The sequence below is a fragment of the Python bivittatus genome, unplaced genomic scaffold (genome assembly GCF_059951505.1).
Source record: "Python bivittatus isolate LINGU-HERP-01145 unplaced genomic scaffold, Pbiv_v1 ctg000320_np1212, whole genome shotgun sequence".
NCBI lineage: Eukaryota > Metazoa > Chordata > Lepidosauria > Squamata > Pythonidae > Python > Python bivittatus.
In genome coordinates this window covers 12638937-12709372 of record NW_028277052.1, presented here as the reverse complement: position 1 = coordinate 12709372, position 70436 = coordinate 12638937, and the positions used below count along the sequence as shown (strand labels likewise).

General features: G+C 42.7%; 4 protein-coding genes and 1 non-coding gene across 6 annotated transcripts; 3 read left to right on the top strand and 2 right to left on the bottom strand.

Annotated features, from left to right (window-relative positions):
- The first annotated feature begins 5497 nt into the window (after positions 1 to 5497).
- Positions 5498 to 15232, top strand: DUSP26 (dual specificity phosphatase 26). The gene is made up of 4 exons (XM_007433728.4): positions 5498 to 5645; positions 11928 to 12210; positions 12911 to 13125; positions 14593 to 15232. The coding sequence occupies exons 2-4, from the start codon at positions 12032 to 12034 to the stop codon at positions 14790 to 14792; spliced, it is 594 nt and encodes a 197-aa protein (XP_007433790.1). The 5' UTR covers positions 5498 to 5645; positions 11928 to 12031; the 3' UTR covers positions 14793 to 15232.
- Positions 15233 to 23156: 7924 nt separating this feature from the next.
- On the top strand, positions 23157 to 45731 carry RNF122 (ring finger protein 122). Of its 2 annotated transcripts, none has more exons than XM_088139125.1 (6): positions 23157 to 23295; positions 32712 to 32868; positions 38408 to 38453; positions 39855 to 39896; positions 42223 to 42302; positions 44706 to 45731. In XM_088139125.1, exons 1-6 carry the CDS (start codon positions 23271 to 23273, stop codon positions 44818 to 44820), a joined length of 465 nt encoding a protein of 154 aa, XP_087995251.1. In that variant the 5' UTR covers positions 23157 to 23270; the 3' UTR covers positions 44821 to 45731. The 2 variants fall into 2 exon arrangements, with proteins under 2 accessions (XP_087995251.1, XP_087995250.1); XM_088139124.1 differs by having other exon boundaries at positions 42220 to 42302; positions 44706 to 45730.
- A 2175-nt stretch (positions 45732 to 47906) lies between these two features.
- On the bottom strand, positions 47907 to 48004 carry LOC112541314 (small nucleolar RNA U13). Its single transcript, XR_003085331.2, has one exon. It is a non-coding gene; the product is annotated as a small nucleolar RNA U13 (small nucleolar RNA).
- Positions 48005 to 48537: 533 nt separating this feature from the next.
- TTI2 (TELO2 interacting protein 2) lies at positions 48538 to 56340 on the top strand. The gene is made up of 7 exons (XM_007433732.4): positions 48538 to 49564; positions 50809 to 50995; positions 52390 to 52482; positions 53670 to 53857; positions 53945 to 54088; positions 54616 to 54778; positions 55690 to 56340. The coding sequence occupies exons 1-7, from the start codon at positions 48903 to 48905 to the stop codon at positions 55891 to 55893; spliced, it is 1641 nt and encodes a 546-aa protein (XP_007433794.1). The 5' UTR covers positions 48538 to 48902; the 3' UTR covers positions 55894 to 56340.
- MAK16 (MAK16 homolog) lies at positions 55959 to 70187 on the bottom strand. Its single transcript, XM_007433731.4, has 10 exons — positions 70110 to 70187; positions 67336 to 67385; positions 66358 to 66467; positions 63952 to 64016; positions 62886 to 63037; positions 62684 to 62738; positions 62155 to 62229; positions 61310 to 61423; positions 57494 to 57550; positions 55959 to 56278 (listed from the first exon to the last, which is right to left on the bottom strand). The coding sequence occupies exons 1-10, from the start codon at positions 70122 to 70124 to the stop codon at positions 56096 to 56098; spliced, it is 876 nt and encodes a 291-aa protein (XP_007433793.1). The 5' UTR covers positions 70125 to 70187; the 3' UTR covers positions 55959 to 56095.
- Between the last annotated feature and the right edge of the window lie 249 nt (positions 70188 to 70436).

The following is a 70436-nucleotide window of genomic DNA, read 5'->3' as shown; positions in this document are numbered from 1 at the left end:
GGGTGTTGAATTTATTTCAGAAGGAAGGAAGGAAGGAAGGAAGGAAGGAAGGAAGGAAGGAAGGAAGGAAGGAAGGAAGGAAGGAAGTTGAGTTGTTTTGGTATATAAATCCCCAACTAAAATTAGAACTTGTATTGACTGATGAGCATGGTAGATTTGTTGGGTGGAAGTTAATTTGCATGGGACGAAGACTTTGATACTGGGAATTTATGCCCAAATGAGGACAAAATATTGTTTTATGGAGAGATTAATAGCTTTCTGTTATGAAAATTGGTGTTTGGTGGGAGATTGGAAAGGAATGATCTCCCCACAACTGGACAGAACTTCTGAGAAACATATCAAAATCACTCAAGGCAAATTACCAAAAGTTTTCTTTGATGTGATGGACAATTTAGGGCTGGTTAATATGTGGAAACAGAGAAATGGCAATGCAAGAGAGTATATCTACTTTTCTGAAAGATACAGATCCTTTTCAAGAATAGACATGATTTAGAATTCAAAGAACTTGGCTACTAAGGTTTCTAAATTAGAGATATTACCAAAGACTTTTTTGGATCATAATCCTGTGAGTTTGGTTTATAATGGAATAGATGGAGACTAAACAAAATGTTGCTACAGAAGGAAGCGTTAGTGGGGGATTGTAAGAAGAAATTAAAATAATTTTTTGAAAATAATTTAGGGAAAGGCACTGATTTAAGAATGGTTTGGAATGCAAGCAAAGCTTTTATTAGAGATTATTTTATACAACGTAATAGTGAACTTAAAAAGAAGAGTCAAAAGAAAACACAAGCTATTTTGGATAAAATAAAGAGGAACGAAAAAGAATTAAAGAAATTTCCAGAGAAGATAAGTATTTCTCAACAAATTAAGCTTTTACAACAACAGTTATCTATGTTAACAGCAAGAGCACTAGTAATAAAAATGAATTATGTAAAGCAAAAAAAAAAGAATTGAGTTTGCAAATAAACCAGGGAAATGGCTAGCATTTAAATTACAAAAAGAAAAGAAAATGATATTGAAATTACAAGAGGGAGATAATGGACAATGCGGCCATACAAAAAGCATTTCATCAATATTATTCCAATTTGTATAAAGGAAGTGACATCTCCTTGGAGAAAATAGATGAATATCTAAAGAAACAAAACTTACTGAGGATTACAGAAGAACAGAGACAGATTATGAATGGACTTATAACAATAAAGGAAATTTCTGAGGCTATAAAAAAGATTAAACTAGGAAAGGTATCTGGACCAGATGGATTATTAGGTTCTTATTATAAATGTTTTGAGGGTGAACTTTTACAACCTTTACAAAACACAACAAACTCTGTCCTACAGGGAGTAAAGATGCCAGAGAGTTGGAAAGAGGTCAATATAGCACTAATACCTAAAGAGGGACAAGATTTGACTTTAACAAGAAACTGTAGGCCAATATCATCATTGAATAATGACTACAAGTTGTTTCTAGCCGGTAGACTGAAAATAATTTTGCAAAATTTATTCATGAAGATCATTGTGCATTTTTACCTAAAAGACGGTTAAAGGACAATGTTAGAAATGTGTTGGACACTCTGAAATACTTGGAGCAATGTAATGAAAAACAAGACAGGTTGATTTTCTTAGATGCAGAGAAGGTCTTTGACAATTTGAACTGAGTTTTCTTGTTCAAGATTTTGGAAGATATGAATTTTGGAGAGAACTTTATAAAATGGGTAAGAACTACACTTCACAGAAAGCACAAATAATTATTAATGGAGATCTAACAAAACCCTGTGAGATACAAAAAGGAACATGTCAGGAATCCCCACTCTCATTTATTTTGGTTCTTGAAATGTGGAATAGAGATATAAGACAAGATGAGACAATTGTGGGAGTAAAGATTAAAAAAGAAACTAATAAGTTAAGGGCTTTTGCAAATGACTTAGTGTTGGTTCTGGAAGATCTTTTAAAGGGAATTGAAATATTAATAGGCAAATTAAAAGAATTTGGTGCATTAGCAGGTTTCAAGATAATAAACAGAAGATAAAAATGTTAACAAAAATATGAAAATAGAAGATCAAACAGAACTGATGAATAAAACGGGTTTTAAGATTAAGAAGAAGGTAAAATAGCTGGGTATCACTATGATAAATATGAACTGTATGTTATTTCAAAATAACTGTGTTAAAACATGGAGTGAAGTAAAAAAAAAGACATGTTAAGATGGGAGAAACTACAGCTGTCATTGCTGGGGAGAATTTCATGATAAAAGGGAATGTCTTGCCTAAAATAATGTTTCTTCTTTCAGAGAATATCTGTTTTGAGAACTGATGCACTATTTAACTCATCTAACTTATCGTGAGATACTAGAATTTTGTCAAGGGGAATGTAAAATAAAATCAAGAGAAGGCCTGGTGGCAGAGGGATAGAGCTGTCAATGGTTCTCTTATTTACATTTATTAGAAAGATTTAAAGCAGGCAAAAGAATGTATGGTTTTGAAAACTGTAAGACTGAGTTTGAAATAGAATTGTGTACAAATGACGAACATGTAATTGCTAAAATGTATAAACTTTTATCGAAATTGGAAACAGAAGAACAAGTGAAAGAATGTATGGTGAAGTGGGCTAAAATTTTTAGTTATACTATACAGATGGAACAATGGGAAAATATGTGGTTAAAAGGATTGAAATTTACACCATATTATAATCCTAAAGAGAACTTTAATAAAATGATGTACCATTGGTATATGACATCAGAGAAATTGTCTAGAATGTATAAAGGCACTTCAAATTTATGTTGGAAATGTGAAAAACAAGAAGGGACATTTTGTCATGCTTGGTACATGTGTAAAAAAGCTAGAAAATTTTGGATTCAAACACATACACTGATTCAGAGGCTTTTAAAGATTAATATACAATTGAGACCAGAAGTCTTCCTCTTGGGACTGATGGATAAAAAGTTGCCAAAAAAAGTCATGGAACTTTTTTTTTTTTGGTATATGATAACTGCAGCGAGATTATTGTAAGCACAAAGATGGAAAGATTTGCCTACAATGGAGGAATGACTGGTGAAGATGACAGAACTTGCTGAGATGGCCAAATTGACTTGTTTGATCAGAGAAAAGACAATATATTTATCACTGACCGAAACCCCTTATGAACTTTTTACATTAAAAAAAAAAGAATGTATAATCTATAGTTTTGATTATTAGGCAGGATAGATTATAGAAAGAAAAGAGATATGTTGCAACCACAGAGTAAGAGGTAAATTTGTAATTGTACTTATATCTACTGTAAAGATCAGAAGCTATTTCTTTGTATCATTTTTTTTCTTTTCTATTTTTCTTTTACTTTTTTTTCCTTTCTTGCACTTTCAGCTTTCTCTTCGATTTCTTTTTCTTTTCTTTCTTTTTCTTCCTTTTTAAAAATCTTTAATACAAATTATCTTTAAAAAAAAGTGGAGAATTTTAAATAGCAGACTTTGCCTCAATGCTGGACTCCCCAAGGCTCCTTGAGAATCCCTACTTTCCTGATCATGTTACATGTCAACATACACTTTGTTTTTTATATACAACACAACCAAGTAGAGCTTCAATCACATCATCACAGCCACCATCTTGACCTCTTTTACCACACCTTGTGGACAACCCTGTTCCTGACACTGATTCTGATTTAGCCTCAAGAGGTAGAAGCAGCTTGCACAGAAATCCCCAGAAACTGAAGGCCAGCAGACAGAAAATAGAAATAAATATGGATTTCACCTTGTGCTCAGGCACCTATTCAGTCCTGCATTAGAGAAGCAAAGCTTCTGACATGCAATAAGCGTAAGTAACTTGAAGCCTCTCCATGCATGTGGCCCAAAGTTGGTGTGCTGGGGAAAAACATACACAAATTACAAAATATAGCAGTCGTTCTTAAACTGGAAGTTGGATATATCCTGGGGGTAATGGAGCAACTTGCAACTGCTTATTTGTGAGTTGAGGATCCAGTTTGGGACTGCTGCTGCTGAGAGTCTTGTGTAAAACCAGAGTCTGCTTTTTCGTAGGGGCAATGACATTGTTTGAGACCAGAAAAAGGAGCAACTGGGTCAAACGGTTTAAGAACTACTGAAATGCAATATAAGCCTAAAATGCACTTAAGAAAGACTCTGAGAAGCAAAGGTGGAAAACACCTACCAAATCCAGGTGATTTGGAATCTTAGACAACTAAAATGCCTTTTAACCTCATTACTGTGAATGGTATTCCAGGTGGCTGCCGTTTTGTGATGACACACAAGAAAACTTTTTAGCCTTCTTCCCTTTCCAAATGTGCATGCTGGCTTAAAAGAATTGGAAACTTCCAAGATAAAATGCTGACAGAAACACTGAAAAACTCCTGCCACGCACTCCTTTTATATTTACTCAAACACAGAGAGGGAAAGAAAACTAAAACTTCCTCATTATGTCACTGTGGTCTGGTATCTAGCTGTTCTCCACTGACTGGTAGCTTCACTCTCCCTTCTTTCTGTTACTGATCTTTAAACCAAGTTAACAGGATAGTCTTTGAAAAACAATGTTATGTCCATAACATGGAATACCTAAACACTCTACTGGCAATTTTTGTTGTTGTTTTCATTGTTTGTTTGTTTTTAAGAGTTCTGGAAGCATTCAAATGTGTACCAAACTTCTCTTATTGGTTCTTCTTCTTTTTGAGCTTATTCTGTGGTTGTGAAATAACAAAAAGCTGGCTTTTTAATTACACACTTCTGCATCATTTTTCAAGGTCTGGAGCTGCTCATACTTACTGATCTGAAAAAAATCCATGAGGACAATTTTACCTTTTTATCTTTCCTTGGAAGATTTGAAAGCCAAGAAGGCTGCACAACATCAAAGAGAGAGTTACACAATGAAAAACATACATTCTTCACATTATACGGAAGGCTAGTGGAGTAATCTTGCATTCAGCCATGATTATGTCACCAAAGTATTCTTCACCTTTGCAAAAAAAAAAAAAAAAAATCAGTTAAAATAATTTCTCATCCATCAGATGGAAGGTAAGTGGGGAAGAGGAACACAAAACAAATCCTCTCTCCAGCATCACTTGACACTCTTTAACATTTCATAGCCACTGTTTTTTCTTAATTTTTCTTAGTCCTATTATGTTAACCAAAAGAGGTTCTCCCCACTTGATTTCACACCTGGCCTAGGAACCAAGACCTAGCTTGAATTTGCCATTTGAGGTCACCTTCAATTACCCACTTCCCTGTTGGACAATGGGCCCCCTTTCATTTGTAAACATTAACTCACACTTCCCAGGAATGCTTTGCAAACGGTATTTCTCCTGTGGAGCCAGCACAAGCAACCGCACATGCTTTGAAATTTCATGCATGCAGCGGATGGGAGGGCAGCTGTCCTTTCCAGTGTGGTGTGTGCTTCCACGTGTCTCAGTCAAAGCAACCGCCTCTGTGCCGCCTCGACTCTCTCCCATCCGCTGTTGGATAGGAAACAAATGTGCCCCTGGACATGCCAGGGCTTAAAATAGACGTGAAGACTGCAGCCTTTTTTCCTCCTTGCAGCCACAGCGTCAGAAGCAGCAGCAGGAGCAGCAGCACAAAGAAGGGGAGAAATGGCTGGCTAGATCTGCCAGCCGCTTCCTTCCTGACTGAGAAAAATCACAGCTTTGACAAAGGTAAAGTAACCGGGTTCTCTCCCTCCTTGCTTTCTGCTTTTCTCTCTTTGTTGACCACCAAGCATGTGGAATTGATCACTCCCCTCCTCCCTGGAGCCAAAGAAGTCTATGTCTGAATCTCTTGCCTCCAAGAAGCTGCCAGGAGGAGAGATTTCTGTATTGTGCATGTTTTTGTCTGGCAGGTGCCTGTGGCTGAACTTGGGCAGCATCGGTGTTCGGTTGTGTTGGAAGGTCAAGGATGATGAGTAGAGAGGCAAAGATCTGAGGCTGTGTGGTTCTAAAGCAGCTGGGATCCTGGCCATCACCTTAAGTAACTTCGTGCAGGAAAAGGATCCAGTTTGTTTTGACAGATACTGGATGGGACTTTTGTAGGTCATGTCCCTCCCCTGTCCCCTTATCTCTGATCTTGAAGGAACTGATTTCATTCCTAACCATCCCAGCCCAGTTCTCAGTGGCTTTCCTTTTCCTTTAATATATGACAGAGCACAGTGGGCCCTTATACATTTAAAATGTTCATTGGGCCAAAAGCCAGAGTCAATCTGTCAAACAGAGAGCCTTGCAAAAGGAGCAAAGGGGTGGGGAAAGGGTGGAGAAGGTGAAGAACTCTGACCTCATCTAGAGGTTGAATTGAATACTGAAGGTAAGATGCCTCTAATCCAAATGGTACCTAGTTTTCTGCTTATGTAAAGTGAAAATATTAATGGTCTCCCACAAAGATAGATCAGATAATTCTTACATCAGGTATTATGCTTGGAAAAACCTTGTGTAATGCACAGGACGGAAACGTGGCTTCTTCATTTGCTCACATGAGGCCGGAGGAGTAGGAGGTGAGGCAAACTGAACAATGAGGAGGAACAAATCAGTATTTTTCTCTGCTAGTGCTCCACAGGGATGATTAAAAGAGAAATGCACTGCACGTACAACACTGTGGTGTAGAAGGAAAGATGGAGCCGAACAGATACCCCCAAATGGTTGGCCTTCAACATGTTGAAATGGTCACTGATTTAAACCTGCTTTAAAAAAAATGAATAAACAAATATACAAACTAAACTTGCTGCAAAAGATACAGTTTAAAAGACACCTGTTATAGTTTGGGAGCTGAATGATGATGCAGAAAAATGGCTACTTTGAGAGCAAACCTTTATTATGAATTCACTAACAAGTTTCTGCTCAGCTCTGTCAGTTTCAATTCTCAATTGACCAAATAGAGATAATGGCACTGGCCATTATCCAAGGGTGTTTGATCAATTAGAACAAAGAAGTATGGGTGAAACTTTATACAACGCTCCCTATAATGTAGGGAGTGTGTTAAAATATTCCTACGTGCTAAAGATCTATACAGTTGGATGAATTGTTAGTTGCCTCCTCCCTAGCCCTAGCCTTTCAACAACTTTATAATGACCAAGGTTAGTGGTAACCCATGACCTGATGCCTCCAGTTTTCATTATAATACTGTTGAGATTTTTGCCCTGGGCTATGCTCAGCAGGAAAGACTGTCGAAAGAATCTTTTGAAAGAATCTTAATCTTGAGACCAAAACAACAGTTAGTATCAAAGCAATAAGGAACATTGTTCTGAAGAAGAGCACAAGCTTTGGGTTCAGCTTTGGGTTTAATTCCTAGTGTCTCCTGAACACGTGGCAAGGAATGGGAGAGTCTTCTTCCTGAGCTCTGGGAGAGATTCCAATAGTCACCATCCTAAAAAGGATCCGCTCCCAGATGCCCTGATTTGTCTGGTGCACCAGTTGCTGAGTTTCCTAAACTGGGAATATGATGTCACGATTACCCATACTTCACATGTGGACTATCGCAATGCCTTCTAACCATATCCCCTTCAAGATCACATGGAAACTGCAGCTGGTACAGAATGTCATGGTGCAAGCAGAATATTGTGGTACACCTTGGTAAACCCATGTAACACCTCTGCTACACAAGCTGCGCTGGTTACCAGTATGCTTCCAGGTTCAATTCAAGGTGCTGGTTGTGACCTATAAAGCCCTTCATGGCACAGGGCCTGGCTACCTGAGGGATCACGTTTCTCCATTTTTTCTGTCTGTCTGATAAATCTGACAGAGTAGGCATGCTGCTGTTCTCATCATTAAAACTGTGTCATCTGAAGGGAGCCAGGTGGCATGTCTTCTCTGCCATGGCATCTCCCCTCTGGAATAATACCCCCAAGAGGTTTGAATTGCCCTGACCCTGCTATCCTTTGAACAGCCCTTGAAGACCCAGATTTTTCTCCAGGCACTTGGTAAAGAAGCGTGTGCTGGGGTGGGCATTTTGTTAACTTGCTTAGTGTATTATTCTCTGGGTTATTGCCTTCTTTTCTTTGTATTGTATTAGATTGTTTTTGTTTTGTACACCACCCAGAGTCACTATGAGTTGGGTGGCCTATAAATTTTATTTATAAATGAACACACACCAACATCTCCAGTTGGTCTCCATAACAAAACGTGGATGGTGCTCACAGTTTCCATTAACCTGATTTTGGCTGAGGGAGAGAACTGGGAAATGGATTGTTGAATGTCTTCCAAGCACAGAAAGAGGTTTCTGGCAACAGTAGAGAAATGCTAGGTAATTGAGGGACTAGGGAGAGGATTACATATATCATCAGTAACAACAGTGGTCTTTGGCAGACTTATGATGATGTGATTATTAGGCACAATTCCTAAAATGGGAACAATCAGAGTTCTTTTAGCTCCCGCTTCTATGGAGGTTGGTTGTGGTTACTCAAGAGTGAGAAAACAGAATCCCACACATTCTAGAGTGATCTATCTCCTGTATGATTTCATACGTTCCCTGGAAACATTCTGAACTGGGTGGCTCTGGTAAGCTCTGAATGCCAACAGAAGAGAATATGCATAGTTCAGGGTTGAATGGTGGAGTCCTTGGGGTTCTCTGAGCTTGGTTGTTTTCTTGCAAACGTTTTGTTACCCAGCTAGGTAACATCTTCAGTAACAAAACGTTTGCAAGAAAACAACCAAGCTCAGAGAACCCCAAGGACTCCAAAGCTCTGAATGACCTCAGATGGTCCCACAGGAAAGCAAGGGAACTGCATTCTGTTATTCTGAACCTGATTATGTAAAAAGATGCTTTATATATCACAACCAGTTTTGGGTCCAGCTAGTTAAGGGTAGATAATTTGGTCCCTTTAAAGTCCTGAGTACAGTTCTTCAGAAGACCTCCAAAAGCTACTGTTGAACTTTTAACGTAATTAGAAGATGAAAAGAAATAAAAAAAAACAGTGGTATATTTAATTTTTTTATTCTGGCTTACTTCTTTTCCCTGACCTTGGCCATTTTCTTTTTTGAGCCTACCCACATCCTTACTCTAAAAGAGATCGCAGTTCCCTGGCCTAGCCTTGTATTGGCTGCAATCCAGGGGCAGGCAGCCCAGTGTCCTCTAGGTGCGTTGAACTAAACTTCTCATAAGCTCTATCCTGTATGGACAGTGGTCAAGGATTATGGAAGTTGTAGTCTAAAACATATCAAGGGCACAAGTTTGCTTATCTCAGGAAATCCCTCTAGCTATGTTCATGCTGCATCTTTAACCTGATCAGTAAAAGACTAGGCAGATGAATTTGCATTAGTTTGGGTAGTGTTAACCTTGGTTAGATATTTCTGTTGCTTAGCATGCTGGGTGAACCTTGCCCATTTGGTTAGTTTATGATTCACTATGTCATATGAACTCAGAAAATCCAATAATCAGATTTAGTAAATACTCCATAGAAGTGCTTCTCCATGAACTCAAGTGATTTTTTCCTTATCACCTACTATGCCTTCTTTATTAAGGGAAGATGCCAGGACCTGGTCTCTAAACTTGCACTTGTATTGCTGGCCATAGTTTCTGACCAAATATGGCAAGACTGGCTCCATGGAAATCTCCTCTTCCTGGAATACAGTGGGTTTCTTCACAATCTTCTACAGGTCCTCCTAGAAAGAAATCAAAGCTGCTACAACCAGAGGTAGAGCATGCATCAAGAGGAAAACACCTTGATTTTCTTCTCCTCCCTAGCACTTAGCTCTGTCCAAAGTGTTAGCACCTGCCAGAACTTTTCATGACTATTCTGCCCTTGGCAGCCCTTGTACTGGCTTAGCTGTGCTGGCAAAACCTTGTTTTGAAGGAAAGCAGCAGCTGGGGCCCACCCTGGTCCTGATTCATTCAACTTTGTCAGCTCAGGCATTGAGAGAAAGCAGTCAGCCCCACCTTCGGTGCACATGTCAATTTCAAGCTGGTACAAAATGTTAGAAATCCCATTGATAAGTCCTGAGGTGGCATTTAGGGCTCAGCTTGTCTATTTGTTTTAACAGAAGACTAGGCTAAATTTGTCCACGTTGGACAGCAGCAACTCTGTATGGAGTTGAAAGAAAAGAAGAAGCTCAGCAGATGGAAACAGACAGACTGAAAGATACTGACTCTGTAGGATCAAGCAGATAATATTTCACTCTTTAATCAGCCATCACTTTAGTAACATGACAAGGGCATCATGGTTTTTTAGCCTAGGTTTTCAGCAGATCTTACAGCCTTCTGGAGATCAGATCAGACCTGTTCCAATTCTCCCATTTGACAAAAGCAGCCTCTTCCTACTTCCTGGTTTTTCTGTTCATCTTCACAGAATGCCTCAATGACCTATAAGTAGATGGATCTAATAATAAGTGCACGAATTGGGCTCGCTCCAGAGGGCATCAATATTGAGCATTTGCCAGGGCCTAAGGCCAGGAGGGAGTGCAACCCTTAATAGTGTCCCTGGGAGACTTCTCTGCTTGCAAAAGAGGAACCCCTCTTTCTCCCACAGTACATAAATCACTGGACTGCACTACACCACAGAATCCAAGACACTTGAGGACAAAAAGATTGCAGAAAAATCAGGCTATCCACTAACTGATTATTATTGCAGTTCAAGGTGCTCGTTCTCACCTGTAAAGCCCTTCATGGTGCAGAGCTAGGCTATTTGCTGCACCTTCTATCTTCAGTTATTTCTGCCTGTTTGGTAAGATCTGATCAGGTTGGCACACAGGGTCCCATCATTTAGGCAGGACCCAGGAGATATGCCTTCTCTGGCATTGCCCCTACCCTTTGGAACAGCACCCCCCTGAGATTTGGTTGATCTCTTCCCTGCCTGCCTTTCAAAAAGCATCAAAGACCTGGATCATTCCCCAGGTGCTGGGTCAAGGAGTGGTATGATTTCGATGGCCGATGATCCCGTTGGTTGAATTTTTCCCAGCATTTTATGTCCTTGTGTTTTCGTATTTTGTTTTTATTATTTGTCCATCATATTATTTCTGTAAGCATTTAATTGTTATTTACTGAAGATGTACATTGTTCTAAGTTGAACCATCAATCAATCAATCAATCCATCCATCAGTTGCTGGAATGAATTTTGATGTGCCAGCTCTTGTTCCCCTAATAGAGGAACTAATGTAACTCAAGGGCTGATTTTCCTTCATGGCTGCCAGTTTCACCCAAGAGAACTAGCCTCTGCAGAATAATAGGAAAACACACACTAACAGCACTTTGTATTCTAGCTGCATGCACTTGTAGCAATGACTTTCTCATATACACAGTTTTCCTACATGGAAGTTATGCCCATATAAGAAAATCATTGGTTGTGTCCCCATAACTTTAAATCTACAGTAGTAGCTGCATTGGCAAATATGCTGAGCTTGGTGGGTTTGAAGATGGGCTAACTTGTTCACATGAGCCTCGGTACTTGGTTAGATTCTGATTCAAGATATTTTGCAAACGCAGTAAATGGGCTTATTCAGAAACTGGTTTAAGCCTATTGTGTAGAAAGAAGCCACTTTTTTTAGTGGAAATGACCTACATTTTAACTCAGTGCTTGAACCCAGGCCCTACCATTAGCCAAACATTCATTCATTCATTCATTCATTCATTCATTCATTCATTCATTCATTCATTCACTATACTTGTAGGGCACCCATTCCCAGGGACTAACAATAAGTGACCATTTCTGAGGGCAGCCCAGCCCAGCCCAGCCCTTGAATGTTAACGTGACCTATGCCTTATCTCTCCTGCAGCCCTTGAAAGCTTTCTGCCCTCAGGTATGTTAGAAAATTCTTCCCCCCATGACAGTGCTGAAATAAGATTCAGCTGCTAATCCACTGGGTGGTGAAAAGAAGAATCTTCTTGAAAGTAGTTTCTTTTTCTTTATTTTACATGGTCAGGATAGACATCCAGAATGTAGCAGATACAGGAAGTGCCCAACCTCATGGGAACCTAGTGCTGATATGATGCTACTGATACCATTCCTCTTTCTTTTTCAGACTAGAAACCGACCGTGGGTGGTGGTCACAGCAGAAATACTGTCCCGGTCCCAGCCCAGCCCCCTCAAGTGGCCCGGGATGCAACAGGGGGCACAGCAGCACCCATGGCCTTCATGTCTCGATTCTCCCGGAATACATCCAGACCTCCTGTCTGGAGGACTCATGATGACACAGTCAACCATCCTATCCTCAGTGTTTTTGAGCTGGAGAGACTCCTGTACACGGGGAAAACAGCCTGTAACCATGCTGATGAGGTCTGGCCAGGACTTTACCTGGGAGATCAGTATGTATCAATCCAAATATTGGAGATAGGCTCTCTTCCTGGAGGTGGGGAAGAAGCAAAGGGGCAACATAGTGATGATTAGGGAAAGGATTCAGATGGGGAAAGGGGAGAAAGAACTTACCATAGTGCCACAAATCATTTGTTAAACATATAATATCTTTCCAGGCAGGGTTCCATCATTACCAGCTCTACTGTTAGTCATTGGGGCAGCTGCCTCTGGTGGTAATTTCTGGGGGAAGCAGACGGTGATGGAGGAGAGAATTGTCATAAAGCTGGGCATATGTTCACCTGCAACCTTCAGAGGTAGTGGAAAGATTTTCCCAAGATTTGGGAGATATTTAGTTGGATAAAGAAATTATTGTTATCAGTTATCAGGCTCAGCCTGAAAGGCTCCCCCATCAGATGATAATCAGAGAGCAGCAGGAATCAAAGAGCAAAGAGGATCTTTTGCACAGTGGTTTCTGGGCCTCTGTGTCAACTGGTCCAAAAGGAAGTGCACATCTGCAATCCAGGTCATGAACCTGACTGCAAGACTGCCACTTGCTAGGAACTGGCTTAGCAAAACTCCACCACATATTCTGGGAAGAGGCCAGCTAAAAGCAGATCGGAGACACTTGAGAAGGAGTGGATAGAAGCAGTGATTCTGGGAATTAGAGAATTTGTGAATGACAGCCCCTACTTCATCTTTCCCCCCATATAGAGATATAGCAGCCAACCGACGTGAGCTGGCACGACTGAACATCACTCACATCCTCAATGCTTCTCATAGCAAGTGGCGGGGAGGTGCAGATTACTATGAAGGCACTGGCATCTGTTACCTAGGCATTGAGGCACATGACTCGCCCACCTTTGATATGAGCCCCTACTTCCAGCCAGCAGCAGATTTCATCCACAAAGCACTGAGCAGGAGTGGAGGTGAGTCCATGGAAAAGGTTGACTTGACCCATGACTAGAAGATATATATATATATATATGTATTTCTCATTCAAGCCACACAATCAATTGATATTCCAGTTCTTCGCACAACAGAGTATCTTTCTAATGCAACACTGTTGAGATCCAATTCATATTCTCATGTTGTCATATATCCAGCTTGAGTTTGGCATACAACAGCTTCCCAAAATGTATCAATTCATATTTTTATGCCCCATGTTTACCAGATTTGCTTTCTTCTCTTTTGCTTTCTAGTAATATGTTTAAGCCATTTTTCAAGCTAAATCAGAGCTGGGGCGGGGGTGGGGGGAGTGGTTCAAACAATGGAATGCACAAACTAACAAAGCAGAAGAGGTAAAGACTCCTTCAAATCAAGCTGGACTTCTGGTAACTCCATGAACATGTCTATGTAGGGTATTGTTTTAAAACCGTACTAAAGTGGTCTGCCATTGTCCTCATCCAGAAAGCAAAGCCGTTCTCATGAGTGCTTTTAATTTCCTTTCAATTTTATTTGGGGGGCTGTTTGAGCCTACTTTATTGTTACATGTTTCTTCTTCACCCTACAGCTTTGTGGGCTACCCATATTTTAGGATCTGAAAAAGTCCCATTAAAAGACAGTGCCCAGAAAACTGGGGAGACTGTCCATTACATGACAGATGTTCTACAGTTGATTTATAGATAAAGTCAATGTCTGGAGGCTTTGGATGTCTTGACTGAGTACCTGTGGGTGTGGATCTGGGGACTTTCCATCTGTAGTTCTGGGCGGGGTTGCACTCTCCCTCAGACAGAACTGGCAACCAGCTTGGGAATACTCTTGGACTCTCAGCTTCTGCTTAAAATGCCTGGAGCAACCATAGCCAAGAAGGCTTCTGCTTATCCCATGAGATCTGACAGTATGGGTATTTCTGGGCCCCCTCTATATAACAGTGTCATCTGCTGGAACCCAGAAGGTGTGCCACCTCTGTTGTGGTATCTGATGCCTAAAATAGCATACCCCCACCCCCACCCCGAAGATTTGGATTGTTCTTCTGTAAAGTCTTGAAGGTTGGTTTTTACTCCCAGGTATAGAGCCAGAGTGTCGGATGAGCCCATCTGTATTAGTTTGAAGTTTAATAATTATAGGCTGGCATCAGTTGTGGTATATTGCTGTTTGTGTTGTTTTTATTTTGTTTGTTTCTGGTTTGCAATTCTATGGGAGCTGCCAAGAGTCCCAATTTGCAAGTTGGGTGGTCCTATAAATTGACTGATTGGTTAAATAAATAAATAATCTCAAATGATGATGGAGAGCTAACGAGATGTGGTGTAGTACGGAGAGTGAGATTTTTTGTGAGGCTATTTCAAATGAAAAAAATATTTGAAATTAATTACTTCCCCTAAATCTCTGGGCCGCAGATTTCTTTGACTGGTGTTTGATACTGACATTTTCTTAAACTGACATTTTTCCCATAGGGAGGATCCTTGTCCACTGTGCTGTGGGGGTAAGCAGATCAGCCACCCTGGTCCTTGCCTACCTCATGATTTACCACCGCTTGACCTTGGTGGAGGCCATAAAGACCGTCAAGGACCACCGAGGCATCATTCCCAACCGGGGTTTCCTGCGCCAGTTGACTACCCTGGACAACTCCCTCAGGCTGAAGCGGAGACCATAAGCGGATGAGTCATTGGGAAACCATGACAGTGTAGTTTCTGTTGGTAGACATGAGGCATTTCTAGCCTTATTTTGGGCTCAGGTAACCCTGACCTTCCACAGATTCTGCCTCATAGAAGTTCAGCTACAACATTTCAAGATGTACAAGGTCATCAACCTCTAATGTTCTCAGAAGTTAGGTTCAGGTGTCATCTGGAAGTGAGCAAGTTCAGGTTTCTGAGAGGAAGATGTTTTATTTCTCCCTCTCCCAGTTGGCTTTCAAGAGCCATTTTCCAAGACAATGTCCCAACCTCATACTGAGGAAGCTTTAATGCTGAAATTCCCATGGAGTAATATGTGTTGTGACCCGTTTCCTCCTATTTGCTTCTAGCTTTTGTTTTAAAAAAGTGGGCAAGCCCCAATGTATTTTAACAATCAAAATAAAGTTCTACAGAACATAAAGGCACTAAACGGTCTTTATTTTTCACTTCAGAGCTGGGCACAAAGAGCCTTTCAGAATTTTCCACCAAATTTGTGAACAGAGAAACTAGGTGGATGATTTCTCTGAATTCCTCTACAGCAGGGTTTCTCAATCTTAGCAATTTTAAGATGAGTGAACTTCAACTCCCAGAATTCCCCAGCCAGCCATTTCTAGAGAAAGGAGAAATTCCTCAGGAACCTCTTGATCATAACACCACTACTGAAAAATTCCAAAGGAGAACTTGGTTCATGATGTCTTCCCCTGGTATTTAATAGAAACAGAAAGGTTGCAGACCAGTAGAGAGAATGCTATAAATAATAGGTTAAAAAAGCAAAGCTGCCTCCAAGCTGAGCTCAACCCCTAGAGCCTATATGGACATGTCCATGTTGCTTCTTTGGCAGCATTATGGAAATGGTTTGCCATTGCTTTTTTCTAGAATAGTTTTTGGACTTGCCAATCTAATCTACAGTCCTGAAATTGCCTCCCATCCAAGTTCTAATCAGGTCTGACCCTGTTTAGCTTTGGGGGATCTGTCAGGTCAGCTGGGAGCCTGACTTGGGCAAAACGCAGGTATTGTATTAAGTAAATGGAAGAACACTGAAGCTCACCCATGAGAATTTCAGTGAAATTCTTTTCTTCTGAAAGCAGATGTCCTGGGGTTGAGCTCAGAAGGCAAAAGAACAGCAGGCATATCGTTTCTCCTACTCCTTTCATTGAAGACAGACCATGGGGAGTCAGGTCAAAAGATTTTTTTTTTCCTGACTGCATGCTGTTTGAAAGCTTTTCCTATATTGGATCCCTTATGGCTACATTTAGCCTTAAAATAAACTGGAGGAGGGATCAAAACCCATCAGCATTTCTAGTGCAAAAGTTTAATGTGCATGAATGCCAGGCTTAATAAAGAACCAGGTTGCCATACTTAAGAATAAACACCAAGGGGCAGTAGAACCTGGAGAAATAATGATAGCTGGCTAGTCAGAGATACAGAAATGGAAAAATACAGTTCTATTTTCTTCTATCTTTCCCTGTTAGGAATAGGGTCCTTCCGTTGTTGCTGTTCCACACTCCCAGAAGCCCATCTGATATGCGCCAGGGTTACAAATGCTCTGAGTTGGAGCTCAGCAACTTCTGGAGGACCAACAGATCCTCATCCCCACCATGGAGGAAGGTTAGTTATAGGGTCAGACCCTTCCCACTTTCCCTAAGCCAAGATTTTGGCTTCTAGGAAGCCCTGTGTGCCTCTATTGACTAAAGATGGCAATCAAAGTATTCTTGATTTGAAAGAATTTGGGTTACCAGTCCAGACAAATTTGCTGAGGAAAGAACCATCAAAGGCTGCTGGTCCTGATAGCTTATACAACATTATATTACATTGTGTGATATTATATTTTATCTAGAACTGAAGGCAGCATATCTTAAATACTGGTTGTCCTGCTTCCAAGTTCCCAAAATGCATTAGGATAGCCACTAGAAGGACTAAATTGGCCTGTTCTATCATCATGAAAACTTGGAAACAAAAATTGGAAAGTATGGGAGGAGTTAAATGAAATTGGAAACTCTTCCATCTTACCTTTTTCATTGCCTAAATGCATCTAAAGAGAGAAAATGTATGCTAAAGATCTGGAGACAAAGAGTAAGGCAGCTCACTGAATATAAAGCTTTTAGCCCACTAATTCAAAAAATACAAAACCATTTTGACCAACTGTATGATTTTCATCCTTTTCTAGCCAAAATTGTTCCAACACACTACCGCAGAAAATGCCTCACCCTGTTTAGAGATATACAAATGTATTTTGTGCTTATCTCTCAGGAAGGTCAGGAGATCAGCTTCTCCAGAAGATATTCATTTTATTGCCTTCGTGCCTTTTTTGCTGGCTTTTCAAAGTCAGCTGATTGAAACTCTGGCAAACATGTGTAAGACTCAGTAGAATTTTGCTCTGATCTGGCAGGACAATGGAGTCATATTATAATGAGGATAACGATCATTTGAGAAATTTTCATTTTGCAAAATACCCCAGGTCCAAATCCCTGACAGTACATATATTTATAGAGGAAATAGATAATGACCTGGCTGGAAGTGGTGGGCACTGTAGTTCAATAATAAATGAAAGCCTCATTTGGGAGAATCTAATCAATGCCAGACTGGGCTATTGGCAGGCAGTTCTTATGTGCAACAATTACACACAATTCTGCACAAACGAAAGAGAGGAACTGCCTGCTTGTTGAAATGTAAGTAGCTGTTGCTTCAAAGGGCTGGACTCACCCACACAATCAGGGGTCGTCTGATGACCATTGTTCTGTGTACAGCCAATATATTGAGGATACCTCAGTTGCAGGTGGTACAGTGAGCTGCAGCTTTTACAAAGTCTACTAGGCGGCCTTCTCATCTTTGGACTCCTTTATTGCTTAATTAGCAAGCCGAAAACTCCTTTCATCTTCCTGCATTTAAATTACTGCTCTGGAGTAATAAAGGATGGGTTTTCTGCATAGTACGATGCGATACCTAAACACTCCTCTCAGTATTTCTGTGGTGAGTTTTATTCCCAACATGATCCATGCTTGTTGCCTTATGGGCCACCAGGGATTCTTCTTATTGCATTGATGGTCTTGGAGAGAAGACTTTTTTTGTAACAAGGAACCTAGACTAAGTAATGGGTGACAGCAGAGTGTTAAATACCCAATCCTCAATTGCTAGAAGGTCTCAATGTTCAAAACAGAAAGTTAGACCTGTTTGGGTTCCAAATCAGCTGTTCCAACCATTACTTCTTTGTTGAAAGTGTTTTCTATTCTTCTCTTCATTCTAAAGTGGTCCACAGGATAATAAAAACCAGGTGATCTCTGCCTTTTGGCTTACAAGCTAAATATAAGATAAATGCAGAAAGGAAAGAGGGGTGGGAATGAAAGGGGGAAAGAAAACAGCAGATATTCCACATCTGTCAGACAGCTGAAGACAGGGCAGAGGAAGAGAAGCTTCAATGGTAAACCTTACAGTGTGGCTGGCTTCACAAACAACGACGCTGCTTTCTGCTATTTTTACTTGCCCAAACAAAACCAAAACAGTGGCAGTGACATGATGCCACCCTACTCCCTTTTGGTCTCTTTCCATGTCTGGACAACATAGCTGAGTGGAGGAAATTAATTTAAACCCCTCTTAGGTCCAGGGTTGACTGGATTATGGTGTTCACACGATACACTGACCCTCCAAATGCATGTGTCAGCACTGAGAGTAAAAGTACTATCCCAAGTAGGCCTCCTCAAAGGTAAACCATGCTGAATTTAAGGCTAGCTCTCCAGGTTCCAGTGGAAACGGGCAAGCTGGCAAATCAAGTTCCTCCTTTTTTTAACAGGCAACTTCTGCATTCATTTAAATCTCTCATATATACTGGAAGGACATTAGTTTTCTGGAAGTCCCAACGCCAAACGAATTAGGGAGATCAACCACTCCTGAAAGTTTAGAGTTTTCCTTCAAAGATACGCTGCTCATGTTTCACAGGCAATGCTCCTGTTTTGCCAAAACAGAAAGGGAGTGGGGAGGGGGGCGAAAGAGACAAGCAGAGAGAGAAATATTGCTGCAAATAAAGAATGGAATACTAGTTTAGCCCAGCCTTTGTTTGAAATGGCAACATTACTCAGAGACACAGAGGCGCTAGAATATGGCAAACCCCTCCTCTCCAACAAATATTTGAAAGCAATGTCATATTAAAAAAAAAAAAAAATCCTGTCTCACCCCTAAGGGTGGTCTGTGTCTTCCTCAATCTCGGGTCCTCTTCCAGAGGCCTGGGAGTTTGAGGGTTCTGCGCAGGATTTTAGCTGTTCTTAGCACTGCACTCTTCTGCACAGAGAGCTCTGATGTTGTTCCCAGGATCTGTTGGAGCCATTCCCATCTCCCAGTCCCGAGTGCTCCTACCACCACTGGGGCCACTTTGGCCTTGACTTTCCACATCCTCTCTAGTTCCTCCTTCAGGCCCTGGTACTTCTCCGGTTTCTCATGCTCCTTCTTCCTGAAGGTGCTATCATTTGGCACTGCTACATCTATCACTACCGCTATCTTCTGGTCCTTATCTACTACCACGATGTCTGGTTGATTGGCCAGACCTGCCTGTCTGTCTGGATCTGGAAGTCCCACAGGATCTTAGCACTGTGTATACGTATGTGTCTGTTGCAACTATTGTTCTGGAGAAATGCCTATTGTTATATGCGTAAAGCATATAAAGATTGCAGCCTCAGACTATAAATTAACATGAATCCAGCCTGTATACCCACAACTGAGCAGGAGGGGGGAGAAGCCAGACATTAGGAGGTGCAGAACCATCTCTGTTTCTTGGGTACCTCTTCTGAAGAACTTGTAGGAGAGCTGGGTTAGTCCACGGTGACCAAAAATCAGCAGGAATTTATGAAAGTTTTTGCCTTTTAATAAAACCTACCAGTCAGAAAATGTACAACTAGAGTCCTTCCAATTTTCTGAAGAACTGAGGTTAACCAAAAAGGATGCTTGCATTAATAATGCTGTAAAAGGTAGCCTTTCATTTGAGCAAAGTTCAGTTCCTGTTTACTCTCTGGATACAGACATAGTTTTCTAGCAAAAATACAGAAACAATCTGTCAGCACCTTCTTCTGGGGTGTCTTTCAATTTCCTAGTGGTCTCCTCTCCAAGCGTTTACCAAGTCTGACCTGGTTAGCTTCTCAAAATCAGCTCAGGTTTCCTAAATTCAGCCACCTGCAGCCATTTTACTTGTCATCGTTCTTCAGCCCTTTCCCCACTGTCAGTGTTTTTAGAGATGCTTTTAATCACAACTGGGGCAAAAACCCTGGTAGGGAAAGCGTTAAAAACATCTCTAGAATTGCTGCGCTAATCAAATTCTTTGTTGTGGTTATTTTAGAAAAATGGGAGAACTAATCACAAGTATCTTAGCTGTTGGTGGATGAATATCACTTTAAATTGATTTTAAATGCTGCATGAACCATTGGAGAACTGCCTATGCATTAGAATGTATGAGATATAAATATTTATATACATAAATAAAATATAAGAGTCAAGGGATTTGATTTCAGGGCAAGCAAACCCATCTCAAGAATGTTATCATCTTCAGATAAATATTATTTTGCCACATGGCAGATTTAGTTTGTAAACTATTCACTCTTGCCCTTGAGAAATGGGATGCTATGATTTAGGCCTTTTAAAAATTCTGAATGCAATGTTTGTTTGCACTCCCAGTCCCTCAAAATCCTTTCCTCTTACTTCTCTCTTTTGCCAGAGTTGGTGATGATGATGATTGATGATTTTCCATCAAAATGATTGAATTCTTGAGATGTACATCTCTAGTAATTGATGAGTTTCCCTGCCTTGCGTGACAACAGTTGATCCATCTAATCATTTCAAATATTCAACCTTCCTTCAGTTCTCACACACATGCACACCCCTCCAGTGTGTGGGTCCCGAGTCTACTATCTCCCTTCACTCTTTTGCTAGAAGACAGACAGGCTTTGCTTAATATATAAGCAGCAACTCACAGCCAGGCTGAGAAAGTAGGTGCCAGACAGTGTCTTGGGAATGAGACACCATTCAGACGGAGATGGGTTTGGAAATGGTAAAGAAAGATGGAAGAGAATAAACCAGCAAAATGGGCAAAGGGTTTGATGAATTGCATGGCTTCATCATGGTGGCCTTTCTCATTGTTTATTCTGTAGCTCATCAGACGGGACACCGTTGTTTGCTAAAGCTGCGATCAGCAAGGTGCGGCCCACGAGGTCAGATTTGTTTGATGGTGGATTAGTAATGCAGCCCAGGAGGTAGAGGAAAGTGCAAGGCCTCCATGGGGCCTTCAGTCTCAGTGAATGGTTCAGTGTTCACAGGTGGAGTCTGCCAGCCTATGTCACAGTGAGGAATCTTCCATTTCAGGACTTTTCAGGCAATCATTCCCTTCTCCACTGTAGTCCACTGATTTGGGGGGATTCAGCTAGTTCCCGTGTGACTGAGTTGCTTTCTCTAGGAAGGACTGTATCACATCTTCAGTATCAGGCCTGAGAAATCTCTACTTGGCACTCAGCAGCAGACATCAGCAATGCAGTGCCCACCAGTTCCAGAAGACCTCCCTTGACATCTACCAACCTCCCCTTCCCACCTCTTAACTTTTAATCCATATATGCTGCAAACGTCCATCTTCTGGCATCCCCTTGATGCATCTGAGCCCCCTGTAAATACAAGAGGCATGATGAGAAAATAAAAATGGCAACTCGAAAGAGCCCTGGACTTGGTTTGGAAGTGTCCATCTCCAGAAAGAAAAGGCAATGGGAAACAGGGAGAGTATTCTGAGCCAACAGATGGGATTCAGGCAAGAACTTTACCACGTCACCTTCAGGTAAACTGCTCTTTGGTGAGATAGCTCGTGGTGGCCTCTCAACATTCAAAGCATTCCTCAAAAAGCTTATCTCCCCACACTCAACAAAGCTACTGCTAGTCCAACTCAACAATTCTAAATCTATTTATGCTCTATTCTATTTTGATTGTTGAATGTCATTTTGCACTGTGTTGGGAGGAAGGGCAGAGAAGAATTTTGAATAGGAACAAATAATACCAGGAAGCAGCAAATTTATTACAGATAAAAATATTTGCAAATTTACAAAAAGCTCAAAGACTTTTTTTAAGCCTCTCCTGCTGCTTTGGTGGGTCTTTCAAATTACTCTGCTGAGAGGCACTTCAGAGTTTGTCTCCAAAGTGTGAGGACATTCCTGTCTTCCTCTAATTCAAGCATTGGGTTTTACAGGTTTAATAAAAATACACAGCTCATAACTGCAGTCTTCATTATCATTTATCAGTGGTGGCTCCTGCATTAGGTACAGAAAGGCAGAGAGCTGACTCAGATTCCGAAAGCAACAAATCTTTAGCTTTGCTTTACTTGATCCGCACTGCACTTTTATATGAGAAGAAGGGAATGGGAATGGGGAATGGGAAAAGTATTATTTATTATTCGTAGATCTATTGTTTTATTGCATTTTAGTTAATATTTATTCTTTTACTGTAAATCACCCAGAGTCCCTTCTAGGGAGATGGGCGATGACAAGTGTGAAATATAAATAAATAAATAAATAAATAAATAAATAAATATTAAATGAATGAATGAATGAATATTGTCCCGCGTATGACAGAGGGCCTGAAGGCGGCTGGGTAACATTGGGGCAGTCACACAGGTGTTATTGTGCAGAAAATAGGAAGATGGAGCATGATGCAACCCACCTTGCCTTGTACAACATAAAGGATGGGCAGAAATCTAATAAAGAAAGGAAGACTCGCCACGTCCCTTGAGATGAAGAGTGGGAAGGGGGATCCTTTAAAAAAAATAATAAAATCGGGATTCTGCATCTCCACCGCCTGCCTTCCCTGCCCCTGGACAGGCTACCTGTGCTGCAAGGGACCCTAGGTGCAGCAACCATTGGTCAATCTCGCTCTCTCGCTCTTTCTTCCCCTCTTTCTTCCCTTCCCTTTTCTTTTCTCTTCTCTCTCTCTCTCTCTCTCTTTTTCCCTTCATTCTTCGTTCTTCCTCTTTTGGTCCGGAACGCTATAGGCTGGAGCCACGGTCCAAGCCAGCCAATCCGCGCTCCCAGCCGGCCCACCCCTTGCCCACTTCAGAAGGACAGATGCTAATCGGCTCCGTTCGTCAAGGGCCCCGACTGGCTGGTTGGCGGGGGGCGGGGCTGGCCAGGCGGAGGGTTCGGTCGCCGAAGCCGTGTGTTGAACGCAGCCCCGAGGAAGAAGCTGGGGCTCGGCTGGGCGCTGCGCGGAGGCTCGCCTCGGATCGAGCCGTTCGAAACAGCCTCCCGCGGCCGAGCTGGAAGAATTTCCTTCGGAGGATCGGCGACGGGGAGGAGATATTCCCCGGAACTGGAATGCTGCGTCCCGCTCCAAGGCTGGCTGGAGGACGTGGGGAGAGAGCCCTGTAAAGCGAGAGTGCCAGCGGGGGCCCGCGCGTTTCGGGTTATTGTTCTGCTTTCGTTCCGCGAGCAGCTGCTCTGGGGCCTCTGATGCACCCCTTCCAGTGGTGTAACGGTAAGTCCGCCTGACCCACGGCGGCGACGGGGGACGGCGAGAAAGCCACCCGCTCAAGTCTCCGTGGAATCACCCTTCTGCTCCTCCGTGCAGATGGGGCGGCCAGATCCGCTGGTGGGGTAGAGCTGCTAGTCCTGGGGGCGGGGGGGCGGGATCTTCCCCCCTCTCGCTGTTGTATTTAGGAGATCAAAAGGAAGCTGCTGCGGGTCGAGGGAGAGGAAGAGAGATGATTCCGCCCCTTCCAGAAGTGGGTCGGTCGGCTGGCTGTTCTTTGTCTCCGCTTAAGGAAACAGCACCGCCTTGAGGTTCCCCAACCCCGTCCCGAGCGGCGAGGCTGGAGTGGGCCGATGCGCTGCAGAACGGACGGGGCTGAATGCCTTTGTTACGGGTCCTCCGGCTAGGCCGTAGTCTTGGGGTTCCCTCTCCCTAATATCGGAGGGGAGGCGTGTTCCCTTCCCTCCTAAACCTCGGTTTGCGTGGGAACCGCACGATCCTGCGATTATGCCCTCTGAAGTCAATCCTGTGGGAGAAGTGGGAGAGCAACCTTACTGGGTTGACTGCAAAGTCTGCACAGCCCTGGCACACGCAACCACGTCAAAAACCTAGCTGGGTTTGCACACAGCATGTAGGTCTTGGGCTAGGCGACGTGGTAAGTGTTTCTCTTGGATTGTTGTTAGCTGCTGGCACATTATGCAAACCCAGTCCCTTTGGTTGATTTAGGATTCAGAGTATGTGCAAACTCTGGGTTAATCCAATAACTGGGTTCTATTGTGCAAATGTAATGAAAGGTTGTCAGATCATTAGTCAGTTCCTTTGGGTTCACAGTGTTCCCTGTTGAATAGTGTCTAGTGCTGCCCGTTTTGGACTATGACTCCCATCAGCCACAGCCAGCCTGGTCATTTCAGCACTTACAGGTGCTGAAAAACAAACCAAAAAGTGGACGCCGGGTTGCACCAGATTCTCCCCATTATTTATTTTTTTCTAGTTCCTCTTGGCAAAAACAATAAAGCTGGATTTTCTTACGGAGATCTATGTGCAAAACTCTTTACCCCGTCAAACAAGGCAGCAAAGCCAAGCACTCCAAACAGATTCAACAGCCACAATCTCAAAATGGCAATCGAACAGTAAAAACAGTGAATTGAATGAAATAGGCCAATCTCGTGAATGTTGCCCCGGCCCTTACTGCTTAACTACTATCCATACTCACCTCTAAAAAATTGCTGAGCTGATTCCATTTTGTGGATGTTTTTACTCCAAGGATGGCTGCTTGCAGGCAGGCACATTTTCTTTTGCTCATACTTTTTCGCCCCATTGTATTTGGCTTTGGGATCCTTCTTTTCCTCCCTCCAGAGGAGGAGAGGGGATAAGAAATGAATCCATCTTGGCTGAAGGCACAAAGGAGAAACACAAAACTCTCTTATCTTGCACAGTTTAGCCGGGCAAGTTTCTTAAAATCCTGTTTTGTGTGTTGCATTTTGTGGCGAGGCGGGGGTTGGCTTCATTCAGAAGCCTAGCAGATGGTGACTGCTTTTATAAACGGTTAATTAAAAGGGTAAAGCTCTGCTTGGGATGAATTATTTCAAGCAGCTTTTGTTGTCTGGCTTCCTTCTTCATTTCCTCTTTTTCCCCCTTCCTCATCTACTTACATGAAATTTAACTAACCCGCAGTCTCTGGGCCATGTGCTTCAAAGACAATGGCAGGGAAGGGGAAGAGGAGGAGGAGAAGTGGTTTATTCTGAGTATCCACAAAGACACTGAGGAGTCAAAGTCAGGGACTCAATTAACCTCTTCTGCTTTGCTTTGCTTCAAGCCAACCTCTTCTACCATCTGCAGCCTCGTGGATGAAATTAGAACAGACCTGTTGTTGGGACATCAACAGAAGTCCCATCTCCCCACTGTCAGGACTGTCTGCAAACAAGAAGCAGTAAACAAAGAATGTTTTAGAATCCCTTCAGTGGAGTCTATATAAAGCAGAGTTGCTTTTCAGGTGTAGGTTTGCAGGTCTGCTAGCTAAATCAACTCTATTTTTTTTTCCCTCAGTAGGACCTCTGTTAATCTTATATTAACTCCTTGCATTCTTCCAACTGTGACCTTGGTCCAGCTGAAAACCTTGTACTTTCCTTTTTTCTTTTCTTTTTCTTATAACAACTCTTGACATTAGTATCATTCTTGGAAATTGAATATGAGCTTATAAGAGCTGTTATGTGATCAAGAGTGTTTGATGTACACTATATGTTTGTTTTGTGTACAACAACCCTGTAAAGTAAGTGGGCTTTTTTATTTTCCCTTATTGCAGACAAGAGTATAAAGATGAGTGAGAATTTGATTCTTTTTGGGGGCTTCCCCCCCCCCCCTTATTGCAGACAAGAGTATAAAGATGAGTGAGAATTTGATTTTTTTTTTTTTTTAAGAAAAAGAAACAATATGAGCTTATCAAATGAGGCTAATTTCTTCATAAACAGGATGAAAAGAAAAAGAAAGATTTGGCCATCCCAGGCAGAGCATTTGAATGCCTAATTTTTAAGTCAGAATTTGAACCATGCTTATGGTGCTGAACAAGAGTTGCCTTCTCTTTTTATCTCTCGGGCCCTTCCATGCTGAAAACAATTGTCATCTATTTCACTTGGCACTGCAGATGGATGAGATTTGGTCTTCAGGTGATAAAACATACTATCATTCTTTGTAAACTAGACTGAAAGAACTTGCAGCGTTAAACATTTCAGTGGGAAATAAGCAGAGCTGGTAGGTTTCTTTGCCCCCCCCCCACTATAAAGGATGAAGAGAAAGTTGCTTAGTGTGAGACTAGTAGTAACTCGGAGTGATGTAGGAGCCTAGCTGCAGACACACTCATGAGCACAGATTGAATTCACACATCACCAGTAATGTGTTTGGTTTGGGATTAATGTAGTATCTGACTGATTTATTCAGCTATAAACCATGACTTAACAGCATGAGTGAGCCAAGCCAGATTCACACGCACACCAAAGCTGGTATCAGCACCATTGGAAGTGAGAGAATATGGTGCTTCTATTACGCCTTTTTTTTTTTATCCAGAAAAGGCTACTTAAAACTTTCAGCAATCAAGAGAATGGACGAGACAGACTTTTAAATCCTTCCTTCCTTCCTTCCTTCCTTCCTTCCTTCTCTCTCTTTCTCTCTGGATTGGCAGTCAAATCAAAATCAAAGCGCTCTATGGTTGCTTTAAAGGAAAAAAAAAGTTGGGTGTCCTATTATGGATTATCCTTCCCACATCTGGTTAAGCTCTTAGAAGTGAAATCCTGGATGAAACACTTTGGCAACATCTAAGAAGCTATGAATAATTGAGAGCCCAGGTCTGGAGACTGTAAATCTGAAAGACTGGGGAACAAATGGGCTTTTAAGAAATGAGATGAAGCCCAGTGATAAAACAGCAGGTTTCCAGGCTGGATCCTGGCTTCTCTAGATCAAAAGGATCAAACAGTGGGGGGTCTAGGAGCTGCTGCAGTTGAAAGGGTTAGTATTGGGTCAGGCTGGTATAATGCACCTTCCAACATGCCAGGATAAGGAATTTACTACCACCAGACCACAGGACATTCATCCATTACAGCTTGCCCACATCTTTATTTTGCATTTCTCTTTCTCCAAGCAAACTATTTCAGCCCCTGATTTTTAGAAATAAACAGAACATTGGGCTGTTTTCATTGCTAGGCACAGATTGACATTGAGAAATATGCAATTTGTGGAGGACCAAAGCTTATTTTATAACACAGTACTAGGTATCTCTGCTTGGAAATAACCCCTCCCTCCCTCAATAAAGTCAGATGAGACTTGGTCCACTTGCTAGAAGATCAGAACATTCAGATGCAGACCATTAATGGTGTGGGGCCTCACTCAAGCTGCTGTCATGATCCACTAAGGAACAGCCTTCTCACCTCATGAGACTTTTCTGAAGAAATCACACTGGTTTGCCTTTGGGAAATCAAAATCATCACCTCTCTACCCATGGCAAACCTTCTGTACCAATGTTCATCTTTTTTCAGGCTTTTATTTTTGGTGTTTAAAGATATATGCATGTGATTCATTCCTGATATTGCAGCTTGGTGATTCCACCTTTGAGAAATGACTTTCCTAAAATGTCCTGTTCCTCTGGTTAGGGAGAAGGAAGCAGACTTTTTATAAAATAACCTGATGGTGGAATGCCAAGTCCAAATCTAGACCATGCAACCATTGTATTAATAGTGCAAATCAGCCATTGTGCTTTGCAAATCCAAAACAAAAGAAAAATATTACTCTCAATACTGTGTTGACCTAAAGGAGGTCTACTGTCTCTCAAATAACCTACCTTTAAGATAGTCTGGGTGGGGAGGAAGGTTTTATCTTAAATTTTCTGGGAATACAGAAAGGGAAAGCTATGCATTTCTCTAATTTTCCTTTAGGGGAGGCTGACCTTGAATTTCACAAGATAAATTTTATATTGCTATTAAATAGGGTAGTCAAACTGTCTTCAAACTGGGAAAGAAGGAAACTCCTTCTTGTTCCTTGATGCTCAACTGATGAGGCAACCTGCTTCTGGGCACCCTCCTTGCACACTGAGCAGCCAAGTTTCCATCTGTGCAATCCTCAGTGGACAGTCTTAGGCAGCATGTGGTGGAAGAAACCTCAGTGAGAGGTTTGTAAACCAGCCAGTCAGGACCAACCATATCCAGGTAGATGGAGAAATAGTCGGGTTTCTTGTGTTTCTTCTTTGAAAAAACAATGCTTTCTCAACAGCTCCTGGTACACCATGCCCTACTGGACTTCCATCCACCCCCAGTGTTCCTGTTGCCTATCACCTCTCTTCTGCCTCCTTGGCTGCCAATGTCCTTGGTTTTTTTCCTGTTCCCTTCCCTGCCTGGAACAAAGCAGCTGTGTTTCACTGCATGCATGAACAAAGACACCCGAAACCTGCATGTTCGACAGGGGCACAGACTTGTGTTTGGAATTTTTTTTTGTTGTTTTGTTCCTGCTGGGAAAGAATCCTGTTTGGTGGATCACTGCTGTTTGTGCAGGCAGAAGCGAGCGAGATAGGTCAATGATATGATGTAATGATGCAGCAAGAGGCGCATGACGAACCCGTCTACTCAATTGGGCTCCTCTGTTTTACTATTTACAGTTAATCACCTGTCATCCTTGGCCGCATAACAAGGGAACAAAAGAAAGAAGAGCAACAGCTTCCTCTTGCTGTCTCCTTATGAGCAGTAGTGGAACAGGCGCAGAAAGGGGAGAAAATGTGATTTTGTAGCACATGCCAGAAATGATGGCAGGGGAAACCACCTGCTAAACCTGCATCCTTGTGATAAGACTGACTTCTTCAAAAGACACCGTTTCCCCTTCTGGTTTGGCATGTGGGCAACTAGAAGCACTTTTAGTCATGTCAGTAACATCTGTCTTAATGGAATGTAACTGTTTTTAGCCAGTATATCTTCCCAAATCTATAGCAGTTGGAAAAATTGTCTTTAGTATTTGGCAGTGGGTTTGAATTCTGTACCAAGCTGTTTTTCAGGGCCTACTCCAGAGCATATTGAAATGCTTGAACCAATCTGTGCCTCCTCTGGAATAATGTCCTTAATCAGCTTTCACTGAGGTGGCCTGTTAAAGAAGCAGTAACTTTCCCCTCACTGTGCAGTTTCCTAAGATTTATTTAGATATTCATCTTAAGAGGACAAGTGTAATTTCAAAATAACAAGCCAAAGCAGTTGCATTGAGACAAATCTGCTTATTGGCATATTATCAGTTCTGTGATAATTCCTCTGTAGTCATCCTCGAACTTGGGCTAGGAGATCATGCTTCCTTAGAACAGCCATTCCCCAATCAGGTACCTGCCACAGGTGCTGGGCTTTTGGCCATGTTGGCCTAGATTTTGGGGAACTATAATCCCAGCTGGCAAAGGTGTTTTCTCTGAATGTAATTACCTCTTCTCAGAGTCATTGTGGAGGTAATCTCAGAGAAGACAGGAAGTGGTTCAGGTGTGAAACAGACTTCTTAGTAAGTCTTGCTGAACCATGATTATTCTAATAGGCAGTAACATTCTGTTTCATTGTAGTAAGCTAATATGAGAACATACAGCAGTGTTAACAGTATAATGTAACCTCAACATTAATAATCATGACAATGGAATAAAAACAAACAAATGGAGGGAAAAGGCCTGGAAAATTATGTTATATACAGAATCCCTTCAAAAAATGTGGCCATATTGCTGTTTCTTGTACTTTTGTTGAAGAATAAAAAAAATCAAATTTGAGAAGCAACGCATACATTTCTGTAAACTGTATTTGCTTCCTTTTTTATTTTCTGAACTTTTGCATACCTGTGCCATTGAATGATACCAGAATTTCATGCTTTTATATGTTGGCAAGGTCTATCAATCTGAATGATGCATAGCACCAAATTTAGTGCTTGTTTCATTTATTTCATAAACCAAGTCATCCAACATGTGATATGTCAGTATGAAAAAGTAAATGCAATGAATCCCTAGCTTCATTGACTGCTTGCAGCATCTTTAACTACAACCAAACCAACATTTACAAAGCATTTTCTGAGGTGTCCATTACACAAACAACATTTTTGTTGTGTTAACCTCAGTTTAGGATTATAGGAGAATAATTACACACTATTTACCAGGAACAAGATTTTCCAGAAGTTATTAGTTTCCTCTAAAATACAAAGGTATTGCCTTAGGACTCATTGCTTCCAAAATTTCCAACCCTTCCAGAACTTCAGAAGCAGCAATAGCACATCACCAGTCAGGCTAAAACACAAAGGTTGGAGCTGAAGAAACTGTCAAGAAGCACTAGGAGATAAATCAAGCTTTTTTTATTCATCAAAGGTTTTAAAAAGGGCTTCCTGGTTGACCCAAAGTCATAGCAGCTTTCAGGTAGCTTGAGCAAATCATGTCCTTTGTAAGCTATTTTGATTTCAATTTTCCCCACAAGTTGGGGACCTGGAAGTAATCACTAAATGGAAGCCAACATGCTTTTTAATTAGAGGGTGAAAATGGACTTCAAGAATGCTGCTGTCCATAGGTGGTGGCAACAACTTCACAAGAGTTGCTCTACCTAGTGGTTGTGGAAGCCTACCATTAGAGGAACACAAGGCAGGGTTAGGGCCAGAGAGATGTCAGAACAGGTTTTAACTTTTGGCCTTTTGAGAGTCATCTTCCCAGCAGGCCTTTGCAATGGTTGAGAAAGCAAGCTGCTCGCTCCTCTATTTTCATTTGTTCAGCCTGTATATTGGCTTTTGCTACCAAGGTTACTCCCCAGCAGCACTGAAGGGGAAGCAAGAATGTAGAAGCTCATCCTGGGAGTGTTTGGAGAAGGCAAGGAAGCCTCACTGTTTTTCTTCAAAATAGGGTCTCTGTCAAAGGAGAACCCTTCTTCCTCTCTTGCTTTGGGGTCCAGAACATTCCTGTGCTCAGCACCTCTTGAGGTGCACGTGTTGTGCTTGCTTTTAAAATTCCTACCTTATTTCTGCCACCTCCACCCCCTTTGGGGAAAGCAAGGGTCAAGTGCTATGTGTACATATGCTTCTGTTGTTTGGATAATTAAGACAGTGCATTCATCCTGAAAATCACCTTTTTCCCCTCTCAGTCTGTTGCTTGGTGCTGAATGGCCAGCATTTAATTATCTCTGCTTCAGAATGGCATCTCCTGCCTCATTTCATTTTTATATCTTGCTTATAGTTTCTGCATTACTACTTTGATGTTTTGAGTTGTGTTTGTAGGGTCTTTAAGCCAGTCTTCCTCTTACTGACCCCAGCTGATCTGTGTCTTGTGTGAAATCAACAGAGTTTCTGTTCGTGTAATGATTCTTTAAATAGTTCATCTGATCATGCTTTCATCATTTCCTACTTTGGACTGGAGGAGGTTAACTCCATGGCTTCTATAGCTCTTTCCCACTCTGGGAGTCTAATTTTCATGCTCTCCAGCCAGCATGTTAGTTGGTGAGGATGGGACTTTAATCCAACATATCAAGACTGGCTGTAGCAAGAGGAGGCGAGATCTTCTGAGCCTTTAAGTGCATCCTTTGCTTTAGGAGGCATGGTTAAGTTGATGCTGGGGATCATACTGTTTCAGTGGGTGCTCTCCAATACTGGAATTCTCTTCAAGGCATAACCACTTGCAGTCTGGTTTTGTGGTTAGAGCATGTAAACTACCAACATACCTCTGTTTTGCTACTGAGCTCCTGGAAGAAGGAATCTTTTGCTTGATACTTGTGGTCTCTTCCTGCTATCTTTTTCTCTGCCACTTTAAATGTCATAATGCCTCAGAGCAGGGTAGGAATATTTTAGCTAAATACATGAAAGTAAATGCATGTCCATCTCTGCTTAATGTTGTAACTCTAAGCCTGGGTCCCTCCACTTGTTGATGGACTACCATTACCAGTAGCATCAGTGCTGGGGGATATTGGGAGGTCTAGTTCTACAACAGCTGGAGGGCCACAGATTCCTCATCTCTGCTTTAGAAGTTCTCCACTTTTCTAATCAATGGCTGCCTCAAATTCTTTCCTTGGTTTTTTAATTTATTAACACAAACAGGCATTGTCAAGAGAAGGCTTGTCACACTGCTATCTATATGACCCTCTTCAATGCCTGAGGCATCTCTTCTGACTTTACTTGGTGGCAATAGAGTTTGGCAATAGAGAGTTATCATCCAATCTGTATTGGTCACCATGTTTCAAATTTCCCACAACGCCCTGGAGCAACAGTGCTTTAAAGCATTGTGGGAAATTTAAATGGTTACTCTCAATCTGCTTGTACTTGATGCCAGTGAACCTTGTAATAGTACTGAGTTACTGGTAGCTACATAAGGATGCTATCTGTGGATATCAGGCCTATTGTCAACATAATTTTCATTCTTTTACCTGCAAGTTTTGATACTTGAAATCATTTGAGGAAAAGCCTATGAACAAAAGACCTAGTAAGATTGATATGTTCCAATCAATATCATGATATATACTAATAAAATTATACACTAGGATTAATGAGAAAAGTTACTACAGTTTGAAATAGGTCTCTCCTCTTTCCTGCCTTTTATTTTTTATTCTGCTGAGGCTATCACCTGATTCACGTATGTTGTTATAAGCTGTGCCATAACACAGCTTGTCTTTGGCTTAATATGATGAGGAAACCCATCCTTCCAAAACCCAGAATGTAGAGATCCTAGCTTCTTCTAACCGTGGCTTTTTGTTTGCTTTTGCTCCACACATTTCTCCGGGCACTGGCAGAAGAAATGAAGAATTAATTCTAAAATTAGTTGTACAAGCTCTGAGTATTTTGCTCATCTGCAAGACTGAGCCTAGCTTATTCCTGGCATATTCAACCAACTGTGGTTAAAATAGACCTGGTTCACCATTAGGTACCAACACAACCTTTACCTCCTTTCCTTTGCTTCTCATTTCTAGGATGCTTCTGTGGTCTGGGGTTGATCTATACCAACAAAACGTGCACCATGCCTCCCATCACTTTCCAGGATTTGCCACTGAACATCTACATGGTGATTTTTGGCACAGGTGTCTTCATCTTCGTGCTCAGCCTCATTTTCTGCTGTTACTTCATTAGGTGAGTCATGTTTCCATTTAAAAGGACTCTGAGTGCAGATGGCAAAAGAGAGGAAACTCAATAAATGCACCTGGGTTATTGGCTGTGGTTGTGTGTCCTTTTGCTGTTTTCAGTGTAACTAGGGGGCAGATAGAAGAAGAATCAATACTTTCAGTAATTTTAAACCTCTTCAGATTAGAGCAGCAGTTTTCAAACTAAATTTCAAGGTCAGCTAGAGGTCCCTAGAAGCCTACTGTGGATTCTTCCATGATAAAACATTGGCTTGGGTTTATATATCATACTAAGACACTCTTTATTTTAATCATGACTTACTAAGCAGAGGCTCTTCATAGTCTCAGGTAAAAGTTGTTTTGCTTGCTAATCTACTTGATTATTTTAAATGTCAGAGCCAAAACTAAACCTGGCTATTTTTGCATGCAGAGGGACTGCCCATGGAAACCTGAGTGTCCCTTTGGCATTCAAATCACATGCTAGGATTGAACTTAGGAGGACATGAAGTCAGCCTTGTCCATTCAAGATGAGCAACTGTGCTGTTCTTGATTTTCTCCATCTTCTCTGTTGGCTTTGATCGAAGCCTCATGTCTATCATGAAGTATGTAACAACTGGAAGTTGTAAGAACAAAAGCCTAGAAAATTTTGCCCATTGTTATGTCAGTTAGGCAAATTGATTAGGTAGAGAATGAATGTATCTCAGTTCTGCAAGATCCTTTAGATTTAGTGTTCCTGAAGCAAATACAAAGTAGAAAATTCTGAATGTAATTTGGAGCCTTTGTCATCTTAAACCAACTCTGGCTCATCAAATTTCCAGGGCAACTCATGCTACATGTGGACGAGCCGTTTCTGTATAAACAAAAGATGCTGCTCCTATTTAGTCTGCTCAAACCAAACTGTTGTTCATCTCCAATCCCAACAATGGGCATAAACAATACAGTGGCTGGAGACTTGGAACAAATGTTAAACTTCAGCTTTTTTTAAAGTTATCTGGGAAGAAAAAACACAAAACAATCTAACTTCTAAAAGTGACTTATTGGATCAGAGCAGTCACCCACCCAGTCGAGCATCTCATTTGCTTCTAGAGACCATAAAAGTGGGTTGTTAAGACAGTGTGGAGTTACTAATTTTGAGACTGCATTCACAGAAGCTATATTGTGCATCAATGCATCTTTTGCAATTTATTGGCCAATGTCATATTCTTTGGCTGGGAATACTATACCTGAAAAATTACTTTCTTTTCTTTGCTCGCTGATTTAACTAGGCAACCCTAAGAGGCAGGCATCTCTGTGCCATCCATGTTTTGGATTTCAACTCCCATCAGGCCTCAAGGGACTATAGGAAATATGGTCCAAATCAGCCGCACATAACTGCATTCTTTATCTCCTCTGTAGCTAATTCCACACTTCCTAACTTAAAAATTCCCGAATATTTTCATCATTTCTCAAATGAATGGTGACTTCATCATGATTCTGCAGCTGAGTGCTTAAACCTTTCCAAGGCTATAGTTATGACCCAATCCTATGAATAACAGCCACCCAGTAAGAAGCTGCACATTTAAGAGAACCAGTGCTTGCTCAAAAACATAGCAGGAAATGGTAGGAAGTTGGGGGAAGAGGGTCTTATTCAGAAGACTGGAACAGATCTATTGTCTCTATGGAATATGTCCTGGCTCCTTATCTATTTATGGAAAGCTTATTTTTAAACTTTGCAGTCATCTGCAGCCAGAATGTCTAGAAAGAGCCTGATGAATGACACAGAGCTGCTGTCTTCAAACACATTTTGGAGCTTTGGGACCACAGAACATTAAATGGAAAGACACAGGAAAGATGTGGTCAGGTTTCCCCTTTTTCCCAGCTAATCAGTGATATTAGCTTCCCAGGGTTTTAAGGCTAAACTTCAGCTCTCCTGGTTTTGAAAGGTGAACACTGAGCTGTCAGGTTAATAAATCATGACTGAAGTTTCCTCAACAATATTTACTGCAAACTTTTCAAATGTTTTGTTGCTCAGTTCAGGGGCTCAGGAATGCTCTTCAACCTTGCTTTGCTAGCTTAGTTCAGATCTTAGGACTTGCAAATGGATCAATACACCACCTGCCTCCAGCCTGATACCCTTCAAATGCAATTGGACTGCAGTTTCCTCAATTGTGGAAGTTGCAATCCAACTACACAATCCATTCTGCAGAACTGAGTCCAAAATTTGGGTCCAGATAGCTACCTGCCACATTTCCTCCAACTTTTAAAGTCTGATTTCAGCACACTTACTCCTATGGTTAAGAACTGCAAAATTATTCATTTTTCTCTGATCATAATCCATAAGGCTGAAAACCCAAGATGGACATCAAAATGGCTGGTTTTTTATACTAAAGTAGGAAGCGGAGGCACCTTTTTCCTTAGGAAACCTTACAGATGGAAGCTGTTGCGGAGAAGTACAGATTATGATTTGGATATGCAGAAGGTCCCAGGTTCAACCATTGGCAGCTGCAATTCAGAGTCTTAGAGATCAGGTGACACCGGCAAAAATAGACAGCCTTGCCCAAGATGGACCAGTTTCCTGATCTGATGTAAGGCAGCTTTAGATATTTGTATTATAGCAGGATACATCTGTGCAGGCAGTTGAATAGGCAATGCACATTTATCCTGATTTCCCTAAGTTCTGTATGCCAAATAAACCTACAATACCCAAACCAAAGCAAGAGATGGGGGGAGTGTTATCCAGCAATCAGTGATGAAGAGAATCAAGGGGAAGATCTACATTGCTAGCTATGATGTCATCAAGATCTGCTGGAACAAACACAGTTGCCACATCCTGAGCTTCTGTCTCAAAGGACTAAAATTCCCTGCATGGACAACACATCAGGAGGCAGGAAAACTGCCATTTCTAAAGCAAAGGATGGCAGTTGTTTTGTGTTGTTTGCATACTTTATTTGCTGATCACACATACAATACAGGATATGGGTATTCCACATGCTTGTATTGTGAACATTCCCACTATAGAATTTTGCTAAGGAATATAAATGTACACCTGTAACCCTTCTTTCGAAAAACCAGCCATTACTGGTTGTATCCTTCCTCATGGACTGATTAACATTTTAGATGAGAGAAGGCAGTACCTCAGAGCATCTCCTTTGCATACAAAAGCTGCCAAGTCTAATGCCCAATGTCTCCAGGTGTGGCTGGGAAGACACAAACTGAAAGAAGAACTCTGAAAGAGGCAGCTACTATCAAAGTATTGAGCTAAGTGAACCAATGATCTGATTCTTATGTTTCCCAAATGCAGTTCCACAGGACACATATAGCTCCCATCCCTTTGGAGCTACACTTGGAGCTCCCCAAAATCATACAACTGAAATCCATTGGCATCTCTGCCCCCAAAATATCTCTGGTGATCTCACTATATCACCAACATGCTTACTGCTAAAACAGGCTATTTGTGGCTAAAAAGCAAATTAAAGAGACAATTTTCCTTTGATTGCAAAAAGTTGCCTACCCCTCCTTTAAATTTTACTGGTCAGTTTCAGGATGAAATATCAGATTATTCATCCACAGAACCATTTACCTTCCAAAAAGAGCTATTCCTTCCAAAGTTAATGAAGCAAAGCTTTCGATCTGCATTCTCCTTTTATTTCCTTCTAGCCTCACATAGCAATATATTGACCTCTTGTCTTCTAGAGCAGCCATATCAACAGCTACAGTGTCTGTCTCTTATCCTGCCCCTGATCCCGACATAGTGCGGCTTGGGTACAAAGAAATCTCTGTCCACGCCAAACAGAATGATTATTCAGAGTCAATTTTCTGCTTCCCACAGTTCAGACCAGTTGGTTTGTCTTCCACAGCAGCAAATGGACATTTGTCTCTGGGCACGATATAACTATGCCTTGACCAAAACTTTCCAGCACCAGAAGACTTGCCAGGTTCACTGTTAACACACTTGAGCATTTAACTGCCCAGTGACAGCTGACTCTTGCAGCATAAGACTCAAGAAAAGCCAGATTCTTGTTGGCTCATCTTCGCAGTTGTTGGGAGGGCAGGGGTACTTCATGACCAGATGCCATCAGCTATCAAGATGTGAGCATCAACTGCCTTATTTTCTTGTTTTTTTTAACTGAATGGCTTTAGGAACTACTCTTGCCATTTGTAGCAATTAGTCTCCATTTGGAGGTTGGTTGATTTGTTTGTTTGAAGGCATTTATGGCACTTCTAGGCTGACCCACTCCCAACAAACCCTGAGCGATGAGGTTCACAGGTTATAGGCAGTACATAGATGTGTATGGCTTCTTGTTAGAGCTATGATGTTTCATGGTTTATTTGCCATATAAATTTATGCAAAAATATTGCAACCTTAATGACAAACATAGAACACCTTGACTTCTGTGGTTCTACAGCTTGCTACTAATGGCAGACCAGCATGGTGCAAGTGTAAGTAGACAAACGTTTGTTTTGCTCCAGCCACTTCCTGGTTTGTTCTGTTAGTTTTGTTTCTCACCACAAACCACAGAAAGGAGTAAATAGTCTGCTACTTTGCAATCATGATAAAGTGCATTCACAATTTTCTAGAACATTTAACATCTACTAGAAACTCATGACCCCTATGAGCTACAGCCCCTTCTAGTTCTCCCCTTGCCAGACCTCTGCTATTGATCCTTTTGAGCCAATCTGTCCCAGAAGTTGTTTGAGAAGTTTGAGGGAGAATCTGATATCTAGTTTTCCCCTACCCTCCAAATTAGAGAGTTCTATCAATCTCGGAAGGAAGGAAGGAAGGAAGGAAGGAAGGAAGGAAGGAAGGAAGGAATCAATCTCACAACTTTAACTTTCTGTTGAATATCTATCCATTATATTTGCAGTAGTCAGAAAACACTTCCTCCAGTGTTTTATAAGATCCATCATAATGACTTCTGTATAATTTGCCTATAAACCTGATTTTAATAGTGGGGAATTACTCTGAGAATTGTGATTAAATAAGGTAAAATGCATATGGAATAATAATAAAAGACAAAATAAATCAGGGATCCTCTTTCCTATGCTGACTGCTAATGCATATTACTAAACTGATGAACACAGCTTCCTTTTCTAAAAATATACAAATGTTTAATAGGATGTTTAAACCCACTATGGATCTTAATGTTGTTGTTATAGGAAAGCTGTAACACATTCAGCAATATTTGCCATCAGGGGACAGGTAGCTATTGAAGGTAGAGTGGGACTGGAAATACTGTCTTTTTCCATGACGGATGGCAAAATTGTCAGTGCCTGGAATGAAAACTTCTCACCAATCTTAGGAAAAGTTCAGGCCAGATGAAAATGCTGGTACCTTCTTAAGGCATATAAAGCAGATTTTTCAAAGGCAACCCCCCCCCCCTACCTAAATTAGAGCAATTCCAGAGAGACTGTTGTTTCAATTTCTAACAGCATAACAACAACAACAACAGGTTTTGTAATATCTTAGTGACTTAACAGGGACTGAGTTCAAAAAACAACTGTCCTCATAAATCAGGTTAATTGGAGATGTGCATTGACGCTTATTAAAAATGTTCCTTTTTCTTCTGCAGCAAACTTCGGCATCAAGCACAAAGTGAAAGATTTGGATACAAAGAGGTAAATGAGCAATTTAAGTCATTTTCCTTTTCCTTTCAAGGGAAAGGCTCATCTTAAGAGTTCTGTTTGTAAAATGCAAAAACCACTGCAAATTTGTCTTTAAAAACATCTGAATACTCTGATCCTCCTCAGGCAGTTTGTACCTGGAATACTGAATGTTTCTGAAACATGCCCACCTAGGCTTACCCTAGACCAGGCCAGCTATAGACACATTGTCACGAAGCCATCTATGCCAGCCTGAGGATGTGGGGTCGCATATATACAGAAGTATACTGCCCAGTCCCTTGCAGGACACATAAGAACACATGAACTCTGCTGGAATAAACCAAGAAACCCTGCTTGAATAAACCAAGTTTCTAAGACCTCCAATCTGACAATGTACCTGAGTGTAGAATTCACAGAAAGTCACACCTTGGCATCTCTAGTTTAAAAGGCCAGAGAGCTCAGGGTCAGGCAGACTATACGGACAGAAGCTGTTTCATTCTTTTAGGAGAGATCCGCTCTCCCCACCAAAGAGAGTCTGTTGCAAGAAACCTAGGTTGTCTGTGCAGCCTGTTTAATCTGGCTACTGAATTAACCTATTTTCCAGGCTTTCCCAATACATTGACCAATAAGATAATACAATACACTGGGGCGCAAAAAGCATAATCAAGGTTAACACTAATCAGCTGGGTTGTGTAAATCCTGCTGTAACTCTGTATCAGTGCTAATACATTAACCTGAAGCACTAAACGCTGCCATTCAGTTGCCTTCTAATCTATCCTGTGTTGGAAACCAAAGACAATTTGAAGCTTTTGCAGACTATATTTTATAGAAAAGGCTTCAGTTTCACCAGAGTACATCTACATTTAGAAACTGAGGCTACGTAGTCAGGATCTCTTTAGCATGGCCTCTCTCCCCCAACCCAGTGTCTTACAGACATGGTGGGAATTACAACTCCTGGAATTACCGAACTGATATTGAATGGGCAGCAATGGGTAAATACTAAAAATTGTCTTGCTAGATTAGAACAAGAAATCTCATGCATCCTTTTTTGGGGGGGAGCAGTTATCCTGCAACCAGCTATAGTGCAAAAGAGTGCTCAAAGATCAGAAATTCCAAATAATGCAAGGAAAGGACCAAAATCATGTGCTATGCTTAGGGAAGGGCAGGAAAGTTTGAGAAGAGAGAAACTCTACTAATGCAGATAAATGCACCGAATTCTATAGTCTGGACCGGATCTCTCTAAGTCAGAACGTCTGTCTGTGGTTGTGCTGTGGTTTCTGCATCAACCAATATTTTTGCAGTTTAGCAGCTGCTGCTGTTTGTCTTCGCAATGTTCAACAGGATTAATATAACTGCCTTAGCCGTTCAGCACCAGTGCCCTAATCTTATCCTAATCTACTGCCTTTCTTCCTTCAGGTGGTTTTGAAAGGTGATACCAGAAAGCTAAACTTACATGGGGTGAGTAAACCCACGGATGAATCAAAAGAGCTGATTTCTCAGCAATAATGAAAGCAAGACATCCTTGCGTTTCTTTCTGGTGCGTACATAGGTGTGGTTATGCAAATATATGTCTACATGGAGAGAGGTAGGTCCTGGGGTAGCTTAGGATGCTGTTCTGGCCTACCACTGTTCACTATTTTTATAAATGAGATTAGGAGATAGAGGGGATGCTTAACAAATGTGCAGATGACCCAAAGCTGGGGAGGACTGTTAACCCCTCAGAAGACAGGGTCCTTGTTCAAAACGATCTTAGTAGACTGTGATCCTTTTCTAGCAAAATGCAGTTCAACAGCAAGAAATGTATGGTTCTGCACTTAAGTAGGAAAAATTAGATGTGCAGGTACAAAATAGATGATACCTGCCTCAGCACTAGAATTTGTGAGAACAATCTGAGTGCCCTGGCAGATCACATATTAAGCGTGTGCCAGTAGTGTGTTGCAGCTGCCAAAGATCACAGGAAATGTTGGTTCCACTCTATGCTGCACTGGTCAGACCACACTTGCAATACTATGTCCAGTTGTGGTTGCCACAATACCAAAAAGGATGCTGAAGAACTGGAAAGGGTACAGAGAAGAGTAACAAAGATGGTGAGGGGCTTAGAAGCCTAATCCTATGAAGAATGGTAAAAGAACTGGATATGTTTAGCCTAAATAAGACAAAGCTAAGAGGAGATACGATACCAGTCTTCTAATATTTGAAGGGCTGTCATAGGAAGAGGGTGTGGATTCATTCTCCATAGAGCCCAAGGCTAGGATGAGAACCAGTGGGTAGAAGCTTTATGCAGCTAGATCCAAACTCAATATAAGGAGGACTTTCCTGATTGGGAGCTATTAAGCAGTGGCAGGTCCTGCATCCTGGGCCCATGCGTGTTCCATCACCCTGGTTTGAAACAACAGTTGGACAGCCATTTGTCGGGGATGGTCTGAGAATTCCTGCTCTGGGCAGGGAGTTGGACTAGAAGTCACCCCAAAGTCGTTTTCAATGGTATGATTCTATTATTCTTTATAGTGATCTAACAAATACCAACTAACAAAGCAAAGTCCACTGCAGAAAAAAATCCAATCTGACAATGTACCTGAGTGTAGAATTCACAGAAAGTCACTGTGGCATCTCTAGTTTAAAAGGCCAGAGAGCTCAGGGTCAGGCAGACTATACGGACAGAAGCTGTTTCATTCTTTTACGAGAGATCCGCTCTCCCCACCAAAGAGAGTCTGTTGCAAGAAACCTAGGTTGTCTGTGCAGCCTGTTTAATCTGGTTACTGAATTAACCTATTTTCCAGGCTTTCCCAATACATTGACCAATAAGATAATACAATACACTGGGTCGCAAAAAGCATAATCAAGGTTAACACTAATCAGCTGTGTTGTGTAAATACAGCTACTACTTCTTCACCTGACAAGATTAGGTGAACACAGCCATAGATTTACAGAATTCTGAACCCAGGTTTTTTTTTTTCCCCTGAACTCCAAAACTGAATGGCTGTTATTGCCTTTCCAAACAGAAATTATCTTCTGATGTCCCATAAAAGCAGGATAATTTAGGAGAGAGGGTTGAGATTAATATTATTGCTACCATTGTTGAAATCAGAAATCTTGGACAATCTACTCCAAATTACTTTAGATCTGTACACCCAAATCTACCTTTGAGATGATAGGTGATAGGGAAAGACCTTTTCCAGAGACTCTCAAGAATTGTTTTGTGCTGGAATCCACTAGCCTCCAAGCTGATAGCCTTTATACATGCTGGGACTGCCATGTCCAGAATACCCAACCAACATGACCAGGCTAGTTGGAAGTCGTGGATATGCAGACCCCATAAATCTAGAAGGCATGAAATTGGGAAAGGCTGGAATAGATAATGCTAACTAAATAGACCCATAATCAAATGATGATATAAAACAATTTTCTAGGACTGTTTTGGCCACAACAGATGTTCTCCCAGATCTACACAACCCCACATTCTCAGAATGTTTTTTAGATTGCATAGATAGTTTCTGGATTGTGGAAGACACATTTGTAGTTGAAGAAACAGTGAGCTAAATAGTTCTACATCCACTGCATAGTGATTAGAAGCAAATGACTCAGCAGAACAATGGTGGACTTTCTTTTGCCTCTTGATACCCTCCCATTCTAAGCTTTTCCCCTCTGCTTCCCATCAAAACCATTGATCTGCCCTCAAAAAATCATCCATAGTTTTGCTATGAAATCTACAACAGGTCAGCATGCATGATTCCTGCTTTGTGATGTTTGCCCATTCTCTTCTCCCCCTCTTTCTCCGCAGCAGACTTGTGCCGTCTGCCTGGAAGACTTTAAAGTGAAAGATGAGCTGGGAGTGTTGCCATGCCAACATGCCTTCCACAGAAAGTGAGTAGCTGCCAAGGACAGCCCCAAAAGCTGCTTTGTGCCTCTCAGCTTGGCAAGCAACCACCTTATTCATTCAGCATCCTCCATGCCTGTGGTGGGGAAGAGGAGGTGGGCACCCTGGATGATAAAGAGGGAGGCTAGTTCTTGTATTTTAAGATGTTTGGGCCATGGGAGACCAAATGGGAAAGGAGATTAAGCACAGACCTGAATTAAATGGATAAAAACCTATCAGAGCTAATTCATCACACTCAGGAAGTGTGCCAGGATGCTATAGCCAACACAACACTGGAGCCAAGAACATCTAGGCCTAGGCCTATTTTGTACTGAGAGTTCACTTGAATTTAGGGGAGGCATTTGGACTGAGCTCCAAAGTGGAAAGGATGGGTGAGCTTGATCAGGGAAGAAGAAAAATGGTTCTTCCAAGGGGATACAATTCCAATGCAGGATGCACATGTGTGTATCTTCTATTTCAGGACATTTCCATGTTTTGCAGGTATCCAGCATATCTGATCTAGAACCAACATTTTTAGGGTGGAATAATCCTGCTTTTTACTTTAGTATCCCACTTCTTTTCCATAATAGAACTCAAAGTGACACAGGTAGAGTCCCTGTCCTGTTTCCCATCTTAGCACATACCAGGCTCAAACATGCTTAGCTTTAATTAGTGGCAATATCATATGTTCTCCCTGGCATCCATGCTACTGACAACAGCAGCTGGGGAAGGGGCTTTTCAGTTCATACCTGATTTGGAACCAACATGGATGTATGTTGCTTTCAGCTTATCTGGTTTCACATGGAAGTCCAGATATGGAAGATCTAACCAGAGCATGTCCACCTACTATAATAAATTTTACTCCTGTCTCTTTTTTTAAAAGCAACAGAAAGTCAGGTAAATGTTGGACAAAAAATAGGGTGAGGAAGAGCTGCAAATTCATTCTAGGGTCTTGCCTTGTCCACATTGTCCCGCTTTGTTTTTATTTCTTTCTCATACACAGTCCCAAAGAACGTGCAGTGAGATTTTATCCCAAGGATGTAACAGACTTGCTCTGCCTCTGCAATTCCAGCACCTGTTGCACTGAAAAAACCCAAGAGTTAAATAATAGCAAGTGTGCTGAACAAATGTGTCTGACTACAGCCAGGATGGCCCTATTTTATCAGGAACTTTCAGTGTTACAACTGGGAAACCTCAGCTCTGTGCAGCTGCTCTGTGAGGTACCACTAGTGCTGTGTGGTTTGAAGCATGTTCCTGGACCATCAAAAGTTGGATTTTCTGCCTGGTTTGCCATTGGCCCTGCTAGGCTGGAAGACCTTTAAATGGGTTTCCTTTCTGGACTGAAACCTCTGTCCCTAATTCAATAGTTCACGTGCAAAGGTTTCTGTTTCAGTTCTCTTTAGGGATTCAGAGCATCTGCCTCACTGAACTCATCAACTTTTGCATAAGAGCTTCTCAGCGCTTTGAAGTAGGCCAGACCTGGAAACAAATACCACAAAGAGTACTGGAACTCTATTTCATTATTGTTAGGTGTCATAACCGAATCTTGAAAGTCTGGCAGAACTTCCCTCTGCCTCTCTTATATTAAATAGAATCAAGATGGGGTTATCTTGAATTTCCTTCTCACCCCCTGTTCTTCCCAAGGGCTAAGTGGATATTTATCTAATTGTTCTTGTATTCCTTCTTCAAGGTTAGCTCCATACTCCTCTACAGGGCTGCAGTATGTGGTTCCCAGCACTCTCTTAGCGTATAAAAGATAGCTAAATAATTCCTTAACAACTTCTGAGACTATTTCTTGAAATCACCTCATCAAATTGATAAACGTTTACACTTTGCTGACCAACTGCACATATTTTCTTTGCTGAAACAGCAAATACTTTATTTATACTCATCTCAGAGTAAATATGCCACCTGAACTTCAGCACATTTGAATACATTTTTTCTGGGATAGGCATAAAGAGGAGAGAATAAATAGTAACGTTACATTCTGTGTACAGCCATTTACTGATACTGGATAAAATCTAATCTGTAAATCAGCTTCCAATACTTGCTGCCATCTAAACTCTTAGGGAATTGTAATTCAACACATTTGAGAACAGCAAATTGAGCAAGGCTGCTGTAAAGGGTTTTTTTTTTTAAAAAAAAGCATAATTAAAATCACTCTCATAATTTAGTGATTCAAACAAAATAAAGTATGTTAATGTATTCACCAAGATGCACATGAGCACTTCAGTAAGAACTGGCCCAATGTCATTTGGCCCAGATAAGGGTAGACCTGGGAAGGGATGCTGATCAGAAAGGGGATGCTACCTTAGGGTCTTCTCAGAGAGTCATAATGAAGCTTTTGGATCTGTATTTTCAAAGGATACTTCCCCATCTCTTTACACCCCCAACCCCCATTTTGGCTGCAGGTGCCTTGTGAAGTGGCTGGAAGTTCGATGTGTCTGTCCCATGTGCAATAAGCCTATAGCAGGTCCCGCAGAGCCTCACCAGAGCATTGGAATCCTCCTAGATGAACTAGTGTGACCATCTTCCTGCCCACAACATTTCCCCCAAAGCCTTTATTGACACAGATTATTGCCTTGGGATTGTGGGCTTCAACACGCAGTCACAGACTGAGGTATTTCCAAGTGGATGCTCATCTTAACCTTCTTAGAAGGCAGCGGGGACCATACCTAGTGCCAAGATGGAAGACAAGCTGGCCTTGTTCTCCATCTACAATCTGGGAGCCATTTCTGGGGAAGACTGATCAGAACTGCATGGTAATCTAGATTTCGGATGGCTAACACATGATGGACTTGAAACATGAAGTCTGAACTTTCCCAGGATGACCTGGGTGAACAATAGAACTCCAGTGCCAGGTTTCTGCAACTGGTTGTTGTGATGCCAACTGTGAGGTCAAAGTCTTCCCTTTGTCTAGGAATTGCTGGTCCGAATCCACAGATGGCGATAGCATCTCCAATTTCTAATGAGACCTTTCTTTTTATAGTAAGTCAGCCCCCGCCATTTGGGCTGTCTTGATTCATGCTCCTTAGGGATCCCTTTTGCAATTTAAAAGCAAGAGCTATTGCTGACTTCTGCTAGATCCTTCTCTGCAAAATCTACAGTGTTTACATAAGACTTAAGCAGAAAGCCTTCCATGGGCTGTAGAAGAGGCACTATTCAGCTAACACAGTTGACCCAGCAAAGCAGCAAAGAGCCAATCTTCTCCAATATTATGGAGAAAGGGAGCCACACTGTGGCATTTGGCACTCCATATAGGTGGCTAAGTGACGAAGGTAGAGGCATGAAAAGGGAGAGGACTGAACCCTTCTTTTAGATTTCAGAAGATAAGTGGGACTATTTTCATAAGTGGCCTTTTAACTTTTTTTGCCTATTCTGTCCTTGTATAGAAAAATAAAAGTACTTTCTCTGAAACTGGATTTTTTTCCCTTTTACTATACCAACATGAGTAATCACTTAACAGTAATAAAGACTGAAAGGCAACATGTAGGATTAAAGGGTAAACGCACTGTGTTACCATTCCCCATACCCATGAATGCACCTACTAGGGCTATGCACAGCTTCAGATGTGATACCAAGAAGATACTCTGGAGCATAGGGGGGGTGAGAAGGTACCTGTGCACAGAACTTTAATACCCACCCACCACTGAAAGCAGAATTGCAGCTCAGGTCCCAAATTTCCCTTCCTGAAATTCTGAAAATCTCCTACTATTCAGACTGTATTTGCCTAACACGGTGACAAACTAAATACATTTTAGCCTAGGATATTTTGCAAATTCAACCTACATTGGATTTTTTTAGTTTAATGTAATGTGCAAACCCAGAAAATTGGGTTAACGGACTAAACCAAGGCCATGTTAATCACAACTATATTGTGCAAACACAGCTGTTTTTCTCTAGTTGACTTCAACATCTGGTGACTACATGGCACAACTGCTCAGAGTCACAGGAGTCAGGCAGGATATAAATTTAAAGAAATAAGCATGCATTTTTCTTGTCAGCAATGCAAAAGTGGTTGGCCATTGCTGCTGCCTGGAATTTTTTGGGGATTTCCCATCAAAGTACTAGCCCCTTCAGCATCCGTGAAGGTGAGTTAAGTGCTGATCAATCATACCCTAAGATGACTACAATCTAAAATTTGATCCAGGAAAGAACAAAACAAGAAATGAAGACAGAGAAAAAATCTCTTATAGGCTTGGTAACAGAATTTAGGGCATGAGTACTTGGACACTAAAACTTTATTCTTATAGTCCATCTTTTCCATAAAACTTTATGGAAAAGATGTACTATGAGAATACATCTAGTGATAGAAAGGGTGTGGATCATGCAATTCCAAGAACAATATCTTTTTAGGAAACAGAAGTGGGTGAAGCAAAAGAAATCAAGACATCAGGGTAGGCATATATTGGATTATATGTATAAGGGGGGAAGGGAGAATAGAAAATGCAGGACTACAAGTCACAGATCTAGATGCTCTAGAGAGGTTGTTTCATCTGAACTTGGGGCTGTCCATCTGAACCTTCTTCATAAAAAAGTCTGCATAATACTGTATTAAACTTTAAAGTGTAGTGGTCAGTTCTGGTTTAATCTAGACATTTTATTACACTGTAATATTAAAAAAACTAAAAGATCATATGAACATGAAACACAGAAACATGAAGCCTCTGGTCACCTCAGGAAGCATGCCTAGTTTGGTGAAGACTGGATGTGACTGAGCCAAAACAGAGTTGTCTTTAAATGGAACATGGAGACAGAAATTCTGATTGCCAACTGAGTAGAACAAAAGTATTTTCAGGCACATGTAAAGAGAGACACATACATTAACCTGCTCCCCTTTGGGTGGGTGCCTGCTGTGTGTTGGAAACACTTTGTTTCCTGTTGTGCAAAGCACCAGATCCTGAAACAGTGGTCATGTTTAATTCAGACATGCATAATTACTTACTATCATTTGCAACCAGATGACAACACAATATAAATATATACTCAAGATCACAGGAGCAGAACCAGAAGCCATATATCCTGAACTACATTTTTCTGTGTATTGAGACAATGGAATTGCTTTTCAACATAATCAGATGTTATATTTATACTCAATGTTCTGTGCAGAGCCATGAATTCGGGCAAAAATTATTCTCCCATATTATCCTCCCTGCCCCTTCTCAGGTAGGTTTGATTGATCAATAGCCCCTGGCCAAATATCAGCTCTCCGCTTCTGATTGCTAGAATGTCCAATGTAGAGAGCACGTCTTCATGGCATTTTCTCCTTAAATGTAAATGCTTTTCTTTTATCACCTGCCGCTTGGAAACACAAGAACATCTGTCTCCCCCATAAGTTTTTGTTGCTATTTTTTGTTTTGTTTCAAATGGTTCATATAAACAAATACAAATAAATCATATAAAGATACCAAGTCATTTGTAGGGCAAGCCACATTTCTGTGGACGGCAGCTTGGCACTCCTGGGTCCTACTGCACCCATTATGCCTGGAATAAAGCCCAGGAAACCCACAGCAACTGAATGTGAACTAATTCACAAGCAAAAAGCAACCATAGCAAGCTTACACACCCACGAGTGAAATGAATATCAAACGCAGAAGAGCTCCCTCGGTTCTGATCAGATGGGTTCTGTGCCCCGTCGTAACAACTGGGACGGCACATCTCACGCATGCGCGTGAACACCCCACTCATCACATGAAAGAACCTGAAGGATCGAAAAGCTTGCCGGAAGCCGCAGTAGCAAAGCCATGCCGCCGGCTTTCAGGTTATGATGAACCCGCTCTTAACTGCCCCACCTTAAATTTCTAAATTCGGATTTAAAAACACAAGCAACGGTCCTCCATCCCTCTCCTCTGCGCCCAGAGGAATTCGTGTTTCTCCCACAGAAACCAAAATCGGGTGTCCTCATTACGCATGCTAATATATTCACCAGCAGCCCCGCCCCATCGGCTCTTGGCAACGGGGGCCCGCTTTCCAGGCAAGAGCCCGACGGCTTAGGGAAGTCGGAAGAGTCAAACCTGTGCAGTCTTAGGACGGAAACTCGAGTAGAAGCAGCTTCGACTGAGGAAAGCGGGATAGGAAAAGAGTGAGGAGAAAACGGCGGAGTTGCCAAGGAGGCCGGACGGGTACCTAGAGAAAAAGTTAGATTGGCCCACAGTCTTAACTTCCGCTCAAAACCGGAAGTGCCTGTTTCAGCCGTCAGGGGCCCTGATTGGCGCAGATTGAAAAGAAAACGCCCGGTTTCCTCCGTGGAGGGGCAACGGCTGACATAGAGTCCGGGGGACCTAAGGTGGAGAGGCGCCGTTCTTCGGTACCGCTCTTGACCCTTCACGCAATGCTTTGTTCTTCCCTTTCTTATCTCTGAGGAAAGGAGGTTGAATTTCCGCTTCCGGCGGATAGCGGAATACCGGCAGGACCTTCCGTTCTGCGGCAGCCGGGGCGCTTCTGCGGCGTCCGACGGCGGAGCCGTAACCGGCTTGAGTCCGGGTGGCGCTTGAGCGCGATTCGAATTGAGGCCCAGGGAATCCAAAGGAGGGGGCGGGGACTCGGGAGGAGAATCAGCGCGGGAGGCCAGAAGTCGGTGCCGGCGGAGTGAGGACTTCGCAGGCGCGATGCCCGGGGACGAGGCCTGTCCCAGCCCTGTGGGGCAGCCCCGCTCGCTGGATTCCGCCGCGGGGGGGCTGGGGGAGCCCGCTTCTGCCCCAGCCGAACAGGCTCTCCCCCGGTTCTTGCGGCTCTTTGGAAGCGGGGCTCCCGGCACAGGCAAGACGGGGCTCCTCAGAGGCCTCTCCGCCCTCCTGGAGGCTGCGGACTCTCGGTGGCTGCTCGGCGCCGCCCCGGCCCTGCTTCGGGAGCTGGTGCTTGCCCTGAGCCGCTACGCAGCGCCTCTCCGGTGGGAGCCGGAGGGAGGCGCGTCCCCCGGAGAAGACCCCTCTGGTGCCGCGGGAACGGAGCGAGCGTCGGAGGTCAGCCTGGTTTTCTGCCACATCCTGGCCAAGGTAGAAGCGGCGAAAGGCCTGGACGAGTTGGACCCTGCGGTGGTTGGCTCGGTCCTTCGCCAAGTGGCAGGACCCGTCTTCATCTGTGCGGTGGCTCATGCGGCAGAGAGGCCATGGACCCGGCCCAGGAGCCGGCGTGGGGCTCAGGAGCTCCTGAGCGCTCTGTTGCGTGTTTTGGAGTATAAATCGGTACCCGAGTTCCTCAGAGGCACGTGTGAAGATGGGCACGGCTGGTTCGTTGTGGTGATGCAGTGTCTGAAGCCAGAACTGACCAAGTGAGTGGAAGCCCAGCGGTGAGCTCTGGAAACAAAGATGTAAGGCTCGGTTGTAGCCTAGAACAAAGACTGAAATGTCCTTCAGTAACCTTGTAATTGAACTTGACCATGTGGTTGAGCTTATAGATCAGAAGAGATTCTTTCTACAGTCAATGTTGCCTTGAAAGAGGCCACTGAGAAGCATTATGGGAGTGATGACTTAGGATTAGGGATATGCCATTTTTTTGGCTTAGGATCACGTTTGCCCTCAAGTGTTATGCCAGTAATTGTCCTCTTAAGAAGTAGACAGGGCCAGCCCTCAGAAGTGAATGTAAGCAGAACAAAATGTAGCTTTGATTTTAAACTGAAATAGAATGAGAGAGCTCTAGACTGATAATGTTGTTGTTCAGTCATTAAGTCGTGTCCGACTCTTTGTGACCCCATGAACCATATGTAAAGAGGCCCCTGGGATAGGAGTTGAATATGTGAACAGTGTGGTGTGGTGGCTAAAAAGGCAAATATGGTTTTATGCTGCATCAATACAAGCACAATTGATATTTTCATTATATTCTGCAGTGGTCAGACACTACCTCACCTATGGTCCATTTCTAAGTACCCTTTAAGAAAGGTTCAGAGAAAGTGAAACAGGTGTAAAAAAAAAAAAGCAAAAAGGGTGATCTCAGGACTAACAACTAATTCTTATGAGGAGAAATTGAGAACTGGATGTTTAATCTTGAGAAAAATCAATAGAGTTGGAATGTGATTGCATTCTCAAAGTACCTGAAGGAACATCATGCAGAAGTTCAAGGCCTGTTCTTTATCATCCCTGACAGCAGGATTCAGAATAATAAATTTAAGATACAGGAAGGCATGGTTGAATGTTAGGAAAAATCTTCCAAACAATAAGAGCAGTTTGACAGTGAATCCATTTACCAGGGAAATAATAGGCTCCTTTCGGAGGATGCATTGAAACAGAGATGGTTTAATTTGGTTTCCTTCATGGCTACTGTGAACTTGAAGCCCAATGAAATGAATTTCAAACAAGTAATTATTTTGGTTATCATCTTGTTACTGTTGCCACCTTCAAGTGTAATGAATTCCACACAGAAGCAGTCCCACAATGTAGGGCTTTAGTTCATTGGCAGAATCTATGGCTTTTCAGGAAAAATAGTAGTCTCTAGCATCTCAGGTTAAAAGAATCAAATAATAAGTGTTAGGGAAAACTTCTCTTTGTCTAACCCTGCTATTTTCTTTCTCTGATTCAGAGAAACATGGCAGCGTAACCCAGCAACAAAGTACGTGTTTTGCTTCGTGCTCCAGCAGGTCCAGAGACCTTGGCTTGGTGATCACCTGGAAAAAGTCCTGCCACCTTCACTACTGCTGTCAGATGACTACCAAGTAGAAAATAAAATCCTGGGTGTACAGTGTCTACATCATATTATTCAAAATGTGGTAAGGAAATAACGCACATCTACACCATTCTGCCCTTTCACTGCAGATAGATTATATAGAGGCCATGGTCATCTACATGCTCTTCTCTCCAAACAAATAAATAAATAAGTTGGGGAAAATGGCTATTAAACCTCATCTGATTAGAGCAAAGAATTATTCTTCTATTTCAGCTTGAAGCAGATACAACTGAAAACATTAACACGACTTGAAAATTGTTTTCATCAATTTTATGGCACTGAAATAGTAATGAGAATAGGCAGCATTAGACAAATAACACACTTAGTCTTTGATTTAAATCACTTATTCAGCCCAGTTTTCAACATCCCTAATTGATGTAGCTATGCCTATGTTTGAGGAAAGGAGAAGATATGTTGGGTTTATGGCTGCTATTTTAGATTTAAATGGGGATAAACAGTGTATTATTTCTGCATAGGCAAGAGCTAATCAGTATACTGTACTAGCCATTTAAAATGAAACAGCTGTTTTCTTCATTGTGCTATTTAAGGCAAAGATAGAGTGGTTACATTCACACAAAACTGTAAACTGGAATTCTGTAGGTTTCATGAGCATGAAAGCCCTATATGCAGTCTGATTATTTCCAGATGGCTCTTCCTTCTTAGGAGCAGGAGTTTAAATAAGCAAAAAGGGAAAAATAAGCACAATTTAGCATATAATCCAAAGGTGGCTTATGATCCCTGGTTTGTTTGAGACTGACAGAATAAGAGTCAGGTTTGTGTTTAACGTAAGGGTTTTCTTGCCCTTGTGAGTTCCTGGATACTAGAATCACATTAGGAGGACCCAAATGGAAGAAAATTGGTAGCGTGTAAGTACACACTTGCTTTTGAATAATCAGCATGGTTTTCCAGAATAATTGTTTATTTGTTCATGAGAACATTGGCATTGGGTGAAGCTTTAAGATCTAGAGAGCCACGGTGAGAGCTTTATGGAAAATGTATTGAGGGGAAAAAATGAACCTTCTGTTGATAGGATGTGGACAACCATATGTTGGCTTTCAAGGTAGTCTCTAATTGGGATATTCTTGCTTGTGCCAAAATTGATTAGTATTGTGTCCTTACTGTTGGCAAGGAATGCTGCATACAAAATGGGTATGACTAAGGCTGATAACCTGCTCTACTCTAGCCACGTTTTGCTAAAAACCGTGATTGTGAAAGCCTCAGTTGTCCAAAGCCATGCTGAGTGGTGGAGGTCACTAGGTCACTGTCCAGTGTCTTTCTTAGTGCTTGGCATAAAGATACCCAAAAAGGGAATGATGTTATAGGTATATATGCACGTACCTATGTGCATTTCCTAATGTCATAAAGAGATTCTGTTTGCACAGTGTAGCCAAATACATCTCCAAGTCAGATAATCATATGGATGTACTCTTGTTGCAGCCAGCAGCTGTCCTCTGGCAGTTTAACAGAGTGCAGGTGGTGTATCATGCTCTCTTTAATCATCTCTACAGCAGGGAGGCTCAACTCATACAGGTAATGTACAGTATAATCCTCCATATATCTACTCAAAAATAACTGCCATAGATTTCATCTGGGCTCATTCCTACCTAAGCAACCATAGAATTGCAACCTTAGCTTTGCTTTTACAAGCCATCCCATCTCAATTCACTCCAGTCATGGAGAAATGATAACCCTTTAGATCTCCCAGTCTCTCTAATGGCTTCTCAGCATCTCTGTTTGAAAATGAACTGATCAGTCTCTATCCATCATATAATTGCTGTTGGACTGAATTTGGAGCCTTTAAAGAAATGCCCTGCAGCCATGCTCTTTTTCTGGTGACATAGAACTTGCTTGTTCTTTCCCTGCCCAGTTAGCCAACAGATATGCAGTGAGTGGCATTCCCAGGACAAGGTCTGCCACTGCTTGTTGGCTGAGGTGCAGAAGTGAATCTTGGATGGGAAAGGAGAAGGCTCTTTTAGAAATCTTGCCATTGGTTTTTCTAGTTCAGTATTATATATAAGGATAATGGTAGTTGTGCTCTGTTTTGTTTTGAATTTTTGACTTTCCAGAGGTGCTATGAATTGAATCTGGGACTCTCCACATATAAACATCTCCCTAAATGGAAAAATAGGGAAGACAAGTATTTAAGGTTCCACCCTTAAGTATACCGTTGGGAATTACTTTACTTCTGGGTAATTGTGATCAAGGTCTGTGCAATAAAAAAACAGTGTTGGGTTCACCCAAGGTGAATGAAATATAAGTGTTGTGTTTATGTAACTTGGTTTGCCCAAATTAACTCTGTTAGGGTTTAGTATAATAGCCTGATTGAACCATAAGCTGCCTAACTCTGTTGTAGGTTAGTCAGACATGTTGTGCTAACCCAGCCAATAGATTGGGAGGACAGAGAATTTGAGGGGGGTCTTTAGCCTTTATAGAATAGAGTAGAGGTCTGTATGCATCTATTTTTTAATTGGGAAAGTACAGTTTTGATCCCCCTGATTTCTGTACTGCATCCTCCAAGATGGGATATATTAGCTCCATCGTGTAATCTCAACCACCCTGCTAAGTATGCCAGGCTGAGAGGGTGACTGGCTAGCTCAGTATCAGGCAGTGAACTTCATGACAGAATAAAAAAATAGAACCCAGTTCTCAGCCACGCTCTCTGATCTTCTGTGTCAGGTGGATGCTCACAGGTCCAGCTGTTCTCATCCCTAAACCAGGTTGTGTTGCTGTGCATACTGGACTTGCTGCCAGTCCTGGAGAGGGCCCCACAGCAATTGTCCCCTAACTCCCCACTTGTCACACCCTCTGACAAAGTCCTCCAGCTGTTATTGACTCACATGGAAGCAGAGAACCAGCTGTCTTTGCGGAGAATATATGCCAAGAGCCTGCCTGCCTTTGTTGAGAGGTAAGAAATGCCCCATCACTGCTTGGTAATGAGAGTGCCCTTCTTCTCACAGGGCTTCTAATTCTCAACCAATTTGTCTTTTGAGAGGCTTGGCATCCAGATTGTCCGTCATCTGAAGCGGCTGCAGCGAGTGATCGTGGGATACCTGGAAATCCCTGATGGGCCAGAGGAAGCTGCTCGGATTGCAACATTAGAAACACTGGAGTGTACGATACAGCACGCCTGGCCTAGGTATCTAAGAAGACAGGCATGAACTCCTAAAAGCCTTGGGTGCCTCCCCCAGAGCCCCTGAGAAAGTTGCCACAAAGTTGATAGATAGGTATATATGTATATCAGAAGGGGGAAATTATGGAATAAATGAGAAGCAATCATATGAGGCGGAAGCATTTTGGGGTGCCTTTTAGTAAAAAAGAAAAAAGACAGCTGCTTTAGAATCAAAGGGATACTCATGCCAAGAGAACATGCTGAGAAAATAAATCTTTCTATTCCAGTCAGTAAATGACTGGTCAAAGCTATAGTTATCTTCGTTATTAGAACACTTATAAGCCGTGTCAGTAGGTACCCCAGCAGGAGACAATAAATGCAAGACAGACTGCAAGCAGCAATCAAGCAAACACACAATACTGGGTCTATCATAGAAGGGCTAGTTGGCTGGGTAGCTTTTCCAACTAGGTTGGGTTTGTGTTCCCAGGTCTACCGGGGGTTCATCTGTCTCCAGAAATAGTCTTTACAATCAGATCTCCATCTTCTTGTCACAGAATGACTTGTCGTCTTGCCATAATCCTCAAGGCTTTGCTAAGAATGATGTGGGATGTGGCCACAGACAGGAGCACCACCCCTGAACTTGTGAAAGCAGCTTTGCTTCAGAGAGCCACCAAGTGCCTCCTCTTGTTGAATCACTGTTCCCAAGGACAGGTGAAGGTGAGCCAAGTTTCAGTCCCAAGGTGAACCGCAGGTGTGGAAAAGCCTAGGTTTTCAACAGGAGAGGAGGAATCTTCAGGGGATAGTATGATTTGTATCTATCTGCTAGCAGCTGATCTAACATACTCAAAATTCCTCCCATCTCATAGAAGTCTGAATGTACATGTGGCTATTATAAACCTGATTTAGCAACATCCTTTTATTCTCCCCACCACCACCACATCCTGAAATGGACGTATTTCTATACAAATATTTTAAATAAAACACAACACCCTCCCTTCTGAGATCTGACAGGCCTCCATCCTTTCAACCTTCAGGAGAGCACTTAAGACCTAGTTCTTCCCCCAAGCATTGGGATAGGGTAAGGTTAGAGTGGGAAATAATGTGTGCCTTGCAACAGGGGAGCATGGCTGTAGTTCTTCTGTTTTTTGGTTATTGGTTTTTATTGGGTGCTTGTGGTTTTATTCTTGATTGTAAGCCACCCAGAGTTTGGTTTAAGATGGGCAGCTATACAAATGCTTTAAATAAATATTTCTTAATATTCTCCTGTTCTTATTTGAACATGCAAAGAGATCTGTGAGGATATTTTTTTCTGGTCTTTAAAAGCAGTGCCCCCCAAAAGTATGCTTTGCAGGGTACAGCCTGGTAAGATGGCAGGAATCCAGGACAGAAACATGAGATCTCACACCAAGGTGTAGATAGCTATAAGCTAAATCAGTGTTTTTCAGATTTGGCAACTTTAAGATGGGAGTTGAAGTCCACCCATCTTAAAGTTACCAAGTTTGAACAACACCAAGCTAAGTGAATCAACAATCTAACTACTGTATGTGTGATGCTCCCTGGGGAACAAATGGAGCAGAGCAAGAAGCAATAAATAAGCCCTTTTATATCTCTTTCTTCTCTGCCACCAGGTCCTACTGCAAGGAGTCCACCAAAGCTGTGAAAATGAACAGCTCAAGGAATGCTTACACCAAATACAAGAGGATTCTGCCACAAGTTTGTCTGCCCAGCAACTCCAGAAAGACATTGGTCAAGGGGAAGCCTGTTTTTTGAACCTGGAAGGAAAAACTCCAGATTTTAAGAATGAGAATACTCTTGCTCTGCAACAGCTTTAAAAAAGAAAAAAAAAATTTTTTGCATGTGTGTGGGTGGGGAAGGACAGCAGAGGCAAATTGCTAAAAATAGAAAGCCACTGACACGCTTGTTCTGTGCTTATTCCTTTGTCTCTTTTATACAAAAAGCCTCAAGGCAGTTCCATGGGTGAAGACATGTACAATTATTTCACAGTCCAAGCATTTTTTGCCCTTGACTCCCAAGTCACGTCTCTTTGGATTTGGATGGTGGTTCCACTTCCTGCTCGTACTCTATTTCAACATAAGCTCTTTTCCTCCTGAGTGGCCCTTTCAGTGGAGTTTTCCCCTTAGACTTGGAATCTGGTTCTTCCTCTTCCTCCTCGCTGGATGTCGCCTCCTCGCTACTTGTTGCCAGTTTGTCCATTTCCTTCAACAGAAAAAAAACAGAAAGGTTAGACACAACAGTGCCTGCCTTCATTACACAATTGGGAGGCAATCTGAAGAACACCTTTGCTCACTCCCAACCCTCCGCGATTCCTTGCTGCCAGCATTCTCCACCAAACAGCTGCGCTGCAGGAACTGCCACTTCTGAAAGCCGTCGCTTTCGATCTGAGGTTTGTTTGATCACCAGAGAGAACAAACCTGATCCTAGCTTGACTAGGGTATTCTGATCCTGGTCTGACTCCTGAGACTGGGGGCAGGCTGCCATTTTTCTAGTGAAAGTCCCATTTCTTTGGGAAATCCACTGGAAGCTGTGGGCCAATTGTGGGGAAGGGTCAAAGTGAAATTGGCACTCATTCTCTCTCTTATACTCTCTTCGCCCAGGCCTTTGGTGAGGGAGAGGGAGACCCCTTGCTTCATTCTATCCAGTCTTGCCATCCTTTATCTTTCAAGTTTTTTGGTTTTATTGTAATTTGTCGTGAGCTGCCCAGAGTTGTTGGGAGCCAGGTGGCATACATGTTTAATAAATCATCATCATTGTCCTAAACCCCTCCCTTTTGTCTGAGTCCCTCTTCTCTAAGAAGTAGCATGCCAAGGAAGGAGCAAAGGTCTTCCAGGCCTGAACTGCTCACAGAGGGCTTTTTCAATGAATACTGCAGGTTGCCCATCTCTAACTTCAGGGAATACACAGCCTGGAGAACCACAAAGGCCAGATTAGAGTCAGCGCTGCTGTAACACGAGTATGGCTATTTCAGTCTCTTCCCTTCTGCTTTCTGTACAGATTTCCAGCCTTGCTCAGGGAGTAGATCAAAAGATACTGGATGAACCAACCAGGCACATATAAGAAATGCCAGTGAAGTCTGACATACCCTGTTGGGCTTATCTATTCATGAAAAGGCCCAGCACCTTGCTATTACCTAAAGAGGTCCCAGTCTTTCCTTGTCCAGTTATCCATGGAATAGTATTTTCTATGTCTCCACCCATGGATTTCAGCAATAATAATGATTGTTGGCACACGTGATATTCAAGCTATGTTACAGAATAAACTAGGAACAGATTCCTGACATGAGACACAGAAGGCCACAGTACACAGGCAAACACGAAATTACTTCATTGCTGAACTTGGACTTCACTACAATAGTGCACCTGGGCAGATAATCCTGAAAGTTTTGACTTACAATCTTCAACAGACTGCACTTACCTCAAAGTCGCTGAGGTCACTCTCATCAACTTCCACATATTCCCTCTTGTTCAAGTCCTGCAGGGAAAGCGTTAAAAAAAATGACCCACAGAGCAGCATTTCTTCATGCCTAACTAACCTTTCTTCTTTGTTCCCATCTGGATGTGTTATCTCTACCATCTTTGTTCTTTTTTAGTTTGTGTTGTTTTCTTGTTTTAAAGGTTTTTTTAACAATTTGCAAACCACTAGAAACCAGAATCTTTTTTTGGCTAGAACTTATGGACAGTTAACTAGAAAAGGCTCAAGGATGACTGGTGTTATATATGGTAACTGCACCGAGGCTATTATATGCCCAAAGATGGAAAATACAGAAATGCCGACAATGGAGGAATGGATTGTGAAGATGGCTGGGCTTGCAGAGTTGGCTAAAATGACTTGTTTGATTAAGGAGGGAACTACAGTGGGGCAAAAAAGTATTTAGTCAGCCACAAATTGTGCAAGTTCCCCCACTTAAAAAGATGAGACCTGTAATTTTCATCATAGGTATACCTCAACTATGAGAGACAAAATGGGGGAAAAAATCCAGAAAATCACGTCTGATTTTTAAAGAATTTATTTGCAAATCATGGTGGAAAATAAGTATTTGGTCAATATCAAAAGTTCATCTCAATACTTGGTTATATATCCTTTGTTGGCAATGACAGAGATCAAACGTTTTCTGTAAGTCTTCACAAGGTTTTCACACACTGTTGCTGGTATTTTGGCCCATTCCTCCATGCAGATCTCTAGAGCAGTGATATTTTGGGGCTGTCGCTGGGCAACACAGACTTTCAACTCCCCCCATGGGTTTTCCATGGGGTTGAGATCTGGAGACTGGCTAGGCCACTCCAGGACCTTGAAATGCTTCTTATGAAGCCACTCCTTCGTTGCCCGGGCGGTGTGTTTGGGATCATTGTCATGCTGAAATACCCAGCCACCTTTCATCTTCAATGCCCTTGCTGATGAAAGGAGGTGTTCACTCAAAATCTCAAGATACATGGCCCCATTCATTCTTCCCTTTACACAGATCAGTCGTCCTGGTCCCTTTGCAGAAAAACAGCCCCAAAGCATGATGTTTCCACCCCCATGCTTCACAGTAGGTATGGTGTTCTTTGGATGCAACTCAGCATTCTCTCTCCTCCAAACACGACAAGTTGAGTTTAGACCAAAACATTCTACTTTGGTTTCATCTGACCATATGACATTCTCCCAATCCTCTTCTGGATCATCCAAATGCCCTCTAGCAAACTTCAGACGGGCCCGGACATGTACTGGCTTAAGCAGGGGGACACATCTGGCACTGCAGGATTTGAGTCCCTGGCGGCGTAGTGTGTTACTGATGGTAGCCTTTGTTACTTTGGTCCCAGCTCTCTGCAGGTCATTCACTAGGTCCCCCGTGTGGTTCTGGGATTTTTGCTCACCGTTCTTGTGATCATTTTGACCCCACGGGGTGAGATCTTGCGTGGAGCCCCAGATCAAGGGAGATTATCAGTGGTCTTGTATGTCTTCCATTTTCTAATTATTGCTCCCACAGTTGATTTCTTCACCCCAAGCTGCTTGCCTATTGCAGATTCAGTCTTCCCAGCCTGGTGCAGGTCCACAATTTTGTTTCTGGTGTCCTTCAACAGCTCTTTGCTCTTGCCCATAGTGGAGTTTGGAGTGTGATTGTTTGAGGTTGTGGACAGGTGTCTTTTATACTGATAACAAGGTCAAACAGGTGCCATTACTACAGGTAATGAGTGGAGGACAGATGAGCCTCTTAAAGAAGTAGTCACAGGTCTGTGAGAGCCAGACATCTTGTTTGTAGGTGACCAAATACTTATTTTCCACCATGATTTGCAAATAAATTCTTTAAAAATCAGACAATGTGATTTTCTGGATTTTTTCCCCCATTTTATCTCTCATAGTTGAGGTATACCTATGATGAAAATTACAGGCCTCTCTCATCTTTTTAAGTGGGAGAACTTGCACAATTGGTGGCTGACTAAATACTTTTTTGCCCCACTGTAGTTACTTTTATAAAAGACTAGAAACCCTTTATGGACTTTTTGCTGAAAATGGATAAAAATGAACTGGTGATTTCAGGATTTATTGATTAAAAGGGTCTATTTATGGGAAGAAGAGAACCATGATATGTAATTTGGGAGGGTCAAGATGGCAATTATTATGTTTGTAACTGCTGCAAAGATGATCAGAAATTGCCTTTTTAGATTTTTTTTCTCTCTTTTGTTATCTTTTACTTTCTTTTCCTACCTTTTTTTTATGTCTCTGTGGTTTTTTTAAACCTATGTAAAATCTTTTATAATAAAAATTACTTGAAAAAAAATAATTTGCAAACCGCCCAGAGTTGCTGAGTTAGGCAGCATATAAATTTAATAAATTATATGTATTGTCGAAGGCTTTCACGGCTGGCATACGATGGCTGTGCACAGAGAGAACTGCTCCTGTCTGTGCTCCTGCACTCTGAAGATGCCGGTCACAGGTGCTGGCGAAACGTTAGGAAACAAAACTTCCAGAACACGGCCACACAGCCCGGAAGACCCACCCCAGCCATTTAATAAATTATAGTTGGTCACAGTCATCCAAATGTTTAGACTGGATTTGGCATTTTTATCCACCTATCGAGTCCTTCCCAAGGATCTGGGACAGGCAGATGTTGTTTGATGGTGTTAAAGGTATCGTCGCAGGATGTGAACTGTTCCAGGTAAAGCTGCCTTTTGCAACTGACTGATGGTGATTTTGTCAGTGCCGATGGTGTTCAAGTAGTGCTCCAGATGTTTTGGGATTGCACCCAAGGCACCTATTACTGTTAGTACTATCTTTGCTTTCTTTTGTCACAATCATTCTATTTCTATTTGCAGGTCTTTATATTTTGTGATTTTCTCCAGTTCTTTCTCTTCTCTTCTGCTGTCTCCAGGTATTGCAATGTCTACTATCCGGACTTTTTTATCTATCTTATCAACAATTGTTAAGTCTGGGATGTTATGTGGGAGATGCTTGTCTGTTTGAATTCTTAAAAGCCTTCAAGCAAGGAAATGTAGGAATCTTTGTGGAGACTTTGTTTGGGGAAGCAGGATGCCCCCAAGTTAACAAACCTGCCGTAACAGCCAACTGTGAAGCTTGGCTTTTTTGACACAATCTGAAGTTCTGGGTTAGCAATAAAGCAGGACACATGGCTCTGTTCCACCATCTTACATTCCCCTGAAGTGCTAGGCTAGGGCTGCAACTCCTAGAATTCCCAGCCAGAATGGCTGAAGACCAGCTCAGCATTCTGGAAGTTGCAGTACTAACTGGTGGAAGCTTTACAGTGAGAGAGCCAATCTTGAACTAAGGAGGAATTTCCTGACTAAGCTAGTAAGCAAAGGAATAGCCTACCTCCTGAATCTGTGGGCGCTCCGTCCCCAGAGGTTTTCAAGAAAAGACTAGACCCCCATTTGTCTAGAATGGGATGAGGAGTCCTGCACTGCGCAGGGGGCTGGACTAGAAGAGAGACCTCCAAGATCCCTTTCAACCCTATGATTCTAATGTGCACCTGAAGGACTACAAATTGGGAAAGCAGATTTTTGGCAGCAATGCTTCATGTGCAGCTGCAACCTCCTTCTGTTACTCTCAGGGAGACCTCCCAACAGAGGAATGGATGAGGGTGCCTTAGAGTGGTGCTGTAGAAAGGTTTTCCTCGGTACATACACGTAGCGTTCTCCCAGTGCTGCGCGCATATATGCTGCCCAGCACCCATAAATGATACCCTCCCCACCCACTGCCCAAAGCAAATCAGCAAGAGAGTTTTGAAAGCATTACTTTCTCCTCTGCTGCCTCCTCTTTCTCCGCCTCCGAGTCACTTTCGCTTTCAGCTTCGTGTTGCTCCAGAGCTTTGTCAAAGGCATGGATAGGGAAATTATAGATATCGCCATACTAAAAAGAAGAACAGAAACACAGAGAAAAGGAACATGTTACACAATTTCTAAACACCAAAGATCTCTAACAGAAGTTTAGAAATCTCTAAATTTTCCCTGAAGTCACTTCAGTGGCCACTGCTGCATCTTGCCTTATAGTGAAACTTGAAGGAATCAGTTGGGGGGAGGGAGTGCCCACTATTCCCAAAGTTAGTTAAATCACAAGTTACATCCTTCACAATGATTTGCACAAATCACTGCAGGTAGCATAAAATTAACTGCTTCATCTGGTCTACTTTGGAGGCAATGGGATTGTTTCAGGGGATGTCCAGCCCAAAATTTGGTCTACTGCACCTAAGTCCAATAAACGGGGGTTCATTAAATCAAGGTTCCCATGTGGTAACTCCTATAGGTTAACCATGTCCTTCATACTTTTTTCTTTTTATCTATCCTTTATTGGAGGGTTTTGGATTTCAGAATAGATTCACCACTTTCTCTCCACTATATCCTAACCCTTTCATTTCCCTAACAACTTATACAAGGCCTGGGGATCTCCAGTCCAGACTACTTGTTCAGTATAGAGTAATGTTAGATCCTTCCCCTGAATTCCAGGGATCATTTTCTGCTCCCTCACCCGGCCTCTTGGTTGAGCTGAAAGCCATAAAGACCAGAGCAGGTGCCCTCCCTCCACACAATGGAAATGACCTGGTAACCCAGCCCTTTTGGGAACTTCCTGCTAAGAGGTCATACCGTATCCTGCTTGAGTCTCTCCAATAATTCTTTTTCAATTGCGTTGTCCAGCTGAGCTGCAACTAAGGCTTTTTCCTGGTAGAAGAAAACAAGGAAAAGTTCAATAGGAGAGTGGAAGGTGAAAGATAATATTATGTGAGAATGGGCTGGTTCTACTCATCCTCCGCAAAAGAGTGGGACTTTCCAAAGGCCTTTTTTTCCCCAAAGCCTTAGAATCATATATGAACACTCCTGGCTGTCATGCTCAGTATAAACTCCTGGGACAGATCCAGCCCAAAGGGGTGGACAGGGTGACTCTTAACATTGCTCTAAAAGTGGATCACCATCTGAGGATTTGCTCATCTGGTAGGGGGACTCCTGGGCTTTATGGGGAGAGGACATCCACTAAACGCTAGCACCCAGACCTTATGCTCAAGATACTGAAGCAACAAAAGAAGACAGCAGCAGAGTCCGGGGGCTTCCGCAGGGCCTGCTTGAGGGGCGAAGCAGCAGAGGATTAGGAACCTCTGCGGCAGATACGGTACTTTACCTCTCGCCTTTTTTCACGCCTTTCGACCTTTTTGCTTAACGGAACGAGTTTCCTCCTGAAAGAGAAAGGCGACGTCAGTGGAACGGCTTTGCAAGCCAGGTGGCAAGAAGCAGCCAGCTCCCAGGCCAGCAGCAGGCCCGCATCAGCACTCTGCAGCAGTAACACCGCTGCTGAACTGCAACAGCCAGGAAATGCAACCTACTGTCTCTTCAGCGTCAGCTTGCGGATCCGGATCAGGTACTGGGTGATCTTGGTAAAGCGCTGCTTGCATTTGTGCCGGATGAAGCGGGGCCAGTAGATGAGATTCTCGTCAATCTCCTCTAACGCTTTCTCATAGTTTTTGCTCAGCCGGACCTGCCAGAAATGAAAGGGGAGGTGGTGTGCAGCACTTCTGAGAAAGGGCACCACCAAAGCACATAGAAAAGAGCAGAATGAGAATCTGGAAGATTGGTTACAGGGTGGGAGAACATTACCTTTTCTGAGACGGGACAACAGGAACTAAGTAAGACCATACTACAGGTCACATACACCCCATAGGTTTTTGTATATCAACATTATGACAGATTTTGTTCTCTCTTTCACAGAAACGCTGCCTCGGTCACCCCAACCTTCCTTCCCATGTTTGTGGTCCGTTTACTCAGTCCAGAGAGAACCTCATGGAAATTCCTACAACCGTCTTTGGGGTTCAGCACCCTGAATAATTGGATGCTACTATTTGACTCTCCCATGGCTAAGCCCTCTTTCTTGTTCTTTCAGGACCCTCCAGGTTCTCTAGTAGCACACAGTTCCCTCTAGCGGACACAAGAAGCATACACAAAAAGTCACAGGAAGTTTCAAGAGCACAATTCCATGTGCAACACTGAAATCAGAATAAGACTACATAGAACGCTGCCATGGAAGTGCAGATCCTCTGCCAAATCCGAAGCATGAACTCCTGCTGCAAAAATGTGTCCCACCTGCGTCTGCCTAAAGGTGCCTGCATGCATCATGGCAGAGAAAGTATCTTGGCCCACATATTGTGCTTTATTTGGTTTTGGCTCGGCAACGTGTGCAACAAACTATGGTTGGTGCCCTTGGCAATTTATTTTCCAAATCAACAATGCCAGGAATCAGATCCCTACAACTGGAGGCTTGTTCACACTTAATACCTAATTTTTTAACAAAGGCTACCATCCCGTACAGGAGTAATCAGTCCCAATTATAAACTTAAAGGCATTTAAAAAAAAAGTCCCAAATTCAGTCCTAGCACATTGGGAGGGAGTACTTACTCGTTCCCAGAGTCGATTGGGAAAAGCAGACCGTTCAATGGTTTTCATGTAAAGGTAACATTGCCCTAAAACATGAACAAAAACAAGCAGCGATATGAAACACCTTTAGATCTGCCACACTCTCGGTTACAGAAGCAAGCTATCTGCTCCAAAATCACTTAATCCATAAATTCTCCAGGTTTGTGTGACTGGCGCTCACAAGGTCCCAGCCTTTTCCCAGGAAACTGTTTTCCTCATTTGGGGGAAAAAGCGCTAAGCTGACATTTGCATACTTGGTTCCATGGCCAAGTGTGGTGCCAGTGGGAAAATACTAATCCTCAAGCACTATGCGTTAAATCAGGGAACATTACAAAGGGGACCTTACCTTTACAGGTAGTCCTCAGGTTATGACCACTCATTCAGCGACTGTTCAAAGTTACAACAGTGCTGAACAAGGGGGACTTATGACCGGTCCCTGAAGTTGCAACTGTTGCAGTGCCCCCGTTGTCACATGATTGCCATTTGAGACCCTCCCTGCCGGCTTTCCACAAGCAAAGTCAACAGGGAAGCTGGCAGGAGGCCGCAAGTCGCTCCTGCTTTTTCTCCTAAGGCGCCCCCAAGTGGCATGGGGATCTCATACTCTGTAGAGGCCACCCGCAGCACCCGCCCCCTGGCCTGCTTGCCTGGGGCGGGGTTTCAGCAGAAGTGAATGCTTCTGGATTCCTGCCTCTTCCCACACTGCAGTCACGTGAGCTCCTCACTTAACGACACCAACGGGGACCACTAAGATTGCTGTTGCTAAGTGATGCGGTCACATGACATCACGCTTTATGACCGCATTGCTTAGTGATGGAAATTCCAGTCCCAATTGCCACTGAACCTGAGGACTGCCTGAAAACAGGTGGGCTACAGTGCCCCATGTTCAATTCCAAGCCAAGTCAATTTATACGAAAGGGAATTCGGCCCAGTAGAATGGAAGGGCTGGAAGTGATTTGCACTTTCTGCTGTTTCTTTAAGCACACAAGGCAGCTGAGAAGGAGCTTCCACCACTCAGGCAACCCCATCCTGTACAAGAAAGATGAGAAGCTCGCATGTGCTAAACGGTCCTTGTATCCATCCGGCCCAGTCCTGCTTACCGACTGGCAGCAGCCGTCTATCTAATTTTGTATTGGGGATACTAAGGATTTGAACCTGGAACCCCCTATGTGCAAAGCAGGTACCCTTCTATTAAACTATACCCCTCTCCCTAACTTAGCAACCTTATATATATTTACAGCATATCTTTCTGCAATGGCATTTAAGACAAGAAATGGTGTAGTCTTACTGGCTGGACCTACACATTTCGTTAAAACCTCACAGAGCTGGTTTGGTTTGGGTGAAGCTCACCGCGTGGCCCCAGCCTCTGTAGTTTGCAAACCCTGAATTATGGCCTTGACCTGCGTGCCAACCATATTAAGCATTAGTTACCAAACCATGGTTAAAATCAGTGAAGGCTTGGTTCAGTGTGGGATGCCAACCGCTGTCTCTAAACCAAGCTCAAAGATCCATACAGCTTCAGCAAATTTACTGCATATGCCTCTAGGCCACACGCTGGAATAACAAGGCCGGTCATCCTGGATATCACCTTGCAATCTTTCATGCATAGCTTGATAGAAAGCTTTAGACATGGACACGCCTTGGTATGCCCACGAAACACCTCCGCTTCGCAAGCTGCACTAGTTGCCAGTTTGCTTCTGGGTGCAATTCAAGGTGCTGGTTGTTACCTATAAAGCCCTACTCGGCATAGGGCCTGGTTACGGTCTAACATAGTATCTGCCCAGCTGGTTTCAATCTGGCAGGGTTGGCATGCTCCGGGTTCCATCCATTAAACAATGCCAGCTATCGGGGCTCCGGAAGCACACCTTCTTTGTAGCAGCACCTACCTAGAGCAGCTTGTGAGGCAGAGGTGTTACACGGGCATAGCGAGGTGTGCCCATTTCTAAAATTTTCCTATCAAGCTATGCATGAAAGAATGAGGTTCTCCCAGAGATTCAAAGGGCTCCCACCCTGCTGGTGTTCTGAAATCCCTTAAAAATCTGGTTCTTCGCCCAGGCTTTTGGCAAGGATGACTGATGCCCCTTCCTTTCTTTTCCTTCTTCCCCTCCATGTTTGTTTTCTTTGCCATCTTTGTTCTTTTGTCTTGTGCTGTTCCTGTGTTTTTGTATTGTTCTTTGTTTTAAAATGTTTTTAACTGTAAACCACCCAGAGTCACCGGCAGCGTGCAAATTTAATAAATTATTATTATTGTTGTTGTTGCTGTAGTAACCCAAGCAGCCCTTTAACCCTCTTCCAGAAGCTACTGACTGTTGATGGACCTAAACGAGTCCCTGCTCTTTCAGAGCGAAAGCCCTGAGTGTGATACTGAAGAATGGCAGCAAGAATCTTTACCTTTCTCTTCCTTGATAGTAGCATATTGGCTGTTGGCTAAGGGACAGGACGAGCGATTGCACAGGCCTGTTATATTAAATTCATTTCGGCAAAAGCTCTGAGTTTTTGTTCTGCAAAGGAGAAAGTTCTAAAGTTAGTCACTTTTAAACATCATGCATTATCTCTCATCTCCATTAACTGAATGTTACTATAGAATCACTAGGCTCAACAGCCTGCTGCAATCCAGATGCTTTGGGACTGCAATACCCAGAATCCCCAGGGAACATGGCCAACTGCTTATGAATGCATCTGTGTGCATAGGAAGAATGTCAAGAAAAATGAACCCTTAAATGTTCACTATTGCTCCCCATGTAGATATACTGTAATTTCAGTAACTCAAAAACAGGGTTTCTGGATAGTATAAATGGTTCTAAAAGGAAAACTTGTCCTCAAGTGCTGGTGCCTGTATTTCTGCAATTTCTTCAGCAGCATAACAGAAGTGGTTTATCATTACATTCCTCCAGGATGGTTTTTCAACTCCCCAGTTCAGCAACCAACCCTGGAATTCACAAGCAGTCCCCCATCCAAGTCCTTACCAAGGCTGACCTTGCTTAGCATCTAAGATCAGCCAAAGTGAGCTAGGTGTTGCTCTGAGCTGTGCCATTACGGAATTTACTCAACAGCAAACAGGTATTTCTGATACTTTTTATAACAGCCTCCTTGCAGGCATGCTGGTTGAGAGAAACATGGACATTAAGAAGTAGGAAATGTGAGTGAACTCATTATTTAATTCACTGTCCAAAATACTCCAGCCCAAGGGAAAACCACCTGGAGTTTCCCAAATATTCTGACCACAAATCTCATAAACCCTAATTGCTTTGCACAGCACCTGAGACACATCAATTGTGTAATCCAGAACATCTAGAAGACACCAGGTATCTTCCCTTCAGTTCTAACCCTTGAATTCAGCACATATAGTGAAAATAAAGGAATACTCACTTGATCTTAAATGAGCAGAACTGTTTGTTGCCAAGAGTATCCCAAACAATCTAAGAGAAAAACAGACTGAGTTAGTCATTCTCCCCCGGCTTTTCAACTCAGAATGTACACATCATGGCAAGGTTCTTTGGGTGAACCAAACAAGCTCTGTTTTAACTCAATGATGTGCAATTGATGCTATTGTTTTAGTGTACTGATTTTTACTTTGCATTAGCTACCATAGGCATTCTACTAACAGAGACATACAATTTCCTTAATACAATTAAATAAAAAAGCAGGATTGTATCATGTGGCTATAACACTATCCAAGGACAAACACTATACAACACTATAACACTATACAAGGACAAAGCAATGAAATTCTAGAGATCTATTGTGCATGTGTGCTTTACACACTCGCCAGTGTGTACAAACAGGGTGAGATGCAGGGCTAAAAGCCCATCAGATACAAGCAATACACTGTCCCCACTGCTGTTCTGCATAGGCTTAAACCCCCCAGCCAGATAATCACAAGCACTGGATACGAGTACAAGTTCAAGAGTGGAATCACCATCAGCCACCTTCTCTACATGGAAGACATCAAGCTGTATGCTAAGAGTGAACAAGACATCGATTTGCTGATCCACCTAACACAGATCTACAGCAAGGACATTGGGATGTCATTTGGACTGGAGAAGTGTGGCCGGATGGTAATAAAGAGAGGGAAGGTAGTTAAGACCAATGGAGTGGAACTACCAGTGGGCCACAAAGCAGACAGAGACCAGCTACAAATACCTTGGTATCCCACAGTCACATGGGAACCATGAGGAGGAGACAAGGAAGACTGCAACATCCAAGTACCACCAAAGGATAAGATAAGTCCTAAAGAGCCAGCTCAATGGAAAGAACAAGATCCATGCCATCAACATGTATGCCCTGCCAGTCATCAGATACCCTGCCGGTATCATGAGCTGGCCAGAGGAGGACATGGAGGCTGCCAATGTGAAGACCCGGAAGCTCCTCATAACGTACAGAGGTTTCCACCCCAAGTCCAACACCCAGAGACTGTAATCAGCCACAAAGAAGGAGGGTGGGGTCTGGTGAAAGTCAAAGCCACTGTCCTGGATGAAACCCAGAGCATCCAGGAGTACATCAGTAAGATGGCACACAAAGATGAGCTGCTGAGGCGGCCTCAGGCAGCAGACGACCTGGGAGGACGTTCAAGCAGAGGAACAGCCATGGCAAGAGACGACCCTGCATGGGAGGTACCATTGCCAGATAGCTGAGGTGGCTGACATCGGAAATCCTACCAGTGGCTAGAAAGGGCTGGACTAAAAGACAGCACTGAGGCACTGGTCATAGCAGCACAAGAACAGGCACTAAGTGCCAGATCCATAGAAGCAGGGGTCTACCACACTAGACAGGACCCAAGGGGCAGACTGTGCAGAGCGCCCTCAAAGACAGTCCAACACATAGTGGCAGGGTGTAAGATGTAGGCAGGAACAGCATATACTGAATGGCACAACCAAGTAGCTGGCATTGTGTGCAGGAACATCTGCACGATGTATGGACTAGATCAGTGTTTCTCAACCTTGGCAACTTGAAAATGTGTGGACTTCAACTCCCAGAATTCCCCAGCCAGCTCATGCTGGCTGGGGAATTCTGGGAGTTGAAGTCCACACATCTTCAAGTTGCCAAGGTTGAGAAACACTGGACTAAATCCTCCCAAGTCCAGATGGAAGATTCCTCAGAAGGTCATGGAGAATAACAGAGCTAAGATCCTGTGGGACTTCCAGATCCAGATGGACAGGCAAGGACTGGCCAATCAACCAGACATCGTGGTAGTAGACAAAGACCAGAAGACAGTGGTGGTGATAGATGTAGCAGTGCCAAGTGACAGCAACATCAGGAAGAAGGAGTATGAGAAGCTGGAGAAGTACCAGGGCCTGAAGGAGGAACTAGAGAGGTGTGGAAAGTCAAGGCCAAAGTGGTCCCAGTGGCGGTAGGAGCACTCGGGGCTGTGACTCCTAAGCTGGGAGGTGGGAATGGCTCCAACAGATCCCAGGAACGACATCAGAGCTCTCTGTGCAGAAAAATGCAGTGCTAGGAACAGCTAAGATACTACGCAGAACCCTCAAACTCCCAGGCCTCTGGAAGAGGACCCAAGATTGAGGAAGACACAGACCACCCATAGGGGTGAGAGGGGAATTTTTTATAGTTTTATATATATATATATATATATATATATATATATGTGCGTGTGTGTATAATATATATACATATATAATATATATGCATATATAAAATTTACTGTATTTTGTATAGTTGAGCTTTCTCTTGACATATAAACTACACGTTTTGCCTTTTTTTTTTTTTTTTTGGTCTTTTGCCTCCAAGTTTCCACACACACATTCTGCCCATGCTCAGAGTTGCCTTTCTCCACTCTCCACGCCCAGATCCCACTGCTGGAGTCGGGGATAAAGCCGTGGCATTCTGCACATGCTCCAGCATTCTCTTCTCGTAAGGCTGCCGTTAGGGAGAGGAAGACTCTTGGCATATACGCTCCCTGCAAGCGTAGGGAAGCTGAGCACGCGTCCCAAAGAGCGAATTCCGACGCTCGGTGCAGCCCCGGCGCGTCCAGCACCAACAGGCTCCGCTCCCACGTGGAAGGAGGAAGCCCAGCCAGGAGCGGCAGCTGCCGGTCCCCGGAGCCTTCGAACGGAACCAGATCCGTTTCCCAGAATAACTCATGTCCTTCCCACCCGAGGTCCCGGGTCCCCTTTTCCCCAACTCACGTCGTCTGAATGCATCTCCTCGCGGCGAAGCGAACATGCCGGGAAGTCTCGACGCGGAGATCTCGCGGGAACCGGGAAGACAAAGTCCCGCGAGGCAGAGCGACGACTGCGCATGCTCCACCATAGATTTTGGAAGACGTGCACGCTGCGGTTCTACGACGGGCTCAGTGTATCCTTATCCCGCTCTCCTCTTCCCCCGTTTGCAGGGCAGAAGCGCAACTCAGCTTCCCATAGAAATCAGTCCTATTGATTTTCGCCCACCTGTGCTGGACCCACGTAGGGACTTATCTTCCCTGGCCAAAAGCATTCTATTAAAGACCTTTCAAA

Coding starts and splice junctions, on each gene's coding strand:
- DUSP26 (XM_007433728.4), top strand. CDS start 12,032: ATGGCCTTCATGTCTCGATTCTCCCGGAATACATCCAGACCTCCTGTC. Junction 12,211..12,910: donor GGACTTTACCTGGGAGATCA/GTATGTATCAAT, acceptor CCCCCCATATAG/AGATATAGCAGCCAACCGAC. Junction 13,126..14,592: donor AGCACTGAGCAGGAGTGGAG/GTGAGTCCATGG, acceptor TTTTTCCCATAG/GGAGGATCCTTGTCCACTGT.
- RNF122 (XM_088139124.1), top strand. CDS start 23,271: ATGCACCCCTTCCAGTGGTGTAACG. Junction 38,454..39,854: donor AAAGATTTGGATACAAAGAG/GTAAATGAGCAA, acceptor TTCTTCCTTCAG/GTGGTTTTGAAAGGTGATAC. Junction 42,303..44,705: donor CAACATGCCTTCCACAGAAA/GTGAGTAGCTGC, acceptor TTTTGGCTGCAG/GTGCCTTGTGAAGTGGCTGG.
- TTI2 (XM_007433732.4), top strand. CDS start 48,903: ATGCCCGGGGACGAGGCCTGTCCCAGCCCTGTGGGGCAGCCCCGCTCG. Junction 53,858..53,944: donor CTGCCTGCCTTTGTTGAGAG/GTAAGAAATGCC, acceptor GTCTTTTGAGAG/GCTTGGCATCCAGATTGTCC. Junction 54,089..54,615: donor ATACAGCACGCCTGGCCTAG/GTATCTAAGAAG, acceptor TTCTTGTCACAG/AATGACTTGTCGTCTTGCCA.
- MAK16 (XM_007433731.4), bottom strand. Junction 66,468..67,335: donor TTCTGCTCATTTAAGATCAA/GTGAGTATTCCT, acceptor TCTCCTTTGCAG/AACAAAAACTCAGAGCTTTT. Junction 64,017..66,357: donor TACTATCAAGGAAGAGAAAG/GTAAAGATTCTT, acceptor TTCATGTTTTAG/GGCAATGTTACCTTTACATG.